This window comes from Zea mays, chromosome 2, assembly GCF_902167145.1.
Source record: "Zea mays cultivar B73 chromosome 2, Zm-B73-REFERENCE-NAM-5.0, whole genome shotgun sequence".
Taxonomy (NCBI): domain Eukaryota; kingdom Viridiplantae; phylum Streptophyta; class Magnoliopsida; order Poales; family Poaceae; genus Zea; species Zea mays.
The window spans coordinates 186,141,855-186,213,943 of record NC_050097.1 but is presented as its reverse complement, the minus strand read 5'-3'; the positions used below and the strand labels follow the sequence as shown (position 1 = coordinate 186,213,943).

The 72,089-nt window shown below is 48.1% G+C and overlaps 1 protein-coding gene across 1 annotated transcript; it reads right to left on the bottom strand.

Moving 5' to 3' along the window:
- Positions 1 to 59,814: 59,814 nt before the first annotated feature.
- LOC100284323 (ZF-HD homeobox protein) lies at positions 59,815 to 61,311 on the bottom strand. Its single transcript, NM_001157218.2, has one exon. The coding sequence runs from the start codon at positions 61,156 to 61,158 to the stop codon at positions 60,073 to 60,075; it is 1,086 nt and encodes a 361-aa protein (NP_001150690.2). The 5' UTR covers positions 61,159 to 61,311; the 3' UTR covers positions 59,815 to 60,072.
- Between the last annotated feature and the right edge of the window lie 10,778 nt (positions 61,312 to 72,089).

Here is a 72,089-nt window from a genome sequence, read left to right as displayed (position 1 = left end):
GAAGGAGCGGACACTCACCAGGGTCACGCACTCGTGGTCGGGGCGTATCAAGGGCGGAGAGAAGGCGCTGGTGTCCGGTTTTCCCAATGCGATGGCCACCCGCCCGTGGAGAACGTCGATGGGAAGAGGATCCGAGGACATCCACGAGCCCTCCAAGTCAGCCTCCGGCGTCATCTCCCAAACCGGCAACCGCCGCTCCGCCAAGGGAAGCACCCTACAGCGGTGAATGGCGGCAATCACTCCCACGGCGGTGAGTCCTCCTTTCCGCAACACCTCCAGGGCCTTGAGAAGGGGCTCGAGGTTCTTCTGTTTGTCGTGCGGGGTCCCATAGCGCCAAGCATCGACGGCGGTGGTGACCACTCGCTGGGAAAACGGCGGGAGCATCTCGCCGTCATTCCGGAGGTAGAACCACCGGCGCTGCCACCCTTTATTCGAGGACGCAAGGATGGCGGGGATGTACAGCGACGCCCGCGACTGCCTCAGCTGGAGGATGCAACCGCCGGCCCGCACTGTCGCGCGGACCCTTCTCTCCCCCGTCGGCGAAGCAAAAAGCTCCGCAGAAAAGAGATGAGTCCACAAGTCCCAGTGGGGGGCGATCCCCAAGTATCCTTCGCACACCGCTACGAAAATGGTGGCTTGCGAAATGGAGTTGGGGCTGAGGTTGTGCAACTCCACCTCATAGTTGTACAGGATCGCCCACATGAAGCGGCTTGCCGGCACACCGAACCCCCGCTCGTGGAAGGAGACGAAGCTCACGACGTACCCCGGCGGCGGGGACGGAGCGGCTCCGCTCGCGGGGGGAATCCACTCCGGCTGCCTCTCATCAGAGAGAGGGCGAAGTAAACCTTCAGCAACAAGATCCTCCAGGTCATCCGCTGTGACTGTGGAGAAGGGCCATGGATCGCGCGGCGAGATGATGGTCGCCCGGTCGGCCATCACCGAGCAAAAGGGGTGGCGGCGGAAAGGACTAGGTGGACGGTTTCCTTTCCTCCGGCTAAACCTCTCAGGTTGTGAAAACCTAAGGAGGAGGCGAGAAGCGGAGCAAAGAACCGTCGCCAGATCCTCCCCTGAGTATATAAAGACCAAGACGAGACCCGTTCAACGTTTCGCCCGGACCCGCCGCGGGATTCAAAAACCCAAAGCGAAACGGTCGTTCCTCGAACGGCTCGCGCACACGCAACGGCCGCCCCGCGAACCACTCGCCCCGTCGCATTAACTCCGCGGCGGGACAGGCGGCGCTTCTGGCAGGGGAAGCGAGCGACGTTTCGCCTTCGCCATAATGACCGCGTCAAAAAAGGTACGCCACGTCATTCGATTTCGTATCCTTTTCCTTTTCCTCTTTCTCTCTCTTACAACAGGGACCGAGAAAGGGGGATACCCCGAAAAGGATCCTTCTCTGTGAAGGAAACAGGCTTCGAGCCTCCCTACTGATCAGAGGTTCGAAGGCTGGCCCCTCGGAGGGGTTTAACAACCGCCTCAGAGCGCGTGGGCTCCACAACCACTACTGGTCAGAGGTACGAAGGCTGGCCCCTTGGAAGGGTTCAACGGTCGCCTCAGGCTACTCGGGCTCCGCGCCCACTACTGATCAGGGGTTCGAAGGCTGGCCCTCGAAGGGTTCACAGCCGCCTCAGACATAAAGCGAGGGATGACCCTAGGTACGTTCGATACATAACTGAGGCTCGGGCTACGCTCCCGAGGTACCCTAGGACATTTCCGAGACCAGCGGGAACGATCTTGTAATGGAATCCCATCAGAGGGAGGCATCGAGCTCTTGGACCCTGTCGACAGGGGACCGGGTCCGGCAGATCACCCGCAGGTACTTTTGGGCACGCCTCTGGGCCTCTAGCCGACCCCTAACAAATGGGGCACGGGCGTCCACTCGGATTACCCGCCAGCAGTTCACCGGAGACACCATGTTCGGCGCCCTCCGAGGGCAACATGGCGCTTCCCCCCCTCCTCCTTGTGGAAAGGCGATGCAGGGGCGTATGTAAAAAAGTCGAGTCTGTCCCTGACTGTCCTCTCGCCCTGTGCAGAGGCTCGGGGGCTGCTCTCGCAAACCTGGCTCCGGCGAAACCGTTGACAGCGTCAACATACCAGTCCGAGAACTTGGGACCCGACCGTGCACCCGGGCTACGGTCGGCTCGCATGAGGGAACGACCAGACCAGCCGAAGCATTGCACGAGGCATTAAGACCTCGGAGGAGTCAAACCACTCCTCCGAGGCCTCGGGGGCTACACCCGGCGGGTGCGCTCGCGCGCACCCACCGAAACAAAACGCAACCGAGAAAGGCTGGTCCCCTTGCAAAAAAGTGCGACGAAAGCCTCCAAGCGAGTATTAACACTCCCTTTGAGGCTCGGGGGCTACTGTCGGGGACCATAATTAGGGGTACCCTCAAGACTCCTAATTCTCAGCTGGTAACCCCCATCAGCACAAAGCTGCAAAGGCCTGATGGGTACGACTAAGTCAGGGATCGGTCCATTCGAGGGACTCGATCACGCCTCGCCCGAGCCCAGCCTCGGGCAAGGGCAGCCGACCCCGGAGGATCTCCGTCTCGCCCGAGGCCCCCTCCAGCGACGAACATACTTCCGGCTCGCCCGAGGCCCAGTCTTCGCCAAGAAGCAACCCTGGCCAAGTCGCCACGCCAACCGACCAAATCGCAGGGGCATTTAATGCAAAGGTGGCCTGACACCTTTATCCTGACGCACGTCCTCTGGTCGACAGAGCCGAAGTGACCGCAGTCACTTCGCCGCTCCACTGACCGGCCTAACAGAAGGACAGCGCCGCCTGCGCCGCGCCGACTGCCATGCCACTCGACAGAGTGAGGCTGATAGGCAGTCAGGCCCGGCCTCAGGCACCATAGGAAACTCCGCTCCGCCCGACCCAGGGCTCGGACTCGGGCTCAGTCCCGGAAGACGGCGAACTCCGCTCCACCCGACCCAGGGCTCGGACTCGGGCTCAGCCCTGGAAGACGGCGAACTCCGCTCCGCCCGACCCAGGGCTCGGACTCGGGCTCAGCCCCTGAAGACGACGAACTCTGCTCCGCCCGACCCAGGGCTCGGACTCAGGCTCAGCCCCTGAAGACGACGAACTCCGCTCCGCCCGACCCAGGTCTCGGACTCGGGCTCAGCCCCTGAAGACGACGAACTCCGCTTCGCCCGACCCCAGGGCTCGGACTCAGCCCTGGCCTCAGCCGATGGTCTCCGCCTCGCCCGACCCAGGGGCTCGGACTCGACCTCGGCCACGGAAGATAGACTCGACCTCGACCTCGGAGGAGCCTCCACATCGCCCAACCTAGGGCACGGACCGACCACGTCAACAGGAGGCGCCATCATTACCCTACCCCAAGCTGACTCGGGCTACAGGAAACGAGACCGGCGTCCCATCTGGCTCGCTCCGCCAGACAAGCAATGATGGCGCCCCGCACGCTCTATGACGACAGTGGCTCTCAGCCCCCTTACGGAAGCAAGAGGACGTCAGCAAGGACTCGACAGCTTCGACAGCTGTCCTTCCGCCAGGCTCCAGCGCTCCTCCGACGGCCACGACACCACACGAACCGGGTGCCAAGACCTCTCCGGCTGCCACGATGGCATGTACTTAGGGCACTAGCTCTCCTCCGCTAGACACGTTAGCACTCTGCTACACCCCCATTGTACACATGGATCCTCTCCTTGCGCCTATAAAAGGAAGGACCAGGGCCCTCTTAGAGGAGGTTGGCCGCGCGGGGAAGAGGACGGGACAGGCGCTCGCGTGACGCCGCTCGCTCCCCCTCCCACGTGGACGCTTATAACCCCCGACTGCAAGCGCACCCGACCTGGGCGCGGGACAAACACGAAGGCCGCGGGATTTCCACCTCTCTCTCTCTCGCTCCGGCTGCCTTTTCCCCCCTTCGCGCTCCGTCTCGCGCCGACCCATCTGGGCTGGGGCACGCGACGACATTTCACTCGTCGGTCCAGGGACCCCCCGGTCTCGAAACGCCGACAATGTTATTCTCCGTATTTTATGCATAAATCTTTTTCTTATCTCTTATTATGATTATGAAGGTATGACCTTCATAACCTTCGTCCGAAATTCATTATATCCAAGGGGAAATAATATCTCGAAGGACGAAGGGCTTTGATATTTAACATTCTATGTTGCCTTGTTCTTAATTCATAGCATTTGAGAACAAGCCCCCAACATTGGCGCCCACCTCCGGTGAACTCACTTCCATTTCTTGAGCTTTGAACGCCTTCGGCAAGCATCACCTTTGTCATGCCACCGAAAAAAGCTTCAGCGACAGGGGCTGCTACTCTGCAGCCGTTGGACCACAATCAGGATGTCCTTTCTCTTAGGGAGGCCCGAAGCCAGAAGAGGAAGGCTGCTAGTCCAACGCCTCCGGAAGACGACTTGGATCAGGAGATCCAAAATCTGGAGATCCTTCAGCAACAGGTGCAACGAAAGAAGGAGAAGATGGCTCGTTTAGCTGACCTTCAGAGAAAGATAGATGAAGCTTCCGAAGAGGTTCGTCATCTTGTTCAAGATGACCAGAACCGAAGGCCTCCACGCAGAGAGCTTCATCAGGAAGGCTTCTACAATGAGGACGACTGGTATGAAGATTTCCATCATGGAAATTTTGCTTTCGATGATGCTTCTCCTCTATCAACAGAATTGCAGGCTACACCATGGCCCCAGTCTTACAAGCCACCCCAGCTTCCCATGTACGACGGTCATACAGACCCGAAGCAATTCTTGATGAGCTATGAAGCAACCATATCTTCGTATGGTGGCAATACTGCAGTTATGGCAAAGTCTTTTGTCATGGCCGTCAAGAGTGTCGCTCAGACCTGGTACTCCTCTCTCCGGCCAGGGACAATCACCTCTTGGCAGAAGCTGAAGGATATGTTGATAACCAGCTTCCAAGGGTTTCAGACGAAGCCAGTTACTGCTCAAGCTCTATTCCAGTGTACCCAGGACCACGAAGAATACCTCCAAGCGTATGTCCGAAGGTTTCTGCGCCTGAGGGCACAAGCGCCAACAGTGCCCAATGAAATTGTCATTGAGGCCATGATTAAGGGACTTCGGCCGGGACCTTCAGCGCAATACTTTGCCAAGAAGCCACCACAAACTTTGGAGAAGCTGCTCCAGAAGATGGACGAGTACATCCGGGCCGACAATGAATTCCGCCAAAGAAGGGAGGAGGCATTCAGGTTCTCTGAAATGACCAGGGGCTTCGGAGGAAGATTTCATACGAGACATGTCAGGTCAATTCATAACTCCACTCAAAGTGATGACAGAGGGAGCCAACAACAAAGGCCACAATACTCTTCGCAAGCTTCGGGACAACAGCAAAGCTTTGTTCGGCCGCCAGCGCCAAGGGGCAGAGGCGCCAGGGGCTTCGGGGGAAGATTTGGGGATCAGCCAAGAAGAATTTACTGTCTATTCTGTGGTGAAGACAAGGGCCATACCACCAGGATGTGCCACGTCACCATCCAGAAGCAAAAGGAGATAGCAGAAGCTGCAGCACAACAGAGTCAGCCGAAGCAGGTCATGCACACTGCTTCGTACCATTTGCCTTACATCCCAGAATATGTAGGCAATCACTCTGCAGCTTCTGTTGCATCGGCAAGTCAACCCCAAGCATCTTGGCAACAGCCTCCACCGCCACCACCAACGCAGCGAGGACAGCAGCCAGAAGGGAGTCAGCACACTCACCTTCAGAGGGACTTCAGAGAGGAGTCCGAAGCTCGCACAGTCAATAGTACTGTGCCAGAGTCGAAGCACATTTACTAACAAATATCCTACCTCGACAACAGTTTTTTCGCATTTTTACATTCAGTATTACTTTTTTGTTAATAAGGAACAATTATGGGAAGTCTAAGTGTCTTTTATCGTTTTTCAATTTCTTGTAACAGTTTTCGCTTTTTGCTATAATGAAAATATATTTTCTCCATAGGCTTGAGTTGCCGAAGCATACGAATTTATGGTGGCAGGAAGGATCTTTGTATGGTCAAAAATTTGTTCTAAGAAACACAGTGCAATTTATTTGAAGTAGTAAAAAGTCGTTCCTAAGGGAGCGCAGTGTAAGTTTTCTAAGCCTACAGCGAAAAGTCAGCGCTGATTCCGCCGAAAGTAAAAGGCGAAGAAGTTCCTACGGGAGGCTTACAGCGAAAAGTCAACGCTGATTCCGCTGAAAGTAAAAGGCGAAGAAGCTCCTAAGGGAGGCTTACAGCGAAAAGTCAACGCTGATATAAAAAGATGGTGTGCTTTATTGCAGGGATGTGTGTATTTTCGGCACAAATATCATTTTGCATAACATAACATCATCACATCATTTTTCATGACATAAGCATCATACAGCATATTGCATGTGGAACAAGAAGGGGATACAGTATTGATCTTCGGACAATGTTTTGAAAAAGAGAAAATCGTGCTAAGGCACAAGATAAATTGAGAAGAAGTGTAGCTTCATTAGAAAGACAACATAAAACTTTTTTATAGCTTCGGAGAATATTTCACGAAGCCTGGATATTTCTCATCAGAGAAGTATGGAAATTCTTGTGATATATAAAAGATTTTCTTCACGAAGCATGAAAAGAAGGGAAGGTGTTTTTTCGCCGAATGCTCAAAAAACGGTATGTATGCAAAATTTCATGCATCGTAAAGAATTGAACTATAAATAGATTTTATACTACATTCAAAGTTACAATGTATTACACATATTACATTCTAAATATTTTTACAATAGTATCTAATCTTCCCTAAGAACTATTTCTGCAGCTTCGTTCAGCAGCTGATCGACAACCTTGTCCATGATGGCTTCGGCCATTTTTCTAATTTCATCGTCCCCCTTCGGGTGGGGGCCCGTAGTTGCCTCAGCAGGTTCTGAGGGAGGAGAAGATACGGCTATATTACTATTACAAACCGCGAACAAAGTCTGGAATCAAAAATTACAACAGAATAAAAACCACTAGTTGATACCTATTTGCCCCTCGGGCTCTGCGCCTTTCTCAGCAGCCTCTGTTATCTTCCTAGCATCATGGATGTCTTTTTCGCTTCTTTGAATGATTTCTTGAGCCATTTCTCGGCCGCCATTGTCCCAAATGTCGGTGAAAAATTTTCCACCAACCAGGCTTGATTCGGCCGAGAGGTCTTTTATGTCTTCGGAAGACAAGGCTGTTTCGGTTTGCGCTAAAGATTTCACATGATTACAGCATTTTCTTTCTAAAACAGTAGCAATCCCCCTGGCGCCTGAAAAAGCACATATGTCTCCGCGGCTATTCAAAATTTCTTCGAAGGCCTCAGCTTCGTGGCTGATCCATTCAATCGGGCCTTCTGGGTTCCCCCTTGTGAAATTCTCTTCGCTAGAGAATGCGCCAACGCTGGCGAAGCTGGATTTTATCTTCTTAACACACTCTATGGATTTATCATAGTATCTTTTCTTGGAAGCACGAAGCTCTTCAACGTTTATTTCCAAATGATTTGCCCATTGTTCACTAAGTTCTCGTTTTGTTTCTTCTAGTATGTGTTCTTCTTTAGCTCTGGCCAGTTGTTTCTGAAGATCTTGAATTTCGCGTTTTTGGGCTTCAGCTTGAGCCTTAGAGGTAGCTTCGTCTTCATTTATTTTATCCACTAGTGTAAGCAGAATTTTATCTTTTTCCAAAGCTTCGTTCCTCAGCTTGATAACCTCTGCTCGTAGGTTGTTGAAAGCAATATTATAACTTTCGTCTTCAGCATTCTTTTGCGCTCTCAAAGCGTTGCTTAGTATTAAACCCTATATGAAAAAAGAATTACTATAAGAATAAAAGAATGATTCAAAAATTGTAAATTTCCAAATATACAATTCTCACACCTTCAGACTATTATATGCAAGGCTATCCGCAAGATCGTCCTTCGTCATAGCGCAGAGTCCAGCTTCAAGCTTCGGAAACCCCATGCTTCTAGCCATCTCCCGGCAGACAGATAATTCTTTGTTGTCCGGGAGGCAGTATAGGAAGTCATCTTCGTCGGTCCCATTGAACACTAGTGCCCCCTTCGGATATTTCAATTCTCTGGCGTAGTGATTAGCTTCAAAAATCTCTTCTTCGGATAATTTCTTCCCCGAAGCGTGTCGCACAATATAATCGTATATTTTGGAAGGTGCTTCGGGGGCAGCAGTGTCAATTTCTTCAACTAAAATTGGCTCTGACATTTTTATTTTTTCGGCTGCCTTTGCAACTTTCGTTTCTTCGGTTTCCAAAGGTTTTACCTTGGTTGGCTCTGAAGGCCCAGCTTCAGTTTCAAATTGTTGCTTCGAAGCTTCAGCAACAAAGGCTTCAGTAGACATTTCGGAAGTTTCAACAGTTTTCTTTGGAGTTATGCTTGAAGATTTAATTGTCTCCAAAACATCTAACACATTAACCATCCTTTTTCTTTTCGGGGTCACTGTTGGACCCTTCTGGCTTTTTTCTGTCTCAATCTTGGCTGAAGGACTTAAAACTTCTAATGTTTTTGCTTCTTCAGTCATTGGTTCTTCCATCTTTTTTGTTGCTGGCACTTCGGCCAACTTTTCAATTTCTGGCAGCAGAGTTGATTCTTTAGCTTCGGTAGCCGAAGAGGTCTCACCGGCGAACTCAGGCACTATGGCCAGTTCAATATAACGTGGCCGGTGTGTGAGAACCTTTACCCTTTTCCTCTTCGGCGCCGGCTCGCTAGGAGCAGCTGAAGTAGTTTCCTTCGCAGAGGAAGAATTCTTTCTTTTTTGACCCCGCACTGGATAATGGTAGTCGGGGTAGACGAACCCAATTGCGTCAAATACTCGGTTCAGCCTCTTCTTCTTTCAGCCTCCGAAGGCTGCTGACAATGCAGTATCTTCGGCCTTTGAATATACCCCAAGCAGTTCATCACTTACAGTTTCAATGCTTTTTAGCAGTCATCATCTGGCTCAACGAATTTATCTCCGAACTTAAATGTGTATTTCAGCCTGACTAGTCCACCTTCGTCAGTCTCTTTAATGGTCTCCTGCGGCATTTCCCATTTTTCCACAAGTGGCCATACTCTGAAGGCAATATGTTCTTGGACCAAATCCCTCGTCCCAATAAAAGAGCAAACAACGTCGAAGGCTCTCTGGCATTCTTCGGCTGCTTCATTCATTTCTACCTTCGGCCTCCGCAGGCTGAAGCGTTGCTAGATGGGACGCATAATGATCCTTTTTATATCTTCTCGTGATTTCAAGTCATTCTTCACGTAAAACCATTCTGTCATCCAGTCGTCAGGCCACCTCTTTCGAAAGGTCGGCACGGGGCAGCTTGACCCAGACCGGGAGCCGAAGCTATAGCAGCCAAAATTGTTGTGATACCGTTCCTTACCCCAGGGTTTTGTCTCGTACAACAATTTATGTATGTTGCAGAAACTTTTCGCATTAGGTTCTAAGTCTTGGCTTCTCACGGCCCACACGAAGATATTCATCCTTATGATTGCTTCGGGGGTAAGTTGGTGAAGGTAGATTTCAAATATCTTCAGCACCTCTACAACAAAGCTGCTTAAGGGAAATCGTAGTCCAGCTTTCAAGAAGCTTCGGAATACCACGACTTCATTTTCCTCAGGAGTCGGACAAGTCTTCTCTCCTTCATCAGCCCTCACAACGGACAAGTCCCGAAAATATCTGCCCCTCATGTTGACAAGATGATTTTCTTTAATGCTTGATTTACCAAAAACCGCATGGCTTGGTCGCCAAGGTCGATCTTCGGAGTCTTCACCACCACTATCCACATCATAACTGTCACTGTCACCAGTATCTTCAGATAAACCCTCCAAAATTTCTTTAGTAATCTTCTCTGTATTAGTCTTCGACATTGATTGAAGAAAACCCAGATGCATCTCCTCAGAAAGACTTAGCTTCGAATCAACAACAGCTTTTTTATCTCCAGACATCTTTGCAAACGCTGAGAAAGTGCTCTCGAAACCGAAGCTATAAAATCTAAAAGGCCAAGCAAGTGTTGTTGCGCGCAGGCTAAAAGTTGGGTGAGTAAAAGCAGTTGGTAAGAAAACGTGCCAAATAAACTCGGGATGAGCTCTTATTTATACACCCAGAGCGTTGAAAACTGGAGGGTCCCTCTTGTCAAAGACTGTTGCTATTCTAGCAAAGGGAAGGTGTTTTTTCGGACCTTCGGCTTAAGGCCTTCGTCCATATCGCAATATGAATTTATCATTACAGCAAATTAATATTGCGAGGGGCTACTGTTGGGGGCCTTCGGCTTCCGAAGGTCCTCAAAAACGTGATTTGACAATGTTTTCCAAATATGCGAACAGGTGTCTTCGGAATCAGGTTGCGGGTATACAAAAGCATGGTCAAGACGAAGCTTGACTGAAATGGAAGACGATCAGGACGAAGGATGAAACGATCACGAAGCTATGTGCAGAGGAGCTTCGGCATGACAGCAGAAAGGGGAAACCGACTTAAAGATGAAAAGCCATATCAGCCCTCGAAGAATTACCATAGAGTTATTGATAAAAGTAAAGGGCATTAATGTAATTTTACACGGGCTGCGTCCCGTGCCTATAAATAGATGAACAGTACTCCTGTACTGTTCACGCTGACTTGGCATTGGCATCACGCTTGTACCCTTACTTTCCTTCAAGCCGAAGGTACATTTATAATTTGCCATCGTTTATACAAGTAAAATGAATAGAAATAAATTAATAATAATGTTTGAAGCAATTATGTTATTCTCCGTATTTTATGCATAAATCTTTTTCTTATCTCTTATTATGATTATGAAGGTATGACCTTCATAACCTTCATCCGAAATTCATTATATCCAAGGGGAAATAATGTCTCGAAGGACGAAGGGCTTTGATATTTAACATTCTATGTTGCCTTGTTCTTAATTCATAGCATTTGAGAACAAGCCCCCAACAATTCCCACCTTCTTCAAATAGACCCTAGCTCTGATATCAGATGATACACCTAGCTCAGGTGGGGTTGGCTGAGGCCCAATAAATTAGGGTTGCTCGGAGCCCAACAGTTCATTAAACACACCCAACTTAGGGAAAGGCCCAATCATCCCAAAAAACTAGTCCGATGGGGGAAGGGTGGCTCTCCCTTTTAATGTGGCTTCCTCCTCCCAAGTTAAGCGAGGTGAGATAACTCCAAGGCTCACACGGTCGTCGTTCGACTACAATTGGGCCAATTGGGCCAATTGCGTCTTTGCCAACGGGTAATAGTGGAGGATGTCCTCATTGGCTAGTACCATCTTGTTTCCTCATGGGGAACTTCTTTGGGTTGGATTGCCCATCATAAGAAGTATAGGTGGCTTGTATGCAGCAAGCCAAGGGACTACTTGCAAATTCCTTGAGAGTGGAGAAGCATTATCATAAATGAAGCTAGCATAGCCTTGATCTTCATGGACGAATGTGCTTATGTTAAGACTTCTAGTGTGCTATTGTCTTTGCTCCAGATCTTCTTCCCTTCTCATGTAATAAAGCTCTTTGGAGGTTTCATCTATTTGCTCTAAATCTAGGCAACCTGAAGTAACTTCTACTTTTGAATCTTCATGTACCTCTAGGTGGCTTCCAGTCCCTCAATCATTACATCAACATCATCCTGCTCAACCAGTAGCTTCGAATGTTTTCTCTTATCCTACCTTTGATTTCTAGCTTCAATCTAGTTGGTGCCTTCATTGCAATCTTATTCTTTAGAATTGTTAGCACAATCAGTTATGCTAATAGTTATTTTCCTTCATGGAGATATGTTGTGTCGTTTGATGAGTTAACCGAATTTGTGCACCAAAGTTGGACACATGTCAAAATTTTGAAAATAATGACAACACCATTGGTTTTAAAAATCCTTCTTCGCGCTGAAGATTTGGGAGAGAAGGTATGAAACTGTGTTTTGGCTATCATAACAAGCGTGTGCAATAATATTGTCACTCCACAATTCAATTGATAACTACTTAGAAGGTTTTTGTTTTCTACTCATACGAACACGAATGATTGAGCATGTACTCAACATGTGCCCAATACAAGAGCTTCATTATATAATACCTTCGATGGCTCTCCCCAGGTAAGAATTCCATGGGTGCAGGGTTACAAATGGTTGGTCCTTATAGCAGCTGTTGGGGGCCTTCGGCTTCCGAAGGTCATCAAAAACATGATTTGACAATGTTTTCCAAGTGAAATATGTGAACAGGTATCTTCGGAATTGGGTCATGAGTATACAAGAGCATGGTCAGGACGAAGCCTGAGCGAGACGAAAGGTGATTATGACGAAGGATAAGGTGATGACGAAGCTGTGCGCAGAAAAGCTTCGGCATGACAGCAGAAAAGGGGAACCGACTTAAAGATGAAAAGGCAAATTAGACCTCGAAGAATTACTATAGAGTTATTGATAAATGTAAAGGGCATGAATGTAATTCTACATGGGCTGCGTCCCTTGCCTATAAATAGATGAACAGTACTCCCGTACTGTTCACGCTGACTTGGCATTCGTTTTTTGCATCACGCCTGTACCCTTACTTTCCGTCAAACCGAAGGTACATTTGTAATTTGTTATTCTGAATATGATAATGCAAATAAAAATAAGTTGATGATAATGTTTATATTATTTTTTATTTCGTACATAAATTCTTCCTTATCATTTATTGTGTTTACGAAGGTTTTTCCTTCACAACCTTCGTCCGGAAATTCATTATATCCGAAGGGACATAATGTCTTGAAGGACGAAGGACTTTAATATTTAACAATTTTTATGTTGCCTTGTTCTTAACTCTTAGCATTTGAGAACAAGTCCCCAACAGTAGCGATACTATTCACCTATTTATAGGGATGAGCTAGTATACACCTTATAAAATTATAACTCTATCGGCGTTTCGAGACCGGGGGGTCCCTGGACCGACGAGTGAAATGTCGCCCCGTGCCCCAGCCCAGATGGGTCGGCGCGAGACGGAGCGCGAAGGGGGGAAGGAGACAGGCGTGAGAGAGGTGGAAATCCCGCGGCCTTCGTGTTTGTCCCGCGCCCAGGTCGGGTGCGCTTGCAGTAGGGAGTTACAAGCGTCCACGCGGGAGGGGGAGCGAGCGGCCTCACGCGAGCGCCTGTCCCGTCCTCTTCCCCGCGCGTCCAACCCTCTCTAAGAGGGCCATGGTCCTTCCTTTTATAGGCGCAAGGAAAGGATCCAGGTGTACAATGGGGGTGTAGCAGAGTGCTAACGTGTCTAGCGGAGGAGAGCTAGCGCCCTAAGTACATGCCATCGTGGCAGCCGGAGAGGTTTTGGCACCCGGTTCGTGTGGTGTCGTGGCCGTCGGAGGAGCGCTGGAGCGTGGCGGAAGGACAGCTGTCGGGGCTGTCGAGTCCTTGCTGACGTCCTCTTGCTTCCGTAAGGGGGCTGAGAGCCGCCATCGTCATAGAGCGTGCGGGGCGCCATCATTACTTGTCTGGCGGAGCAAGCCAGATGGGACGCCGGTCTTGTTCCCCGTAGCCTGAGTCAGCTTGGGGTAGGGTAATGATGGCGCCTCCTGTTGACGTGGCCGGTCCGCGCCCTAGGTTGGGCGATGTGGAGGCTCCTCCGAGGTCGAGGTTGAGTCTGTCTTCCGTGGCCGAGGTCGAGTCCGAGCCTCTGGGTCGCGCGAGGCGGAGACCGTCGGCTGAGGCCAGGGCTGAGTCCGAGCCCTGGGGTCGGGCGAAGCGGAGTTCGCCGTCTTCCGGGGCTGAGCCCGAGTCCGAGCCCTGGGTCGGGCGGAGCGGAGTTCGCCGTCTTCCGGGGCTGAGCCCGAGTCCGAGCCCTGGGTCGGGCGGAGCGGAGTTCGTCGTCTTCCGGGGCTGAGCCCGAGTCCGAGCCCTGGGTCGGGCGGAGCAGAGTTCGTCGTCTTCCGGGGCTGAGCCCGAGTCCGAGCCCTGGGTCGGGCGGAGCGTAGTTTCCTATGGTGCCTAAGGCCGAGCCTAGCTGCCTGTCAGCCTCACTCTGTCGAGTGGCATAGCAGTCGGAGCGATGAAGGCGGTGCTGTCCTTCTGTCAGGCCGGTCAGTGGAGCGGCGAAGTGACTGCGGTCACTTTGGCCCTGTCGACCGGAGGACGTGCGTCAGGATAAAGGTGGCAGGCCACCTTTGCATTAAATACCCCTGCGATTTGGTCGGTTGGTGTGGCGATTTGGCCAGGGTTGCTTCTTGGCGAAGACTGGGCCTCGGGCGAGCCGGAAGTATGTTCGTCGCTGGAGGGGGGCCTCGGGCGAGACGTAGATCCTCCGGGGTCGGCTGCCCATGCCCGAGGCTGGGCTCGGGTGAGGCACGATCGAGTCCCTCGAACGGACCGATCCCTGACTTAGTCGCACCCATCAGGCCTTTGCAGCTTTGTGCTGATGGGGGTTACCAGCTGAGAATTAGGAGTCTTGAGGGTACCCCTAATTATGGTCCCCGACAGTAGCCCCCGAGCCTCGAAGGGAGTGTTAACACTCGCTTGGAGGCTTTTGTTGCACCTTTTTGCAAGGGGACCAGCTGTCACACCCGGCTTTTAGGGGTCCAAAACCCGGGCGTAAACATAATCACCAGGTGTGCTGGGACCAAGTCTCACACATATGATGAATCATGGCACAGGATCGAATGTCACATCTTAACTATATAATAGGAGTTCTATACAAAATAAATAATTACATTATCAGGAGACAACGGTCCAGCAACCCAAAGTTGACTGGGAGACGACGGCCTAGATCTCTCACGAACTCGTCACAGCATCCTCCAAGCGCCTCATCCTGCTGTACCTGTTCTTGACCTGTGGGGGGTGTGAGACAGCAAGAGTGAGCTCACATACGTTCATCGCTCAACAAGTTGTGGGGAATAATGTGCATGAACTCGCCAAAGATGGGAGCTCACGTGAAGTGTAAGGCTTACCAAAGAGGATGGTTAGAGCTGAGCATTGCTTTTAAAGTTGGTCAAAATTTTATTAGCAGTTACTAAGTATAAGTAAATACCAACCCAATTAAATAGTAGAACAGAAGTAACAACATCACCTGCGATGCAATGCATACGACAAATTGAATTTAAGTTCCATAGATTAATCATGTGAGGGTCCGAGCTGCTCATGACCGTGAGCACGGCTAGTATACCAGTTTTACACTCTGCAGAGGTTGCGCATCTTTACCCACAAGTCATGTTACCCATCTGCCAATGGATCGCGACTTCCCATACACCTCTACCGAGGAGGCGAGGCAGGGTAACACTACGAGGCCTTTACAAAGTTCCACTAGCTTCAGAAAACCCGCTACAGTTTATAGGAAGCTCCAATGCAGGAATCCCTTGCAGGACCGCCATCGCAGCAAAATCCTCCCGAGGGCCTCCCTACACTGACCACTCCCCTACTGCCCTTGCCCCTTTCGGGTAAGGTAGTCCTCCACTAGCTTTCCTAATTAATCAGCCAAGGGCGTCCCATTAAACCCTTGTGGTAGCACTGTTTTCCCGGGTGGTCGCTCCATGTTCCAATTAACATAATGATCTTATCATGAACAGTGATAATAAACAGAAAATAAAAGTGTGATCATGAATAATGTATCTTCATACCCAAAACCACATAAAGCACTAGCAAGCACTACCCAAAAAGTTCAGTGGTAAACAAGGTATAAAGATAATCAAACTAGGGTAACCTATTGGGTCCCATCAAAATTAACCTATGCAGATCATTATGATTAATCAGAACATGACTAGGTAAAAAGAAGTGATCAAGGGCACAACTTGCCTGGGACTTGAGATTCCAGGTACCAGGATGATCTTCAGGTGACACGTGTCCTCACGCTAGTCGTAGCATTACAAACAAACAGTGTATAGACAAAATTAACATTACACCAAACATAAGAATACACTGCATAAAATAATCTACGCGAAGCTACGAGACTAACGCAACTTGAACGGATCAAATCGGAGTTAAAACGGAGGAGTTATGAATTTCCTATGGTTTTATGTATTTCGTATAAGATTAATTAGGAGATAAATTTTAAAGTGGCTTTCATGTCAAATCAGTGGCACTATTTGATAAACAATAATATTATAAAATTATAGAAATTGGAATGGACTTATTTGGACTTAATATGAATTTTATATGAATTAAACAAGTTTCCATAATTAATTTTGTGTTAAAAATCATTTCTTAAATGAGTTTCTCTGTTTTCCTAGAGGCCTGGACTGCGCATCAATTTCTGGAAAATACAGGGTTCCTGGGGTAAGATTGCCTAAGACACAGAGCTATCCCGCGGGGGATGGCGGGTTCAATAAAAGAAGTCCGAGGGCTCTTAAGTAAAACTTCCCGGCCGAAAGGGTACGCGACGATATCCACCGTCCGATCAGGCTCCCACGCTCCAGATTAAATTAGGGCACACGGGAACCGGTACGGAATGTCCCCCGCAGGATCACCCGTCAACGGTGGCGATTTAAAATCCTACTATCAAATTCTATCCGCACATCTCCTGATCTAGGGTCCCCAATTTACTCCCGCCACATCCGATCGCGCACCTTCCATCAGCAAACGGACGGCCCACATACGATCCGGTCGAATCGTTATCGCCCGCCTAATCTCCACCCTTCATCCTGGATCCGATGGCACTCCAGCTTCTCCTTCCTCCCGGTGTTCTTCCATGGCGGGGCATCCCTACCCCACGGCGGCGCACAAAAACCGGCGACCAGAACGACGCCCTGGAGCCCCAACAGCTACCCCGGATGGTGCTACGTGTATTCGAGACATAGACGAGACTGTGGAAGCAGTTCTTACCAAGCTTGGCGGCGCGGAATTCCCTGGCCACGGTGAAGGTGATGCGTGGCGGCACGGCAAGAAGTTCGCACAGTGTCGGGATTCAATACGCAAAATTGGTGCTGGCCGAAGCTCACCCGAGCTCCGACGAGGCGCCCACTGGTCGAAGAAAAGCGATGGCTGGCACAGAGGTGGTCGTGGCGGTCGTGAGGTCCGAGGCGGGGGAGCGCGGAGTTGACGCCGTGGTTGCGGCTTCGTGCAATAAGTGGAGGAGATGCTGGGTAGGCGGGGAGAAGGGTCCACGGGCACGCTATTTATCCACGGCCGCCCAGGGAGTCGCGGAGTCCGCAGCGAAGATCCCGGCCGAGCCCAACTGTGAATCGCGCGGGTGGTTGAGCCGTGGAGCTCGAAAATCCCGGGATGCCGAGCGGTTTGTTGAGGGACATAAGCATGACGAGTGGGGCCCACCGCGACAGAGGTACAGGCATCGCACGATGGCGACAAGCCCGGGCGCGCAGTCCAGGCGGACTTTCCTCCCAGTCGTTACGACCCAAGCTCCACAACCAGAGGAGGGAGACCATCCTGACGGCTTGACCCCACAAGGCAGCGACCCAAGGCGCGTAGGCACGGTGGAATTGAACCTGGGCCGCGCGGATGGGGAGTTAGAGTGGGCCGAAATGCGCGCAGTGAGCCCAGTTGCCATGTTTTTCCTTTTTCTTTTTGGATTTTATTTTCTGTTTTCTTTTATCCTTAATTCCTTTAAATCCAATTTGAATTCAAACCTATTTGGGAATTTGAACCCATTTTAATTGTGTTGTTTGGTCAAACCATCATGGCAAGGTTTCATTTATCCCATATTTTGTTTTATTTTGTATAGTAGTTTTCCTTTACTTCTCCAATTTCTAGAATTGTAAATTAAGTCTCAATTCACAACATTAACATAATTATATTTTATTGATTTTACCATTTGCATATTTCTTTTATCATTATCTTTATGAGTGAATGCACAAACAAAGAAATCACAGCATGATGCACAAATTACTTTAAGTGTCACTAATTAATTAATGACTTTTGAGGTGTTGGTTCACATGCTACAATAAACATAGGCAAAGATCATGTATGTATCTCAACTATGCTTTCATCTTACATTTTTGGGTATTACACCAGCCTTTCTCGGTTGCGTTTTGTTCCGGTGGGTGCGCGCGAGCGCACCCGCCGGGTGTAGCCCCCGAGGCCTCGGAGGAGTGGTTTGACCCCTCCGAGGTCTTAATGCCTCGCGCAATGCTTCGGCTGGTCTGGTCGTTCCCTCATGCGAGCTGGTCGTAGCCCGGGTGCACGGTCGGGTCCCAAGTTCTTGGGCTAGTATGTTGATGCTGTCAACGGTTTGGCCGGAGCCGGGTTTGCGAGAGCAGCCCCCGAGCCTCCGCACAGGGCAAGAGGAAGGTCAAGGACAGACTCGACTTTTATACATACGCCCCTGCATCGCTTTTCCGCAAGGAGGAGGGGGGGAGAGCGCCATGCTGCCCTCGGAGGGCGCCGAACATGGTGTCTCCGGTGAGCTGCTGGCGGGTAATCCGAGTGGAAGCCCGTGCCCCATTTGCTAGGGGTCGGCTAGAGGCCCGGAGGCGAGCCCAAAAGTACCTGCGGGTGATCTGCCGGACCCGGTCCCCTATCGACGAGGTCCGAGGGCTCGATGCCTCCCTCTGATGGGATTCCGTTACAAGATCGTTCCCGCTGGTCTCGGAAATGTCCTAGGGTACCTCGGGAGCGTAGCCCGAGCCTTGGTTATGTATCAAACGTACCCATGGTCATCCCTCGCTCTATGTCTGAGGCGGCTGTGAACCCTTCGAGGGCCAACCTACGAACCCCTGATCAGTAGTGGGCGCGGAGCCCGAGTAGCCTGAGGCGGCCGTTGAACCCTTCCAAGGGGCAGGCCTTCGAACCTCTGACCAGTAGTGGGTGTGGAGCCCACGCACTCTGAGGCGGCTGTTAAACCCCTCTGAGGGGCCAGCCTTCGAACCTCTGATCAGTAGGGAGGCTCGGAGCCTGTTTCCTTCACGGAGAAGGATCCTTTTCGGGATATCCCCCTTTCCCGGTCCATGTTGTAAGAGAGAGAAAGAGGAAAAGGAAAAGGATACGAAATCGAATGACGTGGCGTACCTTTTTTGACGTGGTCATTATGGCGAAGGCGAAACATCGCTCGCTTCCCCTGCCAGAGGCGCCGCCTGTCCCGCCGCGGAGTTAATGCGACGGGGCGAGTGGTTCGCGGGGCGGCCGTTGCGCGTGCGTGAGCCGTTCGAGGAACGGAACACGGGCGCGCCTTCTTCACGCCGTGAGAGAGGTTTCTCTCGCTGTCCCTGGATGGGACGTAAGCTTGGCTGACGACGTGACCGCTGCTCCTGCCCACCTGCCACCGCCATTACTGCCGGCCCATTTTTGGCCGTATTGACCGTCGCGCCAGGGTGGCGCTGCTGGGTCGTGCGCAGGGTTGCCTCGAGTCGCGGTACTGGTTCCGCAGTCGAGGAGGTGTGGTAGTGGTGCGAGTGGCGGTGTAGTTGCCTGCACGTAGCGGCCGGCGCGCCGGTTGCATGACGCGTGGGCCTGGGCCCCCATGCTGAGTGTGTTGGAAGTCGGAGGGGCGCGCCCACTTGGCGCGGTTGCATGCCGCCTGTATGGCTGCCCGCCCTTTCGCCCGCTGGTCTGTGCGAAAGTGGAGGAATGCTCGTAACCGCTGGGCGGTTGTATGCACTGCGCACGGCGGTTTGGCTTCTTCTGCTCTAGGCCAGCTTGCATGACGCGTGGGACCCAGCCCCCGCGCCATAGGGGGAGGAACTTGGAGCGTGTTGGAGAAGACTCAGCCCACGACGGCTGGGGACGCAAGTAGGGAGAGTCGCCTTTAAAAGGAGGGTGACCCCCTTGAAAGGCGACCGTGTCTTTGCGCTCCCTTATGCATCGTGTCTTTCCACCTTCCGAGCCCCCGGATGGGGGACATCCGCAATCCTTCCGCCTTGTCGTTGGAGGAACGCAACTCTGTGGGAGTTGGTACCTTTCAGCCATCGTTCGGCTTCAAGGATTTTCATCATGCAGCTCGGCTGCACCCCTCCGCCGGCGGTCACCCAAGACGGTGACCTCCAGTTCGATGGTTGGGGAAAGCAAGCCGGGCTGCGGCCTCTGCCCCTCCCTCAGCCTCAAGGATTTTCATCATCAGTGCTGGGGAGGGGAGTGTGCCAAGTTGGGGTCGGCCCCTGCGTGGGCGGTGGCCCGCTCCTTCCCTCAGTGATCGGGGGGAAGGGCGTTCGCCGTTCGTGGCGCTGGCAGCTGCCGCGTGCCTGGCTCTCTGGCCCGAGTGGCTTCGGAGCCGCTCCCGGTGCCGCCTTCCGCCACGGCAGCTGGAAGAGGTTCTTCCGCCGATGAGATAGCCGGGGCCGCCCACGGACCGACCTCTAACTCTACGGCCTTCTGCCCGTCCTTGCCTCACGAGTGAGGGCACAAGCGAGGGCCTCATGGCAGTAGCATCCGCCCTGAGGTCATCGCTGCTGCTGTTCTGCCCCCCGGAGCAGAAGTCGTCGTCGCCGCTGCTGGAGCGGGCGACGGCGAGCCGTTCGTCGGTCTTCTGTTGCTCCGCAGGCCCCCCAATCGTGTGGGGTTGTTCGTACCTGCGGAGGTGGAACCGGAGTTCCGTTTGTAATGGCACCTTGAATGCCGGTCTTTTGTTCATTGTGGCTGTCTGGGCCTGAACGTGTATGTATTTTTGGTGCGGAGCCGTGTTTTTTTCTCATTTTCGAGCACTAAGACTCGCCTGTTGGTTGTCTGAACCGCTTCACCAAGCGAGAGTCGCCCCGTGCAAAGGTGACGAGTGAGGTATCCGTATCCCGGAGGCGTAGGAGTCCCTCGGCTCGGTCGGCCTTGCTGTCCGAGGCTTCTCTTGCTTAGTTAAAGGAACCCCTCGGCCGCTCTTCGATGAGCCGAGGCCAGGGGTAGCGGTGTCAGCACGGACAGAGGCAGAGTTGGCTCGAAAAGAAGACTTGGTCGGCCGGAGCCTGGCTGGGTCGTCCGTTAGCGGGACCGACGCCGGAGTTGATCTGTCGAGGCCTCGGGCTGGGCTGATATCTTCGGGGGATAGCTGGCCGAGTTCTCGGGGTGACCAGCCGAGCCGCCTGCTCGAGCCGGATTCTTGGGGAAGACCCTGGCGGCAACGGCCCGGGCATGATGATGACGTCGTCCTTCATAGTGGAGATCCTCGGACCGTGTCACCGTCCGAGGCTAGGTCGGACCCCGCCGAAGGTGTAGTCGACGCCGAGGGTGCTGCTGCTCCCTTCAACTGCCAAGATCCGAGCCTGCAGGATCGGATTATCTTGTAGTGTGTGTTTTCTGCCGCCGCCGAGGCCCAAACACACCATCGCCGTGTTGTAAAGCTGCGCTTCTTTTCCTCTTGTTTCGAGTATCTGGACTTTTCGTCGGTAATAGAATTGTTTGTGCGAGCGAGAGTTGCTTTTCACGGAAGGTGATGAGTGAGGTATCCGTATCCCGGAGGCGTAGGAATCCCTCGGCTCGGTCGGCCTTGCCGCTTACGCGTACTCTTGCCCGTCCATAGGATTCTGTCACCGATGTAGTCGAGAAGGCCCGAAGAATCGCTTCGGCAGAGGAGCTTTCGAGCGTGAAGACTTGTTCGATCCGCGGAATCACTGATCCGAATGCGAGTTACTTATCGCAGAAGGTGATGAGTGAGGTATCCGTATCCCGTAGGCGTAGGAGTCCCTCGGCTCGGTCAGCCTTGGCTGCTTACGTGTACTCCGTCGTTTTCAGGATCCACTTTCGAAGTAGTCGAAAAGCACGAAAGACATTCTGGCAGAAAGGATCTTTTTTCGAGGAAAATTTCACGCAGAGGGGGTTTCCCCCCTTTTAGCCCCCGAGGGAGGGTCGGGCTTTGCCGAGGCAAGGCTGACCCTTCCTTGGTGTTGGGGGCCTTCGTCCTCCGAAGGTCCTCAAAAACATGATTTGACAATATTTTCCATGTGAAATGTATGAACAGGTATCTTCGGACTTAGATTATGAACATGAAGTACGATCAGGACGAAGCTTAAGCTAGACGAAGGAGGATTGAGATGGATGGGCTGATCACCAAGCTGTACGAAGGTTGATACAGAGCCGAAGGTGTGAGCAGGAAAGCTTCGGCGTGACAGCAAAGAGTGGAACCGACTTAAAGATGAAAAGGCTATTCAGACCTCGGTAGACTACTATAGAATTATTATCAAATGTAAAGGGCATGAATGTAATTTTGTAAGGGCTGTGTCACGTGCCTATAAATAGGTGAACAGTATCCCTGTACTGTTCACACTGACTTGGCATTCGCTTTTTGCGTCACACTTGTATTGTTATTTCCCTCCGATTGAAGGTACACTTGTGATTCAATAATATTTTTATTTATGCTCAATAATAAATGATTGTTCATGTTTTCTTTTATATTATTTATATTTTATCACCTTCGTCATTGTCTGATGAGTTTATGAAGGTATGTCCTTCATAACCTTCGTCCGCAAGTCATTACATCCTAAGGGAAATAATGCTTCGAAGGACGAAGGACATTAACGATTAACATTTTCTATGTTGCCTTGTTCTTAACTCTTGAAGTGCTTGAGAACAAGTCCCCAACATTGGCGCCCACCTCCGGTGAACTCACTTCCATTTCTTGAGCTTTTCAACATCTTCGGCAAGCATCACCTTCGTCATGCCGCCGAAGAAGGATTCAGCACCAGGGGCTGGCACGCTACAGCCGCTGGACCCCAATCAAGACGTCCTTTCTCTTAGAGAGGCACGAAGCCAGAAGAGGAAGGCTACCAGTCCAACACCTCCGGAGGATGATCTAGATCAGGAGATTCAAAATCTGGAAATCCTTCAGCAGCAGGTTCAACGCAAGAAGGAAAAGATGGCCAGGGTAGCTGAACTGCAGAGGCAGATAGACGAAGCCTCTGAAGAAGTTCGTCATCTTGCTCAGGACGAGCAACACCGAAGGCCTCAGCATCAAGACCTTCATCAGGAGGGTTTTCCCAACGAAGATGATTGGTATGACAATTTCCATCATGGGAATTTTGTTTTTGATGATGCTTCTCCTCTGTCCGCTGAGCTGCAGGCTACACCTTGGCCCCCGTCCTACAAGCCGCCTCAGCTCCCTGTATTCGATGGCCACTCAGACCCGAAGCAGTTTTTGATGAGCTACGAAGCAAAAGTGTCTTCGTATGGTGGCAATGCTTCAGTCATGGCCAAATCTTTCGTTATGGCTGTCAGAAGTGTTGCTCAAACCTGGTATTCCTCCCTTCGACCAGGAACGATCACTTCATGGCAGAAGCTGAAGGATTTGTTGTTAACCAGCTTTCAAGGATTTCAGACGAAGCCGGTCACTGCTCAGGCTCTGTTCCAGTGCACTCAGGACCACGAAGAATACCTTCAGGCATATGTCCGAAGGTTCTTGCGTCTGAGGGCACAGGCACCAACGGTGCCCAATGAAATTGTCATCGAGGCCATGATCAAGGGGCTTCGTCCTGGACCTGCAGCTCAATATTTTGCTAGGAAGCCCCCTCAGACTCTGGAGAAGCTGCTCCAAAAGATGGACGAGTACATTCGTGCCGACAATGATTTTCGCCAAAGAAGGGAGGAGGCTTTCAGATTTTCTGAGTTGACCAGGGGCTTCGGAGGAAGATTCTATCCGAGGCATGTCAGGTCCATCCATAACTCTACTCAAAGTGATGATAAGGGGAATCAGCAGCACAGGCCGCAGCCCTCCTCACAGGCTTCGGGGCAACAACAAAGCTTCTTCCGGCCACCAGTTCCAAGAGGAAGAGGCGCCAGGGGCTTTGGCGGAAGATTTGGAGATCAACCAAGGAGAATATTTTGCTTGTTTTGCGGTGAAAACAAGGGCCATACCACCAGGATGTGCCATGTTACCATCCAAAAGCAAAAGGAGATAGCCGAAGCTGCAGCACAACAAGCTCAGCCAAAGCAGGTCATGCATACTGCTTCGTGCCATGTGCCTTACATCCCAGAATACGTAGGTAACCACCCTGCAATTTCTGTTGCTTCGGCAAGTCAACCTCAAGCTTCCTGGCAACAACCTCCACCTCCACCACCGCTGCAACAAGGCCAACAGCCAGAAGGGAGCCAATATGCTCCACACCAAAGGGACTTCAGAGAGCAGTCCGAAGCTCGTACAGTCAACAGCACCGTGCCGGAGTCAAAGCACATTTATTGACAAGTATCCTACCTTGATAGCAGTCTTTTCCATTTAGTTCTATTTTCTGTATAATAAAGAACATTTCGATTTTCATGTAATAGTTTTGTGGTTGGTCATAAGGGAAATCTATTTTCTCCGAAGGCTTAAGTTGCTGAAGCTTGAAAGTTTGCGGAGGACCTTCGAATTATTAAAAATCCTTCGAAGTAACAAAAAGTCGTTCTAAGGAACGCAGAGTAAGTTGCTGAAGTTACAAAAAGCCGTTCCAAAGGGAGCGCAGTGTAAGTTTTTTGCTCCAAAGACGTTCCTAAGGGAATGCAGAGCATACAGCGAAAAGTCAACGCTGATACCGCCTAAGTAAAAGGCGAAGAAGCTCCAAAGACGTTCCTAAGGGAATGCAGAGCTTATACCGCCTAAGTAAAAGGCGAAGAAGCTCCAAAGACGTTCCTAAGGGAATGCAGAGCTTACAGCGAAGAATCAGCGCTGATACAAAAATATTGTGTGGGGATATGTGTGTATCTTTCGGAACAAATGTCATCTACGTAACATAACATCATCACATCATTTTGCATAGCATAAGCATCATACATCATGTTGCATATGGCACAAGAAGGGGACACAATATTGATCTTCGGAAGTATGCTTTGAAAGAGTGAAAATCGTGTTAAGTCACAAGGAGACACAATCTTCATCTTCGGAGTATAGCTTCGGAGAATGTTTTCACGAAGCTTGGGTATTCTTCATCTGAGCACTATGGACATTGTTGTGATACATAAAAATTTTTTTCTTCACGAAGCATGAAAAGAAGGGAAGGTGTTTTTTCGCCGAAGGCTCAAAAGCGGTACGTATGTAAAGTTTCATGCATCGTAAAGAATTGAATAATGAAAAGAGACTTGTATATTACATTCAAATGTACCAAATATTACATAAATCACACTTCAACTGTTTTTCCTAATAACACCTAGTCTTCTCTTAATACTACTTCGGCAGCCTCATTTAGAAGTTGTTCAACAACTTTATCCACGATAGTTTCGGCCATTTGTTTAATTTCGTCATCCCCTTTTGTGTGAAGGTCAACAAACGATCCAGCAGGTTCTGAGGGAAGAGAATATTTTTGCATTACTATTACAAACCGCGAACAAAGTTTGAAATAAAAATTACAACACGATACAAACTATTAATTAATACCTAATTGACCTTCGGGCTCTGCGCTCTTTGCAACAGCCTTAGCCACTTCTCTAGCATCGTGAATGCCCTTTTCACTTCTTTGAATAATTTCTCCTGCCATTTCTCGGCCACCATTATCCCAGACGTCGGTGAAAAATTTTCCACCAACTTGGCTAGCTTCGGTCGAGGGGTCTTTAATATCTTCAGCGGATAAAGTGGCTTCGGATTGCGCAAGCAGCTTAATATGATCACAACCTTTCTTCTCTAGAACAGTAGCAATTCCTCTGGCGCCCGAAAATGCGCAGATATCACCGCGGCTGCTCAGGATTTCCTCGAAAGCTTCTGCTTCATGACTAATCCATTCCAATGGACCTTCGGGATTGCCTCTGGAGAAACTTTCTTCACTAGAAAATGCGCCAACGCTGGCGAAGCTGGATTTTATCTTTTTGACGCATTCTATAGATTTAACATAGCATTTCCTCTGGGATGCACGAAGCTCCTGAGTACTTAACTCTAAATGATTAACCAACTGATCACTAAGCTCTCGTTTTGTTTCTTCAAGCGCACGTTCCTCTTTAGCTCTAGCTAGCTGTTTCTGAAGATCTTTAATCTCACGTTTTTGGGCTTCGGCCTGGATCTTTGAGGCAGCTTCGTCCTTTTTTACCTTGTCTACCAATGTAAGCAAAATTTTATCCTTTTCCAGAGCTTCGTTTCTCAGTTTAATAACTTCTGACCGAAGGTTGTTGAACGCAATTTCATAGCTCTCGTCTTCGGCACTCTTTTGTGCTCTTAATGCGTTGCTTAGGATTAAGCCCTATATATAAAGACTTGATATAAGAATAAAAGAATGAATTACGTATTGTAAAATCTTTTCAAAGCGTCTAATTTCCATACCTTTAGGCTGTTATACGCAAGACTGTCCGCGAGATCCTCCTTCGTCATAGCACATAATCCAGCTTCGAGCTTCGGGAACCCCATACTTCTAGCCATCTCTCGGCAGACAGATAATTCTTTGTTATCAGGGAGGCAGTATAGGAAGTCATCCTCATTTGTCCCATTGAACACCACTGCTCCCTTTGGATATTTTAGCTCTCTGGCATAGTGATTGGCTTCATAAGTCTCTTCTTCAGATAATTTTTTCCCCGAAGCATGTCGTATGATATAATCGCATGTGCTGGCAGGAGCTTCGGGGACGGCAGTGTCAATCTTCTCAACCAAAACTGGTTCTGATGTTTTTTCGGTTTCCAAAGATTGTTCCTTGGTGGGCTCTGAAGGCCCAGCTTCAGCTTTAGCTTCAGCTTCAGCTTGTTGCTTCGAAGTTTCAGTAGACGCTTCAGCAAGTTCAACAGTCTTCTTTGGAGTTGTGCTTGAAGACATAATTGTTTCCAAGACATCTAGTACGTTCACCATTCTTTTTCTTTTTGGGGTCACCAATGGGCCCTTTTGGATTTTCCCTGTTTCAGCATTCGCTGAAGGACTTAAGATTTCCAATATTTTTTGTCCTTCAATTCTCGATTTTTCCGCCTTCTCTGCTAAAGGCGCTTCAGATTTCTTTTCTATCTTCGGCACTGGAGCTGGTTCTGTAGCTTCAGAGGCCAAGGAAACTTCACCAATAAATTCCGGCACTGTGGCCGGTTCAATAAAGCGCGCTCGGTGGGTGAGCACCTTCATCTTTTTCCTTTGCGGTGCTGGCTCATTAGTGGCACTTGTGGTAGTTTCTGTTGCAGGAGAAGTATTCTTTCTTTTGCGACCCAGTACCGGATAGTGATAGTCAGGGTAGACAAACCCGACTGCGTCAAATACCCGGTTGAGTCTTTTCTTCTTTCGGCCTCCGAAGGCTGCTGATAATGCAGTGTTCTCGGCCTTCGAATATGCCCCAAGCAGTTCGTCACTTAATGTTTCAATGCTTTTCAACCAGTCGTCATCAGGTTCAACAAATTTATCCCCATATTTGAATGTGTATTTTAGTCTGACCAGTCCGCCTTCGTCGGACTCTTTGATGGTCTCCTTCGGCATTTCCCACTTTCCTGCAAGTGGCCACACCCTGAAGGCAATATGTTCTTGAATCAAGTCCCTTGTCCCAATAAAAGAGCAGACTACGCCGAAGGCTCTTTGGCATTCCTCGGCTGCTTCATCCATTTTAACCTTCGGCCTTCGGAGTCCGAAGCGTTGCCAGATGGGGCGCATAATGATACTCTTGACATCTTCTTGCGTTGTCAGGTCATTCTTTACATAGAACCATTCAGTCATCCAGGCTCCGGGCCATCTCTTCTGAAAGGTTGGTACAGGGCAGCTTGACCCGGAGCGGGCAACGAAGCTGTAGCACCCAAAGTTGTTGTGATATTGTTCTTTCCCCTAGGGCTTCGTCTCATATAACAACTCATGAATGTTGCAAAAGCTTTTGGCATTTGGTTCTAAACCTTGGCTTCTCGCAGCCCAGGCAAACATCCCCATTCTTATGATAGCTTCGGGAGTAATTTGATGAAGGTAGATTTGAAATGTTTTCAGAACTTCAACAACAAAGTTGCTTAGGGGAAATCGAAGCCCAGCCTTGAGAAAGCTTCGGAAGATTACGACTTCATCTTCTTCGGGGGTGGGAGAAGTTTTTTCTCCAGCATCAGCTCTCACAATAGATATATCTCGAAAATACCGCCCCTTCATATTATCAATATGACTCTGCTTAATGGTGGTTTTCCCGAAAACCGCGTGACTTGGCCGCCATGGCCGGTCTTCGGACTCTTCCCCACCACTTTCTACATCGTAGCTGTCGCTGTCACCAGTATCTTCAGACAAGCCTTCCAGGATCTCCTTGGTGATTTTTTCCGTATTGGTCTCCGCCATCGCTATAAGGAACCCTAGGTTCTTCTCTTCAGAGAGACTCAGCTTCATCTCGGGACCGGCCTTTTTGTCTTCAGACATCTTCGGAAATGCTAAAAACTGTTTTCAAAGCCGAAGCTTCAAAACTAAAAGCTCAGTAAATTTTTGCGCGCAAGAGCTAAAATTGAGTAAGCGGGGGCAGATAGCAAGTGTGCGTACCAAAATGAGTTTGGGGTATGATCTTATTTATACGCCCAGTGCGTTGAAAGTCGAAAGACCCGCTTGTCAGTGAATGTTGCTATTCTAGCAAAGGGAAGGTGTTTTTCGGACCTTCGGCTTAAGGCCTTCGTCCATATCGCAATCTAAATTTGTCGCTAACAAATTAATATTGCGAGGGGCTACTGTTGGGGGCCTTCGTCCTCCGAAGGTCCTCAAAAACATGATTTGACAATATTTTCCAAGTGAAATGTATGAACAGGTATCTTCGGACTTAGATTATGAACATGAAGTACGATCAGGACGAAGCTTAAGCTAGACGAAGGAGGATTGAGATGGATGGGCTGATCACCAAGTTGTACGAAGGTTGATACAGAGCCGAAGGTGTGAGCAGGAAAGCTTCGGCGTGACAGCAAAGAGTGGAACCGACTTAAAGATGAAAAGGCTATTCAGACCTCGGTAGACTACTATAGAATTATTATCAAATGTAAAGGGCATGAATGTAATTTTGTAAGGGCTGTGTCCCGTGCCTATAAATAGGTGAACAGTATCCCTGTACTGTTCACACTGACTTGGCATTCGCTTTTTGCGTCACACTTGTATTGTTATTTCCCTCCGATTGAAGGTACACTTGTGATTCAATAATATTTTTATTTATGCTCAATAATAAATGATTGTTCATGTTTTCTTTTATATTATTTATATTTTATCACCTTCGTCATTGTCTGATGAGTTTATGAAGGTATGTCCTTCATAACCTTCGTCCGCAAGTCATTACATCCTAAGGGAAATAATGCTTCGAAGGACGAAGGACATTAACGATTAACATTTTCTATGTTGCCTTGTTCTTAACTCTTGAAGTGCTTGAGAACAAGTCCCCAACACTTGGTGACTAAACTTTGCGTGGGAACGAGGTATGCGAACAACTTGAAAGCATCTTAACGGTAGAAGCGACGTAGCTGTTGGATGTTCCGAGCGTTGCTGTAGACCTCGCCTTGACTGTTGGCCAGCTTGTACGTTCCGGGCATCAGGACTTTGGCGATGACGAACGGCCCTTCCCAGGGAGGCGTGAGCTTGTGCCGCCCTCGGGCGTCCTGTCGCAGCCGAAGCACCAGGTCGCCCACCTGGAGGTCTCAGGACCAGACCCCTCAGGCGTAGTAGCATCGCAGGGACTGCTGGTACCACGCCGAGTGTAGTAAGGCCATGTCCTGAGCCTCTTACAGCTGGTCCAGCGAGTCTTCTCGATTAGCTTGGTTGCTTTGGTCGGCGTAGGCCCCCATCCTCGGGGAACCGTATTCTAAGTCTGTGGGCAAGATAGCCTCGGCCCCATAGACTAGAAAGAACGGCGTGAAGCCCGTGGCTCGGCTCGGCGTTGTCCTCAGACTCCAGACCACCGAGGGGAGTTCCTTCATCCATCGCTTGTCGAACTTGTTGAGGTCATTGTAGATCCGAGGCTTGAGTCCTTGTAGAATCATGTCGTTTGCACGTTCTACTTGCCCATTCGTCATGGGGTGAGCCACGGCGGCCCAGTCCACCCGGATGTGGTGATCCTCGCAGAAGTCCAGGAACTTTCTGCCGGTGAACTGGGTGCCGTTGTCGGTGATGATGGAGTTCGGGACCCCAAAGCGATGGATGATGTTGGTGAAGAACGCCACCGCCTGTTCGGACCTGATGCTGTTTAGGGATCGGACCTCGATCCACTTGGAGAATTTGTCGATGGCGACCAACAGGTGTGTGTAGCCCCCGGGTGCCTTCTGCTAGGGGCCGACGAGGTCCAGACCCCACACAGCAAAAGGCCAGGTGATGGGTATCGTCTGTAGAGCCTGAGCGGGCAGATGGGTCTGCCTTGCGTAGAACTGACACCCTTCGCAGGTGCGGACAATTCTAGTGGCGTCGGCAACCGCCGTCGGCCAGTAGAAACCATGTCGGAAGGCATTTCCGACAAGGGCTCGAGGTGCTGCGTGATGGCCGCAAGCCCCCGAGTGTATCTCTTGTAGGAGCTCCTGACCTTCGGCGATGGAAATGCATCGCTGGAGGATGCCTGAGGGGCTGCGGTGGTAGAGCTCCTTCCCATCTCCCAGCAAGACGAACGACTTGGCGCGTCGCGCCAACCGCCGAGCTTCGGCTCGATCGAGGGGTAGCTCTCCTCGGTGGAGATATTGTAGGTACGGGGTCTGCCAGTTTTGATTAGGCGTGACCCTGCTTCGCTCCTCCTCGACGCGCAGTGCCTCACCATCGAGGACCTAGGGTACCTCGGGCTGAACCGAGGGTGCCTTGGGCCGAGCTGAGGGTACCTCGGGCTGAGCCAAGGGTGCTTCGGACTGAGCCGAGGGTACCTCGGGCTGGGCTGAGGGTGCCTCGGGCTCGGGCGTGTCGTCGATCTTGACGGAGGGTTGATGCAGGTCTCGGGAGAAGACGTCCGAGGGAACCGTTGTTCGCCCCGAGGCTATTTTAGCCAGCTCGTCCGTGGTCTCGTTGTAGCGTCGGGCGATGTGGTTGAGCTCGAGCCCGTAGAACTTGTCTTCCAGGCGCCGAACCTCATCGCAGTAGGCTTCCATCTTCGGGTCGCGGCAGTGGGAGTTCTTCATGACTTGGTCGATGACGAGCTGCGAGTCACCGCGAGCGTCGAGGCGTCGGACCCCTAGCTCGATGGCGATGAACAACCCGTTGACCAGAGCCTCGTACTCAGCCACATTGTTGGACGCCGGGAAGTGGAGGCGTAGCACGTAGCGTAGGTGCTTTCCGAGGGGCGAGATGAAGAGCAGGCCCGCGCCTGCTCCTGTCTTCATCAGCGACCCATCGAAAAACATGGTCCAGAGTTCTGGCTGGATCGGAACTGTTGGGAGCTGGGTGTCGACCCATTCAGCCACGAAGTTCGCCAAGACCTGGGACTTGATGGCCTTCCGAGGGGCGAACGAGATCGCTTCACCCATGATTTCCACCGCCCATTTTGCAATTCTACCCGAGGCCTCACGGCACTGGATGATCTCCCCCAGGGGGAAGGATGACACCACAGTTACCGGATGAGACTCGAAGTAGTGTCGCAACTTCCGCCGCGTCAGGATCACCGCGTAGAGCAGCTTCTGAACTTGTGGGTAGCGGATCTTGGTCTCGGACAGTACCTCACTGATGAAGTAGACTGGCCTCTGGACGGGCAATGCATGCCCCTCTTCTCGTCTCTCAACCACAATCGCGGCGCTAACCACCTGAGTGGTCGCGGTGACGTAGATCAAGAGGGCTTCTCCTGCAGCGGGGGGCACCAAGATGGGCGCGTTCGTGAGGAGCGCCTTCAGGTTCCCGAGGGCTTCCTCGGCCTCAGGGGTCCAAGTGAAGCACTCGGCCTTCCTTAAGAGGCGGTACAGAGACAGGCCTCTTTTGCCGAGGCGTGAGATGAAGCGGCTCAGAGCCGCAAGGCATCCCATGACCCTCTGTACGCCTTTTAAGTCCTTGATGGGCCCCATGCTGGTGATGGCCGCGATCTTCTCTGGGTTGGCCTCGATGCCCCGCTCGGAGACGATGAACCCCAAGAGCATGCCTCGGGGTACCCCAAAGACACACTTCTCGGGATTAAGCTTCACGCTTTTCGCCTGGAGACATCGGAATGTCACTTCAAGGTCGGAAAGGAGGTCGGAGGCTTTCCTCGTCTTGACTATGATGTCATCGACGTAGCCCTCGACCGTCTGGCAATGTGTTCGCCAAACACATGGTTCATGCACCGCTGGTACGTCGCACCCGCATTCCTCAAGCCGAACGGCATGGTGACATAGCAGTACATGCCGAAGGGTGTGATGAAAGAAGTCGCGAGCTGGTCGGACTCTTTCATCCTGATTTGGTGATACCCTGAGTAGAAATCGAGGAAAGACAGGGTTTCGCACCCAGCAGTGGAATCCACGATTTGGTCGATGCGAGGCAGAGGGTAGGGAACCTTCGAACATGCTTTGTTTAGACCAGTGTAGTCTACACACATCCGCCATTTCCCTCCTTTCTTTCCCACAAGCACAGGGTTGGCAAGCCATTCAGGATGGAATACCTCTTTGATGAACCCTGCCGCCATTAGCTTGTGAATCTCCTCACCTATGGCTCTGTGCTTTTCTTCGTCGAATCGGCGCAGAGGCTGCTTCACGGGTCGGGCTCCAGCTCGGATATCCAGCGAGTGCTCGGCGACATCCCTCGGTATGTCGGGCATGTCCGAGGGACTCCACGCGAAAACGTCGGCGTTCGCGCGGAGAAAGTCGACGAGCACTGCTTCATATTTGGGATCGAGCTCGGAGCCGATCCGGATCTGCTTGGAGGCGTCGCTGCTGGGGTCGAGGGGGACGGACTTAACCGTCTCCGCTGGCTCGAAGTTGTCGGCGTGGCGCTTCACGTCTGGCACCTCCTTAGAGAGGCTCTCCAGGTCGGCGATGAGGGCCTCGGATTCGGCGAGGGCCTCGGCGTACTCCATGCACTCGACGTCGCATTCGAACGCGTGTCGGTACGTGGGGCCGACGGTGATGACCCCGTTGGGGCCCGGCATCTTGAGCTTGAGGTAGGTGTAGTTGGGGACGGCCATGAACTTCGCGTAGCATGGCCTCCCCAATACTGCATGGTAGGTTCCTCGAAACCCGACCACCTCGAACGTGAGGGTCTCCCTTCGGAAGTTGGAGGGTGTTCCAAAGCAGACGGGAAGGTCGAGTTGTCCGAGGGGCTGGACGCGCTTCCCGAGGATGATCCCGTGGAAAGGCGCAGCGCCTGCCCGGACCGAGGACAGATCGACACGCAGGAGCCCGAGGGTCTCGGCGTAGACGATGTTGAGGCTGCTGCCTCCGTCCATGAGGACCTTGGTGAGCCTGACGTCGCCGATGACGGGGTTGACAACGATCGGGTATTTCCCCAGACTCGGCACGTGGTCGGGGTGGTCGGCTTGGTCGAAGGTGATGGGCTTGTCGGACCAGTCTAGGTAGACTGGCGCCGCCACCTCCACCGAGCAGACCTCCCGACGCTCTTGCTTGCGGTGCCGAGCCGAGGCGTTCGCCGCTTGCCCACTGTAGATCATGAAGCAGTCGCGGACCTCGGGGAACTCTCCTGCCTGGTGATCTTCCTTCTTGTTGTCGTCGCGAGCCCTGCCACCCTCCGCGGGTGGCCCGGCCCGGTGGAAGTGACGCCGAAGCATGGCGCACTCCTCAAGGGTGTGCTTGACGGGCCCCTGATGATAGGGGCACGGCTCCTTGAGCATCTTGCCGAAGAGGTTGGCACCTCTGGGGGGTTTCCGAGGGTTCTTGTACTCGGCGGCAGCGACAAGGTCCGCGTCAGCGGCGTCGCGTTTCGCTTGTCACTTCTTCTTGCCTTTCTTCTTGGCGCCGCGCTGAGTTGACGCCTCGGGGACATCTTCCGGTGGGCGGCCCTAGGGATGCTTGTCCTTCCGGAAGATAGCCTCAACCGCCTCCTGGCCAGAGGCGAACTTGGTGGCGATGTCCATCAGCTCGCTCGCCCTGGTGGGGGTCTTGCGACCCAGCTTGCTCACCAGGTCGCGGCAAGTGGTGCCGGCGAGGAACGCGCCGATGACATCTGAATCGGTGATGTTGGGCAGCTCGGTGCGCTGCTTTGAGAATCGCCAGATGTAGTCCCGGAGAGACTCTCCCGGCTGCTGTCGGTAGCTTCGAAGGTCCCAGGAGTTTCCAGGGCGCACGTACGTGCCCTGGAAATTACCGGCGAAGGCTTGGACCAGGTCGTCTCAGTTGGAGATCTGCCCCGGAGGCAGGTGCTCCAACCAGGCGCGAGCAGTGTCGGAGAGGAACAGGGGGAGGTTGCGGATGATGAGGTTGTCATTATCCGTTCCACCCAGTTGACAGGCCAGCCAGTAGTCCGCGAGCCACAGTTCCGGTCTCGTCTCCCCCGAGTACTTTGTGATAGTAGTCGGGGGTCGGAACTGGGTCGGGAACGGCGCCCGTCGTATGGCGCGGCTGAAAGCCTGCGGACCGGGTGGCTCGGGCGAGGGACTCCGATCCTCCCCGCTGTCGTAGCGTCCCCCACGCCTGGGGTGGTAGCCTCGGCGCACCCTCTCGTCGAGGTGGGCCTGACGGTCGCGGTGATGGTGCTCGTTGCCGAGGCGTCCCGAGGCCGCAGGCGCTGTGTTGCGTGTGCGCCCGGTGTGGACCGAGGCTTCCCGCATGAATAGGGAAGTCGCGACGCGATGTTCCGAGGGGTACCCCTGCCTTCGGGAGGCGGAGCTTTCGGCCCGTCGGACCGCGACGTCCTCCAGGAGATTCTTGAGCTCTCCCTGGATTCACCGCCCCTCGGTGGTTGATGGCTCCGGCATCACGCGGAGAAGCATTGCTGCTGCAGCCAGGTTCTGGCCGACTCCACTGGAAGCGGGTGGCGGCCTCACCCTGACATCGTCGGTGATGCGGTGCTGGAAGCCCTGGGTAGATGACGCATTTCTCCGGCCAGAGGTTGGCCCGCCCATTCCTGTCCGATGTCCCGACGGATCGGCTCAAGTGTTCCTGCTCCCTCGTTGAGCCTGGCATGCACTCCGCGGATTTGCTCGAGCTGTGGGTCATGACCCCCCGCCAGAACGGGGACCACAGCTAGCTCCCGTAGGATGTCAACGCGAGGCACAGGCCTAGGGAGATCACCGTTCTCCGGCATACCAAGATGGTTGCCTTCGGAGGGACCCCTAGATCGACGTGGAAACATTCATGACTTGGGCCGCAGTCCTCGTCGCCGAGGCTGCGGCTACCATCGGAACAGTCGGAAAGGCAGTAGTCGCATGCGGTCATGAAGTCCCGCATGGCACTGGGGTTACCAAGTCCGGAGAAGTCCCAACAGAAGTTGGGCTCGTCATCTTCCTCGGACCCCGAGGGCCCGTAGGTCTAGACGTCCGTCAGCCGGTCCCAGGGTGACCGCATACGAAACCCCAGAGGGTTTGGACTCGCCTCTACGAGGGCGTCCGCCAAAGCGAAGTCGCTTGGCGGGTCGAGGCTGAATCCAAGAGGCGTGAGATGGGAATCGATCGGTACCTCTTGGTCGATGGGCGGTGATGAAGTCACGTCAGGGACTGACTGCACCGTCATCTCAGGTACGAGGGTGACGCCCAGCAAGCCTTTCGCGAGCGTGCTGGCGTCGTCCGTTTGCTTGGGATTGGCGTGTTGCGGGGAGACGGCGCTCGTCTTCGTCTCAGACGCGAGGTCGATGCCAGACATGCCCCCCGTTGGGGCGCCGGCGCCGTCGACTCGCTCGACAGCTGACGAGGCGCTGCCTCCTGCTTGGCCTTGGTTGCCCCGCCTCCTCCTCCGTCGGCGGGTGAGAGGGCGGGGTGAGCTCGAATGTTGTTCTTCCACCGCGCGGGGAAGACGTCGTCGATTCCGCCGTCGACGAGCGGGCTGTCGGCCGCCATTGTCGTTGTCGCACGGCGGGGGAAGGAGTATCATGTCGTAGCTACCGTCGAGGGACATGAACTCAAGACTCCCGAAACGGAGCACCGTCCCGGGCTAGAAAGGTTGCTGGAGACTGCCCATCTGGAGCTTGACGGGAAGCTGTTCGTCAACACGCAGCAGGCCCCTACTTGGCGCGCCAACTGTCGGCGTTTCGAGACCGGGGGGTCCCTGGACCGACAAGTGAAATGTCGCTGCGTGCCCCAGCCCAGATGGGTCGGCGCGAGACGGAGCGCGAAGGGGGGAAGGAGATGGGCGTGAGAGAGGTGGAAATCCCGCGGCCTTCGTGTTTGTCCCGCGCCCAGGTCGGGTGCGCTTGCAGTAGGGGGTTACAAGCGTCCACACGGGAGGGGGAGCGAGCGGCCTCACACGAGCGCCTGTCCCGTCCTCTTCCCCGTGTGGCCAACCCTCTCTAAGAGGGCCCTGGTCCTTCCTTTTATAGGCGCAAGGAAAGGATCCAGGTGTACAATGGGGGTGTAGCAGAGTGCTAACGCGTCTAGCGGAGGAGAGCTAGCGCCCTAAGTACATGCCATCGTGGCAGCCGGAGAGGTTTTGGCACCCGGTTCGTGTGGTGTCGTGGCCGTCGGAGAAGTGCTGGAGCCTGGCGGAAGGACAGCTGTCGGGGCTGTCGAGTCCTTGCTGACGTCCTCTTGCTTCCGTAAGGGGGCTGAGAGCCGCCGTCGTCATAGAGCGTGCGGGGCGCCATCATTACTTGTCTGGCGGAGCGAGCCAGATGGGACGCCGGTCTTGTTCCCCGTAGCCTGAGTCAGCTTGGGGTAGGGTAATGATGGCGCCTCCTGTTGACGTGGCTGGTCCGCGCCCTAGGTTGGGCGATGTGGAGGCTCCTCCGAGGTCGAGGTTGAGTCTGTCTTCCGTGGCCGAGGTCGAGTCCGAGCCTCTGGGTCGGGCGAGGCGGAGACCGTCGGCTGAGGCCAGGGCTGAGTCCGAGCCCTGGGGTCGGGCGAAGCGGAGTTCGTCGTCTTCCGGGGCTGAGCCCGAGTCCGAGCCCTGGGTCAGGGCGGAGCGGAGTTCGCCGTCTTCCGGGGCTGAGCCCGAGTCCGTGCCCTGGGTCGGGCAGAGCGGAGTTCGCCGTCTTCCGGGGCTGAGCCCGAGTCCGAGCCCTGGGTCGGGCGGAGCGGAGTTTCCTATGGTGCCTGAGGCCGGGCCTGGCTGCTTGTCAGCCTCACTCTATCGAGTGGCACAGCAGTCGGAGCGGCGCAGGCGGCGCTGTCCTTCTGTCAGGCCAGTCAGTGGAGCGGCGAAGTGATTGCGGTCACTTCGGCCCTGTCGACCGGAGGACGTGCGTCAGGATAAAGGTGTCAGGCCACCTTTGCATTAAATGCCCCTGCGATTTGATCGGTTGGTGCGGCGATTTGGCCAGGGTTGCTTCTTGGCGAAGACTGGGCCTCGGGCGAGCCGGAAGTATGTTCGTCGCTGGAGGGGGCCTCGGGCGAGACGTAGATCCTCCGGGGTCGGCTGCCCTTGCCCGAGGCTGGGCTCGGGCGAGGCGCGATCGAGTCCCTCGAACGGATCGATCCCTGACTTAGTCGCACCCATCAGGCCTTTGCAGCTTTGTGCTGATGGGGGTTACCAGCTAAGAATTAGGAGTCTTGAGGATACCCCTAATTATGGTCCCCGACAAACTCTAACCCCCAAGTGAGCACATAGCAACTCTTCTTCATAATTAGGGGGTACATTTATGTCATTTTATAACTCTGACAGGTCGTGTACACCATTTCTTTGCCTTGAAGACCTTGTTCACTTGCCTTCTCCGAAGTCTTTTTCCAATCGCGTCGAACCTTTACTTTATCTGCTTGAACTTTGTGCATACTTTGGCTTATCCCACGTCTAAAGCTCCCCAAAGTACAATGGTCTTCGGCTTTGATAGAGGTCCTTATCCTAAGAAAATATCTAAACATTGATTTTGTCAATATGAAACTTCGATCAGAGGCCTTCTCCCCAATAATAGCAATTAGCCAATTATATTTGCTAGTGACCTTTGTCTATATAGGGACATAGGATTAGGCAGTGTTAAGGCTAGTCTTTTGAGAGTTTCATTTGTATTAAATAAGCTAATGTGGAAATGTGGCTTAATATAAATGAGACTCGAGATAAAAAAGTTTCATGGGAATGAAACTTGTTTGCAATGTTCTCAACACCTGCGAGTTTTATAAACAGGGTCATAAAACTCCACTAAGAACGGTCTAATAATAGGGTCATGTGTTTATGTGTGTGCAACATAATCATTTTCATGATAGATCGACGTTTTTAAATAGTGAGATGACAATCAGTTGATATGATTAACATGAATCATGAAATTAAATGTCTATAAAATAATAAAACTGAAATTATACATTGAAATGAGATGTTTCATCTATATTTCATTTCATTTTAATATCTATAGCAATTTTTGAAATAATATTGTAAAACTCTTTTAAATACTCTCTCCGCCTTATTACATAGTACTTAGCTGTAACCATTTTTTATTCAAGTCTTACAATAGAGTGCATGCTCTCTCTAGATGCTCCTACCAAGGTACTGTAGTACTAATGTTGAGAGAAAGAATAAAATATATTTCTTAGTCTTTGAACTATAGTTGGTTACTTAAAAAAGGTGTATCATTTTTCTTTAAGACTCCTTTATACTGCAGTTTTTATATAAATATGGACAGATTCATGTAATTTTTTCTATATATATTCTACTCTTTGTTCCAATTTATAATTTGTTTGACTTTTACCCTAAGTTTGATCGACTCGTATTATTCAAAAAAATCACAATTATTATAAATTTTTACTATGGCATTGTTTAGCATATAATATACTTTTGTTTTGGCTTTGAATTTTTTAGTTTAATGAAAAAATTTGAATAAGACGAGCTGGTCAAACTTGGTCCAAAAAAGTTAAACGATTTATAAATTAGGACGGAGGGAGTATAAAATTTGTGTATTACAAAGACATCCCGACGTCACAAGAGCAGCTAACGTCACCGGATAATAAATTTGTCTCACTATTTAACCTTTAGTTGTGCACTTAGCTTTATAATTAAACTAGCTGAATGCCCGTGCGTTGCAACGGGAATATATAATACCAGTATACTACGATAACTTATATACAAAATGTGTGTTATACCGTTATGAGAAAATGTTTCATAATCAATTTGTGATTCTGGCCATACATAAATTTTGTTATTTATAATCTATTTGTTTCACCACTACATTGCAACCATCAGTATCATGTAGGCTTCGATATATGTCACGATTTGCATGGTCTCATCATTGAAGAGCACGTTCCACACATACCGGAAGAAATTCCCTCGTACATCGTTAGTCATCAGACACGTACCAACATACGCTTTTGCTTAAACAAAAAGGCAAGTGTGTGCTTGCGAAGAGCATTGAAGGCAAGCCAGCACAAAAGCTACCCTAACGGTGGCGAGGATGACAAACTGGTCATTGTTGTCGGTCCTCCTCTGCGTCACCTCTGGCGCCAAGATGACGCCACAATCCTCGATATAGTAGACGTCGAACGCGCGCGACATACCGAGTACTGACGACTCTTGGCTGAACTGTAAAACGAAGTGCACCCCAGGCTCATCAGCAAGGTAGTACCCCTGGCCGTTGCCCCACCGGATGCGCTACTCCTCTACATACATCGTATTCGAGGACACTCATACAACGTCAGCAACGGCCATCGTCTCAGCACAAGAATTCATGGCTAGTCAGTAGCGACTTATGTGGCAGGTTAGGCTTCAGGTGGACGATGAGCTAGACGGCGTGATGGCGTCATCGTCGAATGTGTTGCCCAGAACAACCCGAGAGTCGCCGACATTGGCGACGACCATGAGGTCTCCCTGCTTGACGATGGACAGCGCGGAGCAGCCGCTCTGCACCGCGTCCAAGCGGCGTCTGCGCCAGAGCTTGTCGTACATAGCGGCACATGCGGCCACGTAGGACTGTTTCTAGAGGTCGAACTGGCAGTCGCCAAGTTTCTTCTTGTCGTCGATGAGCGACTCCAACGCGAGTGCCTCCTGCTAATGGTGTTTGTTCGGGGTTTTCAAGTAAGAAACATGGATTCATGTTTGGCGTTCGTTTATAAAAATGACTCACAAGTCAGGTTCATGTAAAAAATATTACGAATAATAAATGTCACGCATGCAAAAAAGGAATTTAAGTTGAAAACATTATTCAAAAAAAAGAAATTGCATGCAAGGCTCTTCTTTAAATACTACTCCCTCCATCCAAAAATATAATTCAAGAATCTCGGTGATACTTATCTACTACTACGCATTGTGCAAGGGTAGCAGGTGGGTTTGGGGAGAGATGTAGTAGATGTGTTTTCTATTATAGATGTAGACATAAACACACATGTGGTGTAGTGGTAGCTACTACTAGCATTTGCTTGAGAGGTTGTGGGTTTGAATTCCCTTGGGCCATGTGTATTTTTTTTAAAACTTTAGCTAGGCGTAGGCTGGAAGAACATGAGAATGGACTGTGCGCGGGGAGGAGGGAATAGGAAAGAACGCGGAATAACAAACTAATATTGCAGCCTTAATAAGTAGTAGATATTATATTTAATATTTTCAATATGCATCCTTATTAAACCTTTCAACTGTCATTGAACAAGTGTTACCCTTGCCGTAGTGAAATTAAAATTTACGTCATTGGAAGCCGTGCCTCTCAATAAAGAACCATTTGGCATTTGCAGTGGTTACATGGAATTGGAAGGCGCTACAATTACCATCTCTGTGACCATTGCGGGCCAGACCTCCAGGGTGCATGCAATGCACATCACACACGCTACTCCAGCCAAAACAAAAGACATTAACAAACCGAAACCGTGACAGCTCACAGCTCCCTGACAAGCAACTGAGCAAGAGTCCGACAAATCTGGGAACAGGTCGCGCAGGCCAAATTTTAATCGGATCAGGCAAGTCGTTGAGCCGCAGCTCCGTATAAAGGTGTTGGTTTGGATTTTAGATTTGACTTTCGATCCCTAAAAGCCATAAAAGCCAAAAGACAAATCAATAAGTTGGATCCAGGAAACATTTTTTTCAAAAGCCAAAAGACAAACCAATAAGTTAGATTTAGGAAGCATTTTTTTCTAAAATCCGACTTTATTGTAGTGCAAAATAGTAAACACCACTAGATCTGTTTTAGCGGCTTTTCGGATGAAACTGTGAAAATATGTATGAAAACTTTTAGGGGCCTTTGGGTTCTACCAAATGGTTTAGGATTTTTAACTGCTCACAGTTCACAACAGATTCAGATTTTTTTCACAGCACGGCTCACAGCGACTTTTTCACAACTAGGGATGACTCACAACCACATCTTAACAAAACATACCATAAATCTGCTACGGTGACGTCACAGCACAAGGACCGCAAGAGATTAGTTTGCTCCATATTGGAGGTTCAGTTGAGATTGCTTGATTAAGGTAACCTTAACCTTTGCATGATTGGGCCTAGAGTGTTCCAATCGGCCGGGAAAGATAGAATCTGGCAGCCTTTCGCGTGTGTGTATATGTAAAAATATGTAGGGCTATTATCGTCCAGGCTGATTAGAATGGTAGTTTATTGCTAATAATAAGCTGGGATGGATAATGATAAAAAGGTGAGAGTGGAAAGGGAAGTTAGGACATGTTTGGATTCCATGTACTAAATTTTAATAGGGTGCTAAAGTTTAGCATACCTTAAAAGCTAAACTGCTATTGAGTGCTAAAGTTTACCACTTCACTTTTAGCAAAAAAAAAATGAAGTGCTAAACTTTAACACTATAGATACAAATAGACCTTTACTAAACCATTTATTCGTTCATTTCCCTTTGAAAGGAAGAAGTGATCTACTGATGATTCAAATATTCACTAATATTAGTAGTTCTAGCCCTTTTTATGTGTTGTGAAAACCTAAAAAGAGGGCGCACTTTTTTACTTTTCTACAATGACGAGGAATTACTCCATCAGATGATCTTTTGACTGAATACTTTCTCCACACTAGCATATAGCCCGTGTTAATGCTATGATCTTGGAGAAAGCAAGGGTCAACGGTGGCGGCGCGAGAAAGAGGAAGGGGCGAGGGAGGCTGAGCGCGACGCCGCGACGGGTCGCGAGGGAGGGATTAAAGAGTTATTCGGCGATATGAACCGTTAATTGATGATGTGCTAAGTTTGGCTGCAATTTGTTTGATAAATTTAGTGGAAGTCATGAGTGTAAGGGTGATTTGATTGGGTGAGTTTTGCTAAGTTTAAACTGGCGGATTATAAAGTGGTATAGATTAAGGATGTATTTGGTGGAATTCTTCTTTGATTTGTTTAGATGAGCTATACGGAACGATTCAGTTGGAGTAACCGTTTGAATCTATTTTTCAATAGATTTAGCCTGTGGAGAAAGGGAACATGATTTAGCATGCGGAGAGAAAGGACAGTCATTTTTCTTCTGGAATCTGTGTGCTCCACCGGTGCGCTAGCTGTCCATATTTTACTAGGTACATGTAATCCTAAGAATAAAAAATTGAGCAAGAACAGAGCAACATGTTCCAATCCACTAAACCAAATGCAGATCCAGCTTCCATGTGCAATCCCCATGTCACATGCCAGCAGCAAATCTGGATTATTATAATCCCAGGTGTAGCATGATTATTGTATTACCAGGGAAGGCACCTTCTAACAGTACCCTCTCATCATTAGATTAGATCAAGAATATATAGTTCATTTGGGAAACTTAACCAAAAAGGTAGATCAGGATAGGGAAATGAAGAATCTCAGCTGGCGACGCATCAGGAGTGCATGCAGCAACAAGCAAGGCTGGGGTCATTGTTTTGCTAGGTTTTTTTTTTTTTTTTTTTTTTTGCCAACTCATGAACCCCAACAACCCAGCAAACCGATCTTTGGAGCCCATCACGAGCACGGGATAAAGCATCATGATGAGGAGCATCCATATTGAGTTCCCGAAGAGCCACCACCATCACCGATCACATTAACAAAGGCTTCATGTTCTCCAAAAAATAAAACAAAAGTTTCTTCGTTCTCGATGATGGAATGTTCAGTATCCAACAGTAGAAGGTGCACGCAGCCTTTCAGTTCCCGCTCGGAATGTACAAGCTCAGCATTTTTTGTCTATGAAAAAATATATGATAATTAATTATATGTGAACGAGTATGAGAAATGCTTTTTGAAGCAGTAACCCATCTCCGTCTCCCCCAACACATATGACATATCTATAAGACTATCTTCAGCGGTAATATAGACTATCTTCAGCGGTAATTTACTCCCCGTTTGTTATAATATGTGGGAAAGAAAAACGTAATATAGAAATAAGTGATATAGAGGGTGGAGTGGTAGATGAGGTTGTGCGCGAGGGAGAGGTTTGTAAGTTTGATTCTCACCGGACACAGAACACGTGAATTCAGTTAAAAAATGGTGAAAATGATAGGGCGATGGGTAGTGCAATGGTGCTCGTTGGGGTTGTTCCACTAATTAAAAAAATGTTGTTTTTTTGGGTTTCTTGCGATTCTTAATTTGACGAGTGCTTTTCGACCCTCAACAAAGTCTTTGTCGAGTGCCCGAAAAAAAACACTCAGCAAAGAACCCTTTACAGATAAAATATTTGTCGAGTGTTTTTTGTTGAGTGTAACACTCGACAAAGCCTAAGGTATTCTCGACCTCTAACACCCTGTGCCATGTGGACTAGATCTTGGGGCCCATCACTGTCTAAGGCCCTCTAGATCTCCTGAGGTCATTGAGGTTAGAAACTAACTTCCATGTTTGTCCAAGGTTGAGGACCCCTAGAACACCTGTCTATAACGATCTACCGGGCATCCACAAAGACGCCTTAGGAACGAAGTGGCCCTAGAAGGTGAAGTCCCTAGGGCAGGGTGGCCCCATGTACATGCCTCCTGAGATAGGATGGCCCGAGCGGTACGACCCCAATGACAAGTGAGCATGACCACCTGGCATCGGGCAATCATGATGAAGCTTTCATCCATATAGGTGATGGGAGATATGACGGTCAAGGTGGTGCACTGTAACCAAGACGGAGGTCGCAGGCATATCCGACGCTACTGTGTAATATATACATGTCACCATTCATGTAGCCACAACAATGTGTAGTAGTAGTAATACCTGAGGCACCATGCAATGTGTGCCACTATCTGTGTTCCCATGCCTGAATGTACTAGCATACGAGCAAATCATTATAAAGTACAACCACTTGTACCATTTACCAACTATGTCATGCCAGACGGCATGGGCTTCAAAACCTACCACTACAACATAACATATATGTCACTACAACATAACAATCTTAACATTATGGCACGATAAAGGCATGCACCCGGACTTTGTCTAAGACAAGATAGGCGAGTCTCTGTTAGACAATGGTCGCCGCCCAACATGCATGTATCACTCTCTCCTCCTTTAACCTATAAAAGAGAGTAGTAGAGTAGCATAGAAAGGGTTCAATTTGGATAAACCATTCAAACTCAATTCAAGAAACAGCTAGATGTGATCTAGGAACCAGATAATCTAGAACTCTCACTAGAACAAAAGGAAAGGGAGAGCTAGATTGTCATCGGACTCGGTTGATATTTGAGTATATAATGTTCTCCATGACTACTATCATCAATCCACCATACACAAAGAGGACGTAGAGTATTACACATCTTGTGACTAGAAATATTTAGTGTGTTGGTAGCTAGATAGTCCAAGAGGGTGAGAACGGAGTTCAGGGTAAGATGCCCAACCTAAAGATTGTAAAAGTTGAGGACACAAATAAAGAACCTCAACAATGATAAGTCCATTCCCACCATTACATGAGAGTAGAATATGATGTACTCTCCTATTTCCTCCTAGGGAGTCCATGCCAAAATCATCGTTGGGCAAACATTGTTGGACGTCGATGGTCTGACCCACCCGAGGAGCTCATGCACCTTGTCCATGCCTTCCTGGTTGAGGATCCTACCACACGGCAGGAGGTCAATAGCTAATGCAATAACAATGGTGATCGTGTTGAATAGACAAGAGGGAATGATAGTACCTGACTTAGGAGGAGGAAGGCGAGGGGGAGCAAAGAAATAGACAAGCATGGTGAATCATGTGAGAAAGCAAGAAGGTAAAAATGACACACCCATACTTAACTTTTTTCCTTTCTCTCCTAACTCAATTGTCAGATGTGGAACCCCAAACATCATATGACCCGCATTATTCATGGGACATGTGATAAGTCAGTTGTGCAATACTTTGACTACCAACCAATGCGATTAACACACATGGAATTTTTGGCATGCATGGCGGACATATTATGATAGGCGTTTATGGGAAACATGCCCTGCATAAGTCCCCATAGACACATGACTGATTTCCTACGACATTATTATTCGTAATTTCCAATTTTCTTGCAACTGTTGGGCTCCAAGCCTAAAGCATAGGGTGCCTCATCAAAAGATAAAGAGATGTGTGATGTGGCCACTTCTAGTGCTTTGACGTACTTCTAGGCAAGTTGGATGATGATTGACCACTGGCCCCATGTCGAGCATAACAACAAGGTCTAGAGGCAGTGCCTTGTGAATAGCTAAGCCATTGTATGAATTTGATCTGCCTTGGTGGGTCGCTCTTCCTAGTTTAGTCTATCCTCTCTTTGCACTCTTGCTTTCCCTGATAAACCGTGTTGACATGACACCTCCCAACGTCGGTCATCATCAGAGCATGTAGTGAGCCCCTAGTGCATAATGGATTCACTCCATCAAGCGTCTTACGAGAAGCGCTTGGGCCTACAAACCTCCTTAGAACTTCTATGAGTCTATGAGAGTGGCCTAGAGGGGGTGAATAGGTCAGGTCTGAAAATTTCAACAAAAACTCGAAACGAACTAAGAATAACCAGTTCAACTGGTGCAGGCCAGTTCAACTACCAGGGGCGATTCAACCGCTCTGAACCAGTTCAACATCAAAACGATAAATAAACTGAATTGATCTCTAAAATCACTAAATAAACTTTACGTATGTGATGTCCTTGATGTTCCTTAGGGTTGTAGGAAGTAGATCTGAGAGGAAAACTTCTCAAAACCTACACACCACAAATTTATGGGCAAATCTTCCACAAGGTAATGTGAGTATGAAAAACAAGGACAATCACAATAATCAAGAACACATGAAACACAAGGTTTATCCCAAGGTTCGGTCACACCCAAGGTGCCATACTTCCTCGTTGAGGCGCCCATAAAGATCTAGGTCTTTTTCAACCCTAGTCCTCCCCTTACCGACCACAAAGATCCAAGTGAGGTCACTTACTAGAGCTTGCTCAAAAGAGCGGGTAATACAAACTTCTACCAATGCAAAGAGCAATTTTATTAGAAGAACTCTAGGAGGATTGAATGACACACCTCTCACTCCAAATACCAAGTTTCAAAAAACAGAATTTGAAGTAGAGATTTTGAGCTTTAGTGCAAGTACCAATACTCATTTGTGGATCCCTCTTGATAGTGTAACAATTCCTAAACTCAAGCACACAAATAAAAACAAAAGTTATTCTCCAATATACACTTGGAACTCTAAACTTCAAATCTAATAAATCCTCTTACCACATTGAGTTCCAATATATTGCAATGGTCACCAAGAACACATCCAAACACTAGAATGACCCAAACTCTGATTCTTTCTAGATTTTCACTTTTTGGTCATTTCTCTCAATATCTGCACAACTATGAGCCATTTCCAAGTTCTTTCTTTGATACCTTCTTCCTTGGACTTGTGACCATGCTTCTTCAATTGTCTTGAGCTAGAAATCCCCAAGTATTATGATTTGAATCATCTAATCATATATGAGTTAAACCAATGACTTCAAATCACGTCTTCTAATGTTGTGATCTTCATCACTGTATGAATCTTCACAATCTGAATAGTCTATCGACATCTTGCTGAGAGCACCTAGAGGGGGGTGAATAGGTGATCCTGTAAAAACTTAAAACTTAAAGCCACAAAGCTCGATTAAGAGTTAGCACAATTTAAATCAAGTGGCTAAGAACCGAGCTCTTGTGAAACACAATAGACACAGAGAGAATAAGCACAAGAGACACGATGATTTATCCCATGGTTCGGCCAAGTATAACACTTGCCTACTCCACGTTGTGGTGTCCCAATGGACGAGAGTTGCACTCAACTCCTCTCAAGTGATCCAATGATCAACTTGAATACCACGGTGTTCTTCTTTCTTTACTCTTTCCCGTTTGCGAGGAATCTCCACAACTTGGAGTCTCTCGCCCTTACAATAAGGATCAAAGTGAAAGCACTAGAGTGAGGGAGGAAAGCAACACACACAAATCCACAGCAATACGCACACACACAGCCAAGACTTGAGCTCAAATGAATAGCACAAGGTTCACCACTAGAACGAAGCTCAAATCACTAAGAATGTCAATCGAGTGCGCAAAGACAGAGTGTGAATGATCAAGAATGCTTAGAGTATGCTTGGTATACTCCTCCATGCCCCTAGGGGTCCCTTTTATAGCCCCAAGGCAGCTAGGAGCCATTGAGAGCAATCCAGGAAGGCTATCCTTGCCTTCTGTCGGGTGGTGCACCGGACAGTCCGGTGCTGATTGCTTTCCTATTCTGACGCAGCCGGCCGTTGAAGATTTGGAGCCGTTGGCGCACCGGACACTGTCCGGTGCACACCGGACAGTCCGGTGCCCCCATCAGACCGTTGGCTCGGCCACGCGTCACCCGCGGATTACGCGGCCGACCGTTGGCACCGTCGACCGTTGGCTCACCGGACAGTCCAGTGAATTATAGCCATACGCCGCCGTCGAGTTCCCGAGAGCAGCCAGTTGATCAGCGCCAGCCTGGCGCACCGGACACTGTCCGGTGCACCACCGAACAGTCCGGTGCACACAGACAGAGCAGAGTCTTGGCTGCTTCAGCCAAGACATTTTCCTTTTGTCTTTTCTCTGATTCTAGCACTTAGACAAATATGTTAGTACACAAAAACAAATGTACTAAGTCTAGAATCATACCTTTGTGTTGATTTGAACTTCATTCACAACTTGGCACAGTTTAACACTTAAACCATTTGTGTTGGCACTTAATCACCAAAATACTTAGAAATGGCCCAAGGGCACATTTCCCTTTCAATCTCCCCCTTTTTTGGTGATTTATGCCAACACAACATAAAGCAACACATAGAAGTGCAATATCAATGCAAATAAGATCAAGAATTGTTTTTTATTCAAATTTGACATATTCGGATCATTCTTTGCCACCACTTGGTTTGTTTTTGCAAATCAAACTCAATTTCCTATCTCTAAGTCAAACACTCTTGTTGAGGCATAAAGAGAGGCATTCCAAGAGAAATTGATCAAAGATTCGAAAACTCCCCCTTTTTCCCATAATCAAACATTCTCCCCACAAGAGACCAACTTTTGACAAAAAGAGATACTTAGAGTATTTTGACAAAACAAAAGTTCTAACTCTACTATTTTCAAAATTCTCAAGTGGTAGCTGATCCATTTGCTTTAGCCTTAATTTCTCCCCTTTGGCATCAAGCACCAAAACGGGATCATTTTTGGCCCTTTAACCCCATTGCCTCACCAAAATCTTCAATTAAGAGTAAGAAGGCAAAAAGAGTATGGAGATGAACTTGGAGTAAGTTACCCTCTCATCGGAGTGCAGTGGAAGTCTTTCATGGTCCAAGTCCACCTTTCCCTTTCAATATATCTTTGAGACTAATTTAAGAAAACTCAAGCACATGGTTAGTCTCAAAGGGTCAAGTTGTAGCACATCTCCCCCTAGATATGTGAATCACTTACACATGGACTTTTGAGGTCCGGGGATTGCTTTGTACAACTTGATCACCATAATTAAGCAACAAAATGCATAAAGGAACATGATCAAAGGCATAAAACACATGTATGCTATAAATCAATCCAAGTTCCGTGAATCTAAGACATTTAGCTCACTACGCAGCTTGCAAAAGGTTGACTCATCTAGAGGCTTGGTAAAGATATCGGCTAGCTGGTTCTCGGTGCTAACATAAAACACTTCGATATATCCCTTTTGCTGGTGGTCTCTCAAAAAGTGATGTCGGATGTCTATGTGCTTAGTGCGGCTGTGTTCAACAGGATTATCTGCCATGCGGATTGCACTCTCATTATCACATAGGAGTGGGACTTTGCTCAAATTGTAGCCAAAGTCTCGGAGGGTTTGCCTCATCCAAAGTAGTTACGCGCAACACTGTCCTGCGACAACATACTCGGCCTCAGCGGTGGATAGGGCAACGGAAGTTTGTTTCTTAGAACTCCAAGACACCAGGGACCTTCCTAAGAATTGGCACGTCCCTGATGTACTCTTCCTATCAACCTTGCATCCAGCATAATCGGAGTCTGAGTATCCAATCAAGTCAAAGGTTGACCCCTTTGGATACCAGATCCCGAGGCAAGGCGTAGCAACTAAATATCTAAGAATTCGCTTAACAGCCACAAGGTGACACTCCCTTGGATCTGATTGAAACCTAGCACACATGCATACGCTTAGCATAATATCCGGTCTACTAGCACATAAATAAAGTAGAGACCCTATCATAGACCGATATGCCTTTTGATCAACGGACTTACCTCCTTTGTTGAGGTCGACATGTCCATCGGTTCCCATTGGAGTCTTTGCGGGCTTGGTGTCCTTCATCCCAAACCGCTTGATCAAATCTTGCGTGTACTTTTGGGAGATGAAAGTGCCATCCTTGAGTTGCTTCACTTGGAACCCAAGGAAGTAGTTCAACTCGCCCATCATCGACATCTCAAATTTTTGAGTCATCACCCTGCTAAACTCTTCACAAGACTTTTGGTTAGTAGAACCAAATATTATGTCATCGACATAAATTTGGCACACAAATAAGTCACCATCACAAGTCTTAGTAAATAAAGTTGGATCGGCTTTCCCAACCTTGAAAGCATTAGCAATTAAAAAGTCTCTAAGGCATTCATACCATGCTCTTGGGGCTTGCTTAAGTCCATAGAGCGCCTTAGAGAGCTTACATACGTGGTCGGGGTACCGTTCATCCTCAAATCCAGGTGGTTGCTCTACGTACACCTCCTCCTTAATTGGCCCGTAGAGGAAAGCGCTCTTCACATCCATTTGGAACAACCTGAAAGAATGGTGAGCGGCATAGGCTAACAAAATACGAATGGACTCTAGCCTAGCCACAGGAGCAAAGGTCTCCTCAAAGTCCAAATCTGCGACTTGGGCATAACCTTTTGCCACAAGTCTAGTCTTGTTCCTTGTCACCACTCCATGCTCGTCTTGTTTGTTGCGGAACACCCACTTGGTTCCCACAACGTTTTGCTTTGAACGTGGCACCAAGGTCCAAACTTCATTTCGCTTGAAGTTATTGAGCTCTTCCTGCATGGCCAACACCCAGTCCGGATCTAGCAAGGCGTCTTCTACCCTGAAAGGCTCAATGAAAGAGACAAAAGAGTAATGCTCACAAAAATTAACTAATCTAGAGCGAGTAGTTACTCCCTTACTTATATCACCTAGAATCTGGTCGACGGGATGATTCCATTGAACCGTCGCTCGGACTTGAGTTGGAGGGGCTTGAGGTGCTTCTTCCTCCATAGCATGATGATCTTGTGCTCCCCCTTGATCACACGCCTCTTCTTGATGAACTTGTTCATCAGTTTGAGTTGGGGGATGCACCATTGTTGAGGAAGAAGGTTGATCTTGCTCCTTTTGTTCCTGTGGTCGCACATCTCCAATCGCCATTGTGCGTATGGCGGCCGTTGGAACATCTTCTTCATCTACATCATCAAGATCAACTTGCTCTCTTGGAGAGCCATTAGTCTCATCAAATACAACGTCGCTAGAGACTTCAACCAAACCCGATGATTTGTGGAAGGCTCTATATGTCTTTGTATTTGAGTCATAACTTAACAAAAACCCTTCTACAGCTTTGGGAGCAAACTTGGAATTCCTACCTTTCTTCACTAGAATGTAGCATTTACTCCCAAATACACGAAAGTATGAAACATTGGGTTTGTTATCGGTTAGAAGCTCATACGAAGTCTTCTTGAGGAGGCGATGAAGGTAGACCTGGTTTATGGCGTTGCAAGCCGTGTTCACGGCTTCCGACCAAAACCGCTCGGGCGTCTTGAACTCTCCAAGCATCGTCCTCGCCATGTCGATGAGCGTCCTATTCTTCCTCTCTACCACACCGTTTTGCTGTGGTGTGTAGGGAGCGGAGAACTCGTGCTTGATTCCTTCCTCCTCAAGGTACTCCTCCACTTGAAGGTTCTTGAACTCGGACCCGTTGTCGCTCCTTATCTTCTTCACCTTGATCTCAAATTCATTTTGAGCTCTCCTTAGGAAGCGCTTGAGGGTCCCTTGGGTTTCAGATTTATCCTGCAAAAAGAATACCCAAGTGAAGCGGGAAAAATCATCAACAATTACTAAACCATACTTACTTCCCCCGATGCTAAGGTAGGCGACGGGTCCGAAGAGATCCATATGAAGTATCTCCAGGGGTCTTGATGTGGTCATCACGTTCTTGCTGTGATGAGCATTTCCCACTTGTTTACCTGCTTGACAAGCTGCACAAGGTCTATCTTTTTCGAAAGTTACATTTGTTAGACCTAACACATGTTCTCCCTTTAGAAGTTTGTGAAGATTCTTCATCCCCACATGTGCTAGACGACGATGCCACAGCCAGCCGATGCTAGTCTTAGCAATTAAGCATGCATCTAGACCGGCCTCTTCCTTTGCAAAATCAACTAAATAGAGTTTGTCGTCTAGTACACCCTTAAAAGCTAATGAACCATCACTCCTTCTAAAGACAGACACGTCTACATTTGTGAATAAGCAATTATACCCCATATTACATAATTGACTAACGGACAATAAGTTATACCCGAGCGACTCAACTAAAAACACATTCGAGATGGAGTGCTCGGATGAAATAGCAATCTTTCCTATTCCTTTAACCTTTCCTTGATTCCCGTCACCGAATATGATTGAATCTTGGGAATCTTTGTTCTTGACGTAGGAGGTGAACATCTTCTTCTCCCCCGTCATGTGGTTCGTGCATCCGCTGTCGATAATCCAGCTTGAGCCTCCGGATGCATAAACCTGCAAGGCAAATTAGGCTTGGGTTTTAGGTACCCAACTCTTGTTGGGTCCTACAAGGTTAGTAACAATAGCCTTAGGGACCCAAATGCAAGTTTTATCTCCTTTGCATTTCGCCCCTAATTTCCTAGCAATCACTTTCTTATTCTTCCTACAAATTGCAAAAGAAGCATTGCAAGCATGATAAATTGTAGAAGGTTCATTACTTGGTTTTCTAGGTACACGAACAACATTTCTCCTAGGCAAATCTCTACCATGCACAAAGGAAGAACTTGAAGCAAACATGGCATTTGAATCATAAGCATTACAACCCCTATCATGATGAACATTTCTAGAAAATTTTCTATTATAAATAAATGCATGATTCTTTTGACTACTATTAGCCATAGGAGCCTTCCCATTTTCCTTGTTGAAAATGGGAGCTTTTTGGCTTGTTAAGTTCTTGACTTCCCTCTTGAAGCCAAGCCCATCCTTAATTGAGGGGTGTCTACCAATGGTGTAGGCATCCCTTGCAAATTTTAGTTTATCAAAATCATTCTTGCTAGTCTTAAGTTGGGCACTAAGACTAGCCACTTCACCATTTAATTTTGAGATGGAAATTAAGTGTTCACTACAAGCATCAACATTAAAATCCTTACACCTATTGCAAATCACAACATGTTCTACACCAGAGTTTGATTTATTAGCTATTTCTAACTTAGTATTTAAATCAACATTAATACTCTTTAAGCTAGAAATAGATTCATGACACGTAGATAATTCACATGAAAGCATTTCATTTCTTTTAACTTCTAAAGCAAGAGAATTTTGCGCACTAACAACTTTATCATGCTCTTCATATAAAAGATCCTCTTGTTTCTCTAACAATCTATTCTTCTCATTCAAAGCATCAATTAATTCATTGATCTTATCAATTTTGGTTCTATCTAATCCTTTGAATAAGCTAGCGTAGTCTACTTAATCATCACTAGACTCATCATCACTTGAAGAAGCATATGTAAAGGTACTTCGAGTACTCACCTTCTTCTCCTTTGCCATGAGGCAGGTGTGATGCTCGTTGGAGAAGAGAGACGACTTGTTGAAGGTCGTGGCGGCGAGTCCTTCGTTGTCGGATTCGGACGAGGAGCAATCCGAATCCCACTCCTTTCCAAGGTGTGCCTCGCCCTTCGCCTTTTTGTAGGTCTTCTTCTTTTCCCGCTTTCCGCTCTTTCCTTGTTCCTGATCACTATCATTATCGGGACAGTTAGCAATAAAGTGATCAATCTTACCACACTTGAAGCAGGAGCGCTTTCCCTTCGTCTTGCTCTTGTTGGGATGCTCCTTGCGACCTTTGAGCGCCATCTTGAAGCGCTTGATGATGAGGGCCATTTTGTCCTCATTCAGCCCGGACGCCTCAACTTGCGCCACCTTGCTAGGTAGCGTCTCCCTGCTACTTGTTGCTTTGAGAGCAACAGTTTGAGGCTCGTAGATCGGCATTGGGTCATTCAATGCATCATCAACATATCTTGCCTCCTTGATCATCATTCGCCCGCTTACGAATTTTTCGAGTATTTCCTCGGGCGTCATCTTGATGTACCTAGGATTCTCACGAATAGAGTTTACAAGATGAGGATCAAGGACAGTGAAGGACCTTAGCATAAGTCGGACGACGTCGTGGTCCGTCCATCTCGTGCTTCCATAGCTTCTTATCTTGTTGACCAGGGTCTTGAGCCTATTGTACGTTTGAGTTGGCTCCTCTCCCCTGATCATCGCGAACCTTCCTAGTTCGCCTTCCACCAACTCCATCTTGGTGAGCATGGTGGCGTCGTTCCCCTCATGCGAGATCTTAAGGGTGTCCCAAATCTGCTTGGCATTGTCCAAGCCGCTCACCTTATTGTACTCTTCCCTGCACAAGGATGCTAAAAGAACAGTAGTAGCTTGTGCATTTTTATGTATTTGTTCATTGATAAACATGGAGTTATCCAAACTATCAAATCGCATTCTATTTTCTACTATATCCCATATACTTGGATGAAGAGAGAACAAGTGGCTACGCATTTTGTGACTCCAAAATCCATAGTCCTCTCCATCAAAGTGGGGAGGTTTACCAAGTGGAATGGAAAGCAAGTGAGCATTGGAATTATGCGGAATACGAGAATAATCGAAAGAAAAGTTCGAGTTAACCGTTTTCTTTTTCTCCTCGTATTCGTCGTCCTTTTGAGAAGAGGAATATTCGTCGCTGTCGTAGTAGACAATCTTCTTGATGCGCCTCTTCTTCTTTCCATCCTTCTTCTTTTGACTCGAGCCGGAGTCATTGGCTTTGTCGTCCCTTGGCTCGTTGAAGATGGACTCCTTCTCATTGTCGTTGACCACCATACCCTTTCCCTTAGGATCCATCTCTTCGGGCGATTAGTCCCTTTCTTGAAGAGAACGGCTCCGATACCAATTGAGAGCACTTAGAGGGGGGGTGAATAGGTGATCCTGTAAAAACTTAAAACTTAAAGCCACAAAGATCGATTAAGAGTTAGCACAATTTAAATCAAGTGGCTAAGAACCAAGCTCTTGTGAAACACAATAGACACAGAGAGAACAAGCACAAGAGACACGATGATTTATCCCGTGGTTCGGCTAAGTATAACACTTGCCTACTCCATGTTGTGGCGTCCCAATGGACGAGAGTTGCACTCAACTCCTCTCAAGTGACCCAATGATCAACTTGAATACCACGGTGTTCTTCTTTCTTTACTCTTTCCCGTTTGCGAGGAATCTCCACAACTTGGAGTCTCTCGCCCTTACAATAAGGATCAAAGTGAAAGCACTAGAGTGAGGGAGGGAAGCAACACACACAAATCCACAGCAATACGCACACACATAGCCAAGACTTGAGCTCAAATGAATAGCACAAGGTTCACCACTAGAACGGAGCTCAAATCACTAAGAATGTCAATCGAGTGCGCAAAGACGGAGTGTGAATGATCAAGAATGCTTAGAGTATGCTTGGTATACTCCTCCATGCGCCTAGGGGTCCCTTTTATAGCCCCAAGGCAGCTAGGAGCCGTTGAGAGCAATCCAGGAAGGCTATCCTTGCCCTCTGTCGGGTGGTGCATCGGACAGTCCGGTGCACCACCGGACACTGTCCGGTGCTGATTGCTTTCCTATTCTGGCACAGCCGACTGTTGAAGATTTGGAGCCGTTGGCGCACCGGACACTGTCCGGTGCACACCGGACAGTCCGGTGCCCCCATCACACCGTTGGCTCGGCCACGCGTCACGCGCGGATTGCGCGGCCGACCGTTGGCACAGTCGATCGTTGGCTCACCGGACAGTCCGGTGAATTATAGCTGTACGTCGTCGTCGAGTTCCCGAGAGCAGCCAGTTGATCAGCGCCAGCCTGGCGCACCGGACACTGTCCGGTGCACCACCGGACAGTCCGGTGCACCCAGACAGAGCAGAGTCTTGGCTGCTTCAGCCAAGACATTTTCCTTTTGTCTTTTCTCTGATTCTAGCACTTAGACAAATATGTTAGTACACAAAAACCAATGTACTAAGTCTAGAATCATACCTTTGTGTTGATTTGCACTTCATTCACAACTTGGCACAGTTTAACACTTAAACCATTTGTGTTGGCACTTAATCACCAAAATACTTAGAAATGGCCCAAGGGCACATTTCCCTTTCACTTGCAAGTACCCTCTTCTTCACCTTAGCCATGGTACCTTGGTCCACACGCCATCTGCTTGACCTTCACCTTCGCTTAGTCCATCAAACCCTTTCCTTGCATGTCTTCACCCTATTAGACTGTATCCAAGTCGCATTACATTGAGCATCCATTGAAAATTCATTTCTTCAATATTGTGAACCTTGCTTGAATGTCATCTAGATATGAATGTTAAGACCAATCAAGCTTTCATTTGATTCTCATAGAAACATATAGGGACCAACATTATTGTGGTCAAACCAATTCACGATTCCTTATATCCTATTTATTTTGGCTTGACACTTTCTCTCATTTACTTCAGTCTCTATCTTCAACAAAGATTACTCATCCCTATATGACTTCTATCTAGCTTAATTGGTCCCTTGACTAAATGCAAGAACTTGGTTCTCCACTTAACCAAGCTCTTCTTTAGTCATACCTCTTGAGTGTACATTGGATCCTTTGATTTCTGATTATCTGATAAATGATCTTTTGGCTTTTGATCTTCATGGAATATCCCATCTCCATTTATCCAAATGACCTTACTTATGGGATATCCTCATCATTGTTCGATGTTGATCCTTTATACTTTTTTATCATGAAGCAATCCATGTATATGAGACATTTTTATGCCAAACCTTGTCTCTTGACTATTTTCAAACATTATTGCTTCTTCCACTTTCCTATTCAACACTTAGCAAACTGATTAGTCCTTTAAGTGTGTTGTTATCCAAATCACCAAAATCCACAAAGGGGCTAGATGCACTTTCGGTCTCGCGCCTATGTTAGCGCTCGAGGAAGGCCATACCCTCGATACTGATAATACGACTTTCGAAGATCCCATAGAAGAAGGAAACATGGAGAAGGCCCAACTGCTGCCAACCACATGTCCCCGAGGCCCTGAACCAAGCTATGATGAAGTTCTGATCCCCCTACGCTGGGGGGATCGGGGCTTAATTGGGGCCTTCTCAGTCTTAGGGGCTCTCTTGGTCGTTTGTGCCCTCTACATTGAAGTACCAGATTATAGGCCATCTTAGTGTTTGGAGCCCTTTAGGTTAGAAACTAGCCTCCATAGTCGCCTAAGGCTAGGGAGCCCGGGAAGACCTATCTATAACGATCTCCAAGGCATCCCACAAGATGCTCTGGGGGCAAAGTGGCCCCCAAAAGACAGTCTCTAGGGTAGGGTAGCCCTAGGTAGGAGATGCCTCTCAGGGTAGGACGACCTCGATGCCACATGTGCCCATACATAGGTGGTCACATGATATCGAGCAGTCATAATAATAATTTCGTCTATTGCATCAAATAGGTGCACTATAGCCACGGTGGAGGTCACGGACATACCTAAGACCACTATGCAATGCATGTCACTGTAACCACAACAACATGCAGTGGGCATACCCAATGCACTATGAAGTGTGTGCCACAATCTCTATCACTACTCTTGAACGTACTAGTGTACCAGAAAAGCATTATAAAGTGCAAGTACCTCTCCCATTTACCAACTAAACTATCTAGACAACATTTACTTTAGAACCTACCATCACGATACGACATATTTGCCACTACAACATGACAAGCTTAATACTATGACATGACCAAGATGTGAATCCTATACGACTCCGCGTCTGGGATAAGATAGGTGTACTTGATCCTCTGCTGGATAGGGCTCGCTGTCCAACATAGGAAAAAAATTTCCTGTAGCCCGACTGCAAACCAGGATGTTTGCAGCCTCTCACAAAAAGGAGGATAGACCCCACCTGCAGATCCACCAGATAACGTTTTAGTTGTGTTATTGGCCTGCAGGTGGGACCTATCTTCTTTTTTGTGAGGGGCTGCAAACATTCTGGTTTGCAGTCGGCCTGCAACAAATTTATTTTCATATGTATGCTTGAGCTATGAAAGGGAGGGGCAGAGCAACGTAGAAAGGGTTTGGATTTGAATCGAACGTTCGCTATCGATTCAAGAAATAGCTAGAGGTGATCTATTGACCACTTAGTCTAGAACTCTTACTGACTAAAATAGATGGGAGAGCTAAATAATCATTATGCCCAGTTGATATCTAAGCGCGTATAACATCTTTGCCACTGCTATTATTAATTTACTATACAGTAAGACGATGTATGGTATTATATATCTTGTGACCTGAACCAAGAGACATTATCTAGCATCAACATGTCTTTAGATTACGACCTCCCTCTATTCTTGTACACTAGTCTGTAGATAACGTTGTGCGAAGACGTGCACTATTTCGGTTGAGCGTATTGATGACTCAACGGAAGGGACAAAAAACATTGGTTCATTTTTATGGGCAAACCATAATAATAATAATAATTATGTAAATTATGAGGTAGCACTGCAGAATGCAGAGAGCCGGCCATCAGCAGATATATAACCTGTATATGTTATAATTGACGACTCTGTAGAAAGAACCAAAAAGAGGTGTGGCACCACAATGTGGTGGGTATCATGCGTTCGAGGAAATCATGTGTTTGTTTAAGCAACGCAGGTGCACCATCGATTGCGTTCTTTGGGAATTGGGCAGGAAAGAAAAGATCACCAAAGCAGCTCGAAATTTTTTTAAAACACACACATCTTTTTCACCCTGCTTGTGCCTGCGCTGTCAGAGCGCCATGCCTAGGCCGCTATTGCCATCACGAGCTACCACTGCATGATTTTGCTTGTCACGGCCGGGCAAGCCCTTTTCAGCGTCAATGGCGGCCGGCAGCCTTTGGAGCCCCCGCCCAGCGCGACAAAAAGCATCGCCTCCCTCCCCATATACCATCCCATCACGCACAGTGCCGGCGGTACGAGGCCGAACAGAGCAGCGCCATTTCTCACTTGCCCTTTTAAGCGCTAAAAACATCCTTAGGACAAAGCGTCGCTGCCTAATTGCCTACAGAGTAGTACCTGCCTGCCCCAGCTCTGGCCGTCAGATTAGTCTATAGTCCCTTTTTTTGGCGGTAGAGTTGTTGCGAAGCAAGCACTTTCCATGGCTTCAATGTCCGACTGTCATCATCATCTAATCTATGTCAGCGTCATATCACCTCTCGCCTCTGTTCTTCTAAACATAATAGAGGCGGTAGCCTCAGCACATAGCCATATAGTGTCAGGTCGTGCTCAGTATAGTGTATAAAGCCGTATAAAACTGTAGACTAAAATTTAAAAACGGCCGGGACAAACTCACGTCAGCTTTTCTCTTCTACACTTATATTTTACCAGCCAGTTGTCCGTATTTTTCTACAGTCATATAAATAGGTATTTAAATATTTATTTAAATATAATTATTGTTTATTTCTAAACACTAAAGTACGTGTGGTTTGCTAGTTATCTTTAAATTTCTGGAGTATATGATGTGGATTTGAGTGCTCGCTCTGCACTATTTTTTTTAATATGCACTGTTGTATAATATACACAGAAAGTAAGAGCCTCAAGAATGACTAAGGATGAAAATTGATTTTTTAAATAAATTTAGAGTTCAAACGATTTAAAACATCTAATATAGGGGGTGTTCACGATGGCTCCAGATTCTCGCTCCAGTGTACAAATGTAGTTTATAATATAAATTTAATTAGTTTTAAAAATATCTTGTCTAAATAATAAACAAAATAACTTATCTAAATGTTTTCTAAAGGCTTATAGTTATAGCTCCGTGAGCTTTGGAGCTTTTTGCTTATGAAAGTTGTTTGACTTTTAGCAAATCCAAAAGCTAAAGTACAAGATCTCAAAAAAAAAACTAATACAAACAGATTGACGGATTAAACTAAACTTTAGTCTATATTTTAAATGCTGAAACCAAGATCTAAACATAAATCAATCATAGTTTAACAAAAACTAATTGATAGATAGAATTTATTAACAAAAAAAGTTAGTCCGGATTTAGCCTATTATCCAGTCAGCCTCTATACTAAACTTTTCTTTTTGCTGCTGTGGTCACCGGCTCATTGCTGTTAATACCTGGTAATTGGTGTAGAGCTCGGCAGGCATCTTTGGAGTTGGCGTGACGTGTGACAGTGTGAGAGATTAGGGCAATGTACAAAACTATTTAATATGAGGTATTTTGAGAGGTCTCTAAAAGCCTAAGTGGAAAAAAGTACAATAGAAGGGCTTCACGAATTTCCATACATGTTGTCTGTTAGTTTATTTATGATCCACAGTCATACTCGTACCATGTAATCTTGTGAAAATTCAACTGAGTCTCAGATTTGTATATGCCCTTATTTGGCTTCGGTCGACGACCATGTAGGTTAGTTAACAGAATCTTAGTACCAAACCATGCATGCAAGTATTATAATAGAAAAAACAATGCCGCTACTAATCATGGGCTTAGTCATTATCCTACTCCTAACAGCAATCGCAAGTACAGAGCAAAGTCGTTTTTTATGGGCGGAACAGTGCTCACGGCCACATGAGAGGGGAGGTGGCAGGCTGCTTCCGTTTTGCGCAACATGTCACAAGCACAAACAGCATGGGATACTAGGAGCCTAGAAGGAAAAAAACCCTCTCCCTTGCCTTGCTCAATCAAAGAGGACAAGAACCACCAAGGAGGCTACCTTTTTTGTGGTTGGGATGAGATGAGATAATCTAATCCTAAATCAGCATCAACATCATCATCAGATCCCAAGAGCATAAAGTACAGGGGAGGAAGCTTGGATTTCTAGGCATGGCGCATGGCGGCATGTTTTGTTGGGGCTAATTTCTTAGATGGAAGGTCTAAATAGAAAGAAAAACAAGTGACCACTGAAATTAAGCATGTTTGTCTCTCCATTCTCGCTTCCCTCTCCTCTCTAGCTTAAGCGGAGTGCGGCGATGAAGCTCCGTTGGCGTTGTCCGTGTGGTCGGCGGTGACGGTGGGCGGCGAGGAGGAGGCGGCGCCGTTGATGTTGAAGCCGGTCGGGGACGATGTGAGGACGGGAGGGGGAGGGGTGAGCCTGGACGGGTTGAATGACGGTGCAGCAGCGCCGGCGTTGGCGCATGGGGTTTGGAGGAGCGCAGCAGCGCCTGAGGAGGCAGAGACGCTGCGGCGGGCGCTGTGTCCGCCCAAGAAGTTGTGCTTGTTGTTGTGCATCCAGACCTTGAAGACGCCCTTGCCGACGCCCATGTCGCGGCACCACTCGTCCACGACGGCCTCGTCGCGCTTCTGCAGCCGCCACCCGAGCCGCTCTGACAGCTCCTGCATCCGCTGCTTCTGCTCGGCGGTGAACTTGGTGCGGAACCGCTTCCTGGGCATCGCGCCCCCGGGAGGCGGCGCGCTCGACGGCGTCAGCTGGGCTGGGGCCAGCCTCTGCGCCGCGGCCGCCACCGCGGCGCCAGGACCAAGCGAGAGCAGCATGTGCTGGTGCGGCGCCGCCGCCGGGAAGTATGACGGCGGCGGGGGTTGCTGCGCCACCGGCGCCGGCACGTGGTGCGGCGGTGGCGGGGACACTGACCGCTCCTCGTCGTACTCCGAGCCCTCCGAGTCGGAATCGGGGTCGTCGGCGTCGACTACCCCCGGGTGGCGGTCCTCGGGCGTATCCTCCCCGCCGCGGTGCGTCTGGCCGTGCAGCACGCTCGGCGGCGGCGGCGGCGGCGGCGGGAGCGCCAGCGGCGCGGGCGCAGGCTGCGGCGGGGAACCCTCCACCGTCCGGCGGTGGAAGTTGCGGTGGCACCCGCACGCCGCGCACTTGAGCGACGTCGGGTCGGCGGGGTTGGCCCCCGGCGAGGGCATGAACTCGCCGCACCCGTCCACGGCGTGCCCGCCCAGGCTCGCGGCGTGGTTCTTGAGGCACTCCCGGTACAGCGGCTCCCCGGCCGGCGCCACGGCCGCCGGCTTCGCCTTCTTGAAGGCGGCGCCGTTGGGGAACATGACGGGCTTGTACTTGACGTCCATCGCTTCCATGCGCGCGGCGCCCCCACTGGGCTTGACTGGTGGGTAGAGACGGGGAGAGAGGGAGAGATTACCTCTAGCTCCTAACCCTGGGCTTTAGCATGGGACGACGGTCGACGGGTCAAGGGAGGTGAGGAAAACAACAGGTAAGGACGTAAGGTCCGTAAGGAGGCGAAGGAAGGACGAGGGCGAGGAGATAAGCACACAAAGGGCGGTAGCAAGGCTAGTCGCTTGTGATTATCGAGAGAGTGAGAGAAAGTGTGAGCTCTGCGCCTCTGCCTCTGCAGGAGGGGGAAAGGTCGAAAGGAGAAGGGGACGAGCTCATTTTAGGGAGTGTTCAGTTTTGGAAAAATCCTATAGGTACCATTAAATTTTTATACTTATTTATTATGTGTTATTGAATGATATTTAGAGGATATTTTGTGCACATGTAGGTCCAATATAGAGATGGCAATAGGTACTCCAAGTCCGAAAACCGACGAGTTTTACCCGATATGAAGGTATGTACGAGATGATTTCTCTACCCCACGGTTATGTTAATGGGCAAGAACATGTATCATTGTCACTATAACCATCTAACAGAGTCCATCTTAGCTAAAATAAAACTCTTCTTTAGCTATCATTTGTCTAACTACCAAGTTACGTAATCATATGATTTGTTATATGTGAAGTTGAACTTGTTTTTGTATGTTTATTTAATATTTCGAGTGATTGGTATATTGGAATTTAAGACTTTCCTAGCGGGTACGGGTTATCCAAGGGGTAAAATTACCCGCGCGTGTATATATATGGGTAAGATTTATACCCGCAAGCATATATGGGTAACCTCACGAGTAGAATTTTTTTATGGATATGAGTATGGAATGGTACTATCTGACGAGTATATACCTGTTGTCATCTCTAGTCCAATGACACACAATAGATTGGTATAAATTTCGATGACATACATGAGATTATCCCTTTTAGTTTTCTAGGCTAAAGTTTTTTGGTAATGTTAAATGTTTGAATATTAAATATATACTTAATTATGTTTAATCAATCCATCTTATCTTTTAGTCTTTATCTGTAATTAGTTTTATAATTAGATTATATTTAATATCCACCATTCAAACATTCAATGTAATATGGACTAAACTTTAGTTAAGTGAGACCAAATATCCCCTTAGTCTGTCTCCAACAGCTTACCCATCATATCTCCTATCACATCTCATTTTAAAATTCACTATATGAACATTGCAGTCTAAAATGCAAAACAGTGTGAACCAACAGCTTACCCATCGTATCTCCTATCACGTCTTATTTTAAAATTCACTATAGGACCATTGCAGTCTAAAATGCAAAACAGTGTTTTACATGTCACACCCGGGTTTTAGGGGTCCAAAGCCCGGGCGCGAACATAAACACCAGGTGTGCTGGGACCAAGTCTCACACATATGATGCATAGTGGCACAGGATCGATTGTCACATCTTTACTATATAACAGGAGTTCTATACAAAATAAATAAGTAATTACATTATAAGGAGACAACGGTCCAGCAACCCAAAGTTGACTGGGAGACGACGGCCTAGACCACTCACGAACTCATCACAGCATCCTCCACGCGCCTCATCCTGCGGTACCTGTTCTTGACCTGTGGGGGGGGTGTGAGACAGCAAGAGTGAGCTCACATACGTTCATCGCTCAACAAGTTGTGGGGAATAATGTGAATGAACTCGCCAAAGGTGGGAGCTCACGTGAAGTGTAAGGCTTACCAAAGAGAATGGTTAGAGCTGAGCATTGCTTTTAAAGTTGGTCAAAATTTTATTAGCAATTACTAAGTATAAGTAAATACCAACCCAATTAAATAGTAGAACAAAAGTAACAACATCACCTGTACAACATCACCTGCGATGCAATGCATATGACAAATTGAGTTTAATTCCATAATTTAATCATGTGAGTGTCCGAGCCGCTCATGACCGTGAGCACGGCTAGTATACCAGTTTTACACTCTGCAGAGGTTGCGCATCTTTACCCACAAGTCATGTTACCCATCTGCCAAGGGATCGCGACTTCCCATACACCTCTACCGAGGAGGCGAGGCAGGGTAACACTACGAGGCCTTTACAAAGTTCCACTAGCTTCAGAAAACCCGCTACAGTTTATAGGAAGCTCCAATGCAGGAATCCCTTGCAGGACCGCCATCACAGCAAAATCCTCCCGAGGGCCTCCCTACACTGACCACTCCCCTACTGCCCTTGCCCCTTTCGGGTAAGGTAGTCTTCCACTAGCTTTCCTAATTAATCGGCCAAGGGCGTCCCATTAAACCCTTGTGGTAGCACTGTTTTCCCGGGTGGTTCTCCATGTTCCAATTAACATAATGATCTTATCATGAACAGTAATAATAAACAGATAATAAAAGTGTAATCATAAATAATGTATCTTCATACCCAAAACCACATAAAGCACTAGCAAGTACTACCCAAAAAGTTTAGTGGTAAACAAGGTATAAAGATAGTCAAAACTAGGGTAACCTATTAGGTCCCGTCAAATTAACCTATGCAGATCATTATGATTAATTAGAACATGAGTGGGTAAAAAGAAGTGATCAAGGGCACAACTTGCCTGGCACTTGAGATTCCAGTAACCAGGGTGATTCTTCAGATTCCTCGTGACCTCACTGCTAGTCGTAGCAATACAAACAAACATGGTATAGATAAAATTAACATCACACCAAACATAATAACAAACTGAATGATAATGATCTACGCGTTGCTATGAGACTAACGCAACTTGAACGGATCAAATCGGAGTTTAAATGGGGAAGTTATGAATTTCCAAATATTTTTATGTATTTGATATGGGATTGATTAAGAGATCAATTTTATTATTATTTTCATGTAAAAACAGAGGCAATAGATAACAAACAACATTGTTACAAAATTATAGAGACTGAAATGGGTCAATTTGGACCAAGTATGCATTTTATATAAATTAAACAAGTTCTAGCATTTATTTTTACACTAAAATGTATTTTCCTAATGAATTTATCCGATTTTCTAATTATCTGGACCGAGCGCACCATTACAAGAAAGTCCAGGGGCCCAGGTGCAATAAATCCCCAGACACAGAGCTTTAGCTGCCCGGACCGCGGGTTGAATTCCATTTTCTCCGAGGGCTCATACGTAAAAGGTCCAACGAAGGGGTATGGTGGATTTCCAGCCGTCGGATCACAACCGAGGGCCACGATTAAATTCGCCCTAATATAAACTAGTGAGCTATGGAGACCATTGGATCGTAGTCGAAGGGCCCAGATTTGGTATAACAAGTGCCAACCGCGCCCTCATCTAAGCCCTCCACCACGAATCCAATGGCCAGGGCAGCCCCTACATCACAGCCGCACATATCAAAATCAATGGCGCAAAGGCCTTCTTCCCCAACGCACTGAACATCGACATCACGCCCCTAGAACTCGCGCAGGTCCCGACGACGGCAGGAAGCGCCACCAGCTGACCCTCACCCCTGCTTGCCCCAGCCACCGCGTCGTGGCTAGAGACGATACTACGGTGGTGCCGCGCCCGGTCTCACCGAGCTAGCATTAATTTCTACTTCGGTCCATGCACGCATCGATGATGAAGGGACGAAAGGCGAGTGCGAAGTGTGGTGTTTACCGGATGCTTGGTGTCGCCCGCGGCCCGGCTCTGGCTGGTAGGAGGTGCCCTAGACCACCGGCGACGGTGATTCTCTCTTCTCGGCTCGCGGCTGGTTGGCGACGGTGTCGTGGTACCAATTTCCCCGGCGAAGAACAGCCGCCGCACCAAGCTACCACACGTCCAGCTACGGTGTCCCGGCCACTCCTCGCAGGCGGCACCACACAGCGAACGGCGAAGCGGTGACGCGCGCAGTGGCTTCCTCCCCGGTGTTTCCTCTCACGCGACGGGGGGTGCTTACACGTTTCCTGGCGAACCGAGACGCATACGGCTCTGCGACTATGCCGCCAGGGGCTCATATACCAGAGGGCACCAACTACCTGGCCCTGCGCTATCGGGGTGAGGTGGTTGAGCTGGAGCATGCAGCGGCGGAGAAATCGGCCGCGTTTGTTGACGCCACCCGAGAAGAGCTATAGGAGCAGGAGGGTCCGGCTGACGTGTTGGGCCCACGGCCAGTGGTAAGATGTCAGAGCCCATCCGTCGGTAACTGGGAACCGTGTGGTCAAAACGGTAGGCTGAGAACAGAGACTGTGCGTGGGTCCCACAACCCAGTGGCCCAAGATGCGAGCACGCGAGCGCGACGAGGTCTGGTGCGCGGGGCCCGCAGAGTCAGTGACCCGAGCCTGCCCAGTGGCGCGCGGGGCAGCGGCTGGTGAGCGCGATTGCTTTATGGGCCAAGCAGAGGACAAAACGGCCCATTTAGGTAAGTGAGCCCTTTTATTATTTTTTTGTTATTTATTCCTCTTTCAGATTCCCTTTTCTATTCATTCAAATTCTAATATTCGAATTTCAAACTTGATTTGTAGATTGTTCACTAATTATATTGCACAATTAAAGGTACCAATTTTTTTGGGATATTTTTCTTTATATTTTATACCCTTTCACCTTTTCTTTTGTCTCCTTTTTCCCATTTCCATTTTCAAACCCTAATCTACTTTTGGATTCCAATTCATTTTTGCTAGTATTTTTATATGCACAACAAAACTTCAATATGTTGCACATGTTGTTTAGTTGACATTAGTCATTTAATACCTTTTAGTTTGTGGTTGTTCACATGCTTAGTTGAATTCTTAGTTGAATTGAAACAAAGCAAATAAGAGCATTATCTCCATTACCATGGTTTACAAATTTGGATATTACAAATCCTACCCCCCTTAACAGAAATCTCGTCCTCGAGATTTGCAAGGAAAGGGTATATACTAATATTGTCTCAACGCATATGCACAAACAAAATCTCAGCATGATGCATACTTTATTAGCAACACACGGGGTCAATTAGACCTTATTATTCCTCCTACAATAGTATCACACCGACTACTAACTAAAGTAACATTTAGATCTTACAAATAGTAGTAATTTATATATATGTTTATGTAGCTCGGTGGAGCTGGTGGTTAGGAAAGCATGGGTGTATATATGTATGTCCACTTTATTATGTAGGATAGAAGATGCCTTTAAAGCATAGATAGGTTTGGGCAAGAAAGGGTAGGGTAAGGAAATACTCCATCCAAGATTGTGGATCTTGATTCCTTTGAAAATCTGACTTGAATCTTATCCTTCCTTGATTTGATGAGGTCGATCATCTTCAATCTTCTTTCTTAAAGTTGTCATCCGAATTTGGGACATGTAGTGAAGGTAGATTCTTAGGTAAACAAAATAGGTTAATAGGTGGTTATGAGTTAAATAAGTTTAAGCAGAGTCTGTCTTGTTGTTTTGCTTCTAGATTGGTTGGATAAGTTATGTAACCTGTTATATCAGTCAAGTTTGGTGTTATCATCAAGGATAATGGGTGTTGGTGTTACCATAACTAGGGACATAGTTGAGATAGGTGTGGGTACATGGGATAGGTAGATTGAACCGAGTTTTTTTTTTTGCTTGTAAGATAAATGGGTTGGGCAACCTATTAATATAGGCTGGGTCGTGGTTTCTCGGACAAGTTGGTCCAAGACACAAGTTTAGGTTTGGAATCCATTCGTATGAAGATGGTCTAATCTGTGTTCCCAGCATTAACTAACTTGTTTAAGTAACTCCCATTAGATCAGATCATATTAGATTAGGTAGGGTCTTCTTATTTTATTTTGGAATAGATCATGTTTGTTACGATATTATGAGATAAGAAAAGTGGTGGGGATAAGTATGCTTGTTAGGTCAAGATGAGTCTCTAAGATCATGGTAGAATCTTTTGAGATTAGTTAAATCTATTAGGATTAGTTAACATATTTTCAAGATAAGATGAATCTATTAAGATAAGAAAGAATCTTTTAAGATAAGATGGATCTGTTAAGATAAGAAAGATTTTTTTTAAGATAAGAGAGATCTATATAGAATAGGTACACTTTAATGGAGGATAATCTAAGTTGTTTAGTTATCTTATTTATTGATATCTATACGTATATGTAGGCGTAATTGTGGACGTTACTCCACAACTCATCACACTCAATCAAAGAACCAAATCAAACATGTATCATAAGAACAAACATTCAAGTTAATAGATTCTTGTAAAAATAGTTTTGTTTTTGTTCCTAAGAGTAGGTTTTCTATTCATAAAAGTCACTTTAGGTACAGGATTTCAAAGTGTGAAATCCACATTTGTCTTTTGAAAGAAAAGGTAAGAATAATCAGAGTAAGCGGAAATAGATGAGAAAGATTAAGAGAAGTTTAGAAAAGAATCAGAGTAGCAAAGGTAAGTAAGTATTGGTTGTCCAGTTCTATCTAGGTTTCGTCCTACAGTCAACATTCCTCTGATACCACTTCTGTCACACCCGGGTTTTAGGGGTCCAAAGCCCGGGCGCGAACATAAACACCAGGTGTGCTGGGACCAAGTCTCACACATATGATGCATAGTGGCACGGGATCGATTGTCACATCTTTACTATATAACAGGAGTTCTATACAAAATAAATAAGTAATTACATTATAAGGAGACAACGGTCCAGCAACCCAAAGTTGACTGGGAGACGACGGCCTAGACCACTCACGAACTCATCACAGCATCCTCCACGCGCCTCATCCTGCGGTACCTGTTCTTGACCTGTGGGGGGGTGTGAGACAGCAAGAGTGAGCTCACATACGTTCATCGCTCAACAAGTTGTGGGGAATAATGTGAATGAACTCGCCAAAGGTGGGAGCTCACGTGAAGTGTAAGGCTTACCAAAGAGAATGGTTAGAGCTGAGCATTGCTTTTAAAGTTGGTCAAAATTTTATTAGCAATTACTAAGTATAAGTAAATACCAACCCAATTAAATAGTAGAACAAAAGTAACAACATCACCTGTACAACATCACCTGCGATGCAATGCATATGACAAATTGAGTTTAATTCCATAATTTAATCATGTGAGTGTCTGAGCCGCTCATGACCGTGAGCACGGCTAGTATACCAGTTTTACACTCTGCAGAGGTTGCGCATCTTTACCCACAAGTCATGTTACCCATCTGCCAAGGGATCGCGACTTCCCATACACCTCTACCGAGGAGGCGAGGCAGGGTAACACTACGAGGCCTTTACAAAGTTCCACTAGCTTCAGAAAACCCGCTACAGTTTATAGGAAGCTCCAATGCAGGAATCCCTTGCAGGACCGCCATCACAGCAAAATCCTCCCGAGGGCCTCCCTACACTGACCACTCCCCTACTGCCCTTGCCCCTTTCGGGTAAGGTAGTCTTCCACTAGCTTTCCTAATTAATCGGCCAAGGGCGTCCCATTAAACCCTTGTGGTAGCACTGTTTTCCCGGGTGGTTCTCCATGTTCCAATTAACATAATGATCTTATCATGAACAGTAATAATAAACAGATAATAAAAGTGTAATCATAAATAATGTATCTTCATACCCAAAACCACATAAAGCACTAGCAAGTACTACCCAAAAAGTTTAGTGGTAAACAAGGTATAAAGATAGTCAAAACTAGGGTAACCTATTAGGTCCCGTCAAATTAACCTATGCAGATCATTATGATTAATTAGAACATGAGTGGGTAAAAAGAAGTGATCAAGGGCACAACTTGCCTGGCACTTGAGATTCCAGTAACCAGGGTGATTCTTCAGATTCCTCGTGACCTCACTGCTAGTCGTAGCAATACAAACAAACATGGTATAGATAAAATTAACATCACACCAAACATAATAACAAACTGAATGATAATGATCTACGCGTTGCTATGAGACTAACGCAACTTGAACGGATCAAATCGGAGTTTAAATGGGGAAGTTATGAATTTCCAAATATTTTTATGTATTTGATATGGGATTGATTAAGAGATCAATTTTATTATTATTTTCATGTAAAAACAGAGGCAATAGATAACAAACAACATTGTTACAAAATTATAGAGACTGAAATGGGTCAATTTGGACCAAGTATGCATTTTATATAAATTAAACAAGTTCTAGCATTTATTTTTACACTAAAATGTATTTTCCTAATGAATTTATCCGATTTTCTAATTATCTGGACCGAGCGCACCATTACAAGAAAGTCCAGGGGCCCAGGTGCAATAAATCCCCAGACACAGAGCTTTAGCTGCCCGGACCGCGGGTTGAATTCCATTTTCTCCGAGGGCTCATACGTAAAAGGTCCAACGAAGGGGTATGGTGGATTTCCAGCCGTCGGATCACAACCGAGGGCCACGATTAAATTCGCCCTAATATAAACTAGTGAGCTATGGAGACCATTGGATCGTAGTCGAAGGGCCCAGATTTGGTATAACAAGTGCCAACCGCGCCCTCATCTAAGCCCTCCACCACGAATCCAATGGCCAGGGCAGCCCCTACATCACAGCCGCACATATCAAAATCAATGGCGCAAAGGCCTTCTTCCCCAACGCACTGAACATCGACATCACGCCCCTAGAACTCGCGCAGGTCCCGACGACGGCAGGAAGCGCCACCAGCTGACCCTCACCCCTGCTTGCCCCAGCCACCGCGTCGTGGCTAGAGACGATACTACGGTGGTGCCGCGCCCGGTCTCACCGAGCTAGCATTAATTTCTACTTCGGTCCATGCACGCATCGATGATGAAGGGACGAAAGGCGAGTGCGAAGTGTGGTGTTTACCGGATGCTTGGTGTCGCCCGCGGCCCGGCTCTGGCTGGTAGGAGGTGCCCTAGACCACCGGCGACGGTGATTCTCTCTTCTCGGCTCGCGGCTGGTTGGCGACGGTGTCGTGGTACCAATTTCCCCGGCGAAGAACAGCCGCCGCACCAAGCTACCACACGTCCAGCTACGGTGTCCCGGCCACTCCTCGCAGGCGGCACCACACAGCGAACGGCGAAGCGGTGACGCGCGCAGTGGCTTCCTCCCCGGTGTTTCCTCTCACGCGACGGGGGGTGCTTACACGTTTCCTGGCGAACCGAGACGCATACGGCTCTGCGACTATGCCGCCAGGGGCTCATATACCAGAGGGCACCAACTACCTGGCCCTGCGCTATCGGGGTGAGGTGGTTGAGCTGGAGCATGCAGCGGCGGAGAAATCGGCCGCGTTTGTTGACGCCACCCGAGAAGAGCTATAGGAGCAGGAGGGTCCGGCTGACGTGTTGGGCCCACGGCCAGTGGTAAGATGTCAGAGCCCATCCGTCGGTAACTGGGAACCGTGTGGTCAAAACGGTAGGCTGAGAACAGAGACTGTGCGCGGGTCCCACAACCCAGTGGCCCAAGATGCGAGCACGCGAGCGCGACGAGGTCTGGTGCGCGGGGCCCGCAGAGTCAGTGACCCGAGCCTGCCCAGTGGCGCGCGGGGCAGCGGCTGGTGAGCGCGATTGCTTTATGGGCCAAGCAGAGGACAAAACGGCCCATTTAGGTAAGTGAGCCCTTTTATTATTTTTTTGTTATTTATTCCTCTTTCAGATTCCCTTTTCTATTCATTCAAATTCTAATATTCGAATTTCAAACTTGATTTGTAGATTGTTCACTAATTATATTGCACAATTAAAGGTACCAATTTTTTTGGGATATTTTTCTTTATATTTTATACCCTTTCACCTTTTCTTTTGTCTCCTTTTTCCCATTTCCATTTTCAAACCCTAATCTACTTTTGGATTCCAATTCATTTTTGCTAGTATTTTTATATGCACAACAAAACTTCAATATGTTGCACATGTTGTTTAGTTGACATTAGTCATTTAATACCTTTTAGTTTGTGGTTGTTCACATGCTTAGTTGAATTCTTAGTTGAATTGAAACAAAGCAAATAAGAGCATTATCTCCATTACCATGGTTTACAAATTTGGATATTACAAATCCTACCCCCCTTAACAGAAATCTCGTCCTCGAGATTTGCAAGGAAAGGGTATATACTAATATTGTCTCAACGCATATGCACAAACAAAATCTCAGCATGATGCATACTTTATTAGCAACACACGGGGTCAATTAGACCTTATTATTCCTCCTACAATAGTATCACACCGACTACTAACTAAAGTAACATTTAGATCTTACAAATAGTAGTAATTTATATATATGTTTATGTAGCTCGGTGGAGCTGGTGGTTAGGAAAGCATGGGTGTATATATGTATGTCCACTTTATTATGTAGGATAGAAGATGCCTTTAAAGCATAGATAGGTTTGGGCAAGAAAGGGTAGGGTAAGGAAATACTCCATCCAAGATTGTGGATCTTGATTCCTTTGAAAATCTGACTTGAATCTTATCCTTCCTTGATTTGATGAGGTCGATCATCTTCAATCTTCTTTCTTAAAGTTGTCATCCGAATTTGGGACATGTAGTGAAGGTAGATTCTTAGGTAAACAAAATAGGTTAATAGGTGGTTATGAGTTAAATAAGTTTAAGCAGAGTCTGTCTTGTTGTTTTGCTTCTAGATTGGTTGGATAAGTTATGTAACCTGTTATATCAGTCAAGTTTGGTGTTATCATCAAGGATAATGGGTGTTGGTGTTACCATAACTAGGGACATAGTTGAGATAGGTGTGGGTACATGGGATAGGTAGATTGAACCGAGTTTTTTTTTTTGCTTGTAAGATAAATGGGTTGGGCAACCTATTAATATAGGCTGGGTCGTGGTTTCTCGGACAAGTTGGTCCAAGACACAAGTTTAGGTTTGGAATCCATTCGTATGAAGATGGTCTAATCTGTGTTCCCAGCATTAACTAACTTGTTTAAGTAACTCCCATTAGATCAGATCATATTAGATTAGGTAGGGTCTTCTTATTTTATTTTGGAATAGATCATGTTTGTTACGATATTATGAGATAAGAAAAGTGGTGGGGATAAGTATGCTTGTTAGGTCAAGATGAGTCTCTA

Coding starts and splice junctions, on each gene's coding strand:
- LOC100284323 (NM_001157218.2), bottom strand. CDS start 61,158: ATGGAAGCGATGGACGTCAAGTACAAGCCCGTCATGTTCCCCAACGGC.